This window comes from Spea bombifrons, chromosome 11 (genome assembly GCF_027358695.1).
Source record: "Spea bombifrons isolate aSpeBom1 chromosome 11, aSpeBom1.2.pri, whole genome shotgun sequence".
NCBI classification, from domain to species: Eukaryota; Metazoa; Chordata; class Amphibia; order Anura; family Pelobatidae; genus Spea; species Spea bombifrons.
The window spans coordinates 38,326,083-38,377,752 of record NC_071097.1 but is presented as its reverse complement, the minus strand read 5'-3'; the positions used below and the strand labels follow the sequence as shown (position 1 = coordinate 38,377,752).

Sequence of the window (51,670 nt, the reverse complement as noted above, 5' to 3'; positions counted from 1 at the left end):
CCGAATCAATTCCTGCACCGAGTCCTACCAGACCCTTTTCCCGCTACCCTGAAACTGCATGGACTGTGATAGACTCTGCAAAATCACATCGTCATACACACACGCAGTCACACACAGTCGGTCACTGCTGGTCAGGTCACCGGAGAATGGCAGCTTCAGGTGTCACCAGGACTGGCTTTTAAGTGTTCAGGCTACCTGTGCAATCCCCCTGAGTCCTTCTGTCCCCTCCATCACAGTGACGCATCTCTCTGTTCCTCCACAGTGTATTTTCAGGTATAAAGTCAGTAAATATCCCAAGGAAACACAGCGGAATTTTTTATTGTTTTTGCACAAATTGTACCCTGTATGGTGTATATTTCAATTAGTGAGCCAACCCTGTCTAAAACATAGCCCTCTATAGTGTATATTTTAATGAAGGAGCCAGCCCGGTAGGGTGTATAGTTCAATTTGTGAGTCAACCCTGTATGATGTATAGTTTCATCAGTAGGCAAGCACAGCTTTTTTCTCTTCTTCCTTGGAAAGTAATTTAAAATGTATTCTCTTACCCAAAGTATTTTGATGTGCATTTTTATTGGTGGGGCCCTAAAGTGTTCATTTAAAGTGAACCCAGACAGTTAATATGTGTAACCATTGCATTGTGTATTATTTCTGTGTTATCAGCCTTTTTCATCACGTGGTCTCCCAGATCCAGACACCATGCTAGACCTTTGAAGACAAAACTGTTATGGCTCCTGATCGTGCATTGCTGTGTGAGTAGAAAATCATTGGATAAACCGAGCAGGTGCCTTTGCTCATCTCCGCTGCACTCTGAGAGTCCCCCCCCACACACACAAATGCTGCCATTTGCCAGTCTTCCAAAACTCTGCTGCCATCTGCCAGACTCCGCTGCTGTTTTCCATTCTCCGCTGCCACCTGCCAGTCTCCCCACACTCCATCTCCATCTTCCTGTCTCATCAGAATCCACTGCCATTTGCCAGTCTCCACTGCCTTTTCCCTGGACTCTGATGCCATCTTCCAGTTTACCCACACTCCACTATCTTTTGCCAGTCTCTTCAGACTCTACTGCCATCTGCTGGCATCCCCAGACTGCATTGCCATTTGCTAGTCTCCCCGCCATCTGCCAGTCTCCCCCAGACTCCACTCCCATTTGCCAGTGTCCGCTGCTGTCTCCCAGACTCCGATGGCACCTTCCTGTCTCCCCAAACTCCACCGCCGTTTTTCTGTCTTCGCCGCTTTCTGCCAGGATCACCAGACTCTGCAGCCTTCTGCCAGTCTTCTCACACTCCACCGCCTTCTGTCAGTGTCCCCAGACTCTGCTGTTGTCTCCCAGGCTCTGTTGCCATCTTGCCAGTCTCTGCTGCCATCAAGGATGAAGCCTAAAGCTGCAGCAGACAGCCATCTGCATCTACACCTTAACCTAACCCTGACCTCTCTGCCTCATGAAGCGTTTTTATCCCGAACCTAATCCTGCACCTACCAGACCATTTTCCCGCTACCCTGACACCGCATGGACTGCGATAGACTCTGCACAATCACATCATCATACACACACACAGTCACACACAGTCAGTCACTTCTGATCAGGTCACCGGAGAATGGCAGCTTCAGGTGTCACCAGGACTGGCTTTTAAGTGTTCAAGCTACCTGTGCAATCCCCCTGAGTCCTTCTGTCCCCTCCATCACAGTGACGCATCTCTCTTTTCCTCCACAATGTATTTGCAGGTATAAAGTAAATAAACATCCCAAGGAAACACAGCATTGGAGGAACAGATTAACTGAAAAATCACACGCGAATGCAGTAGTCAAGGTAAAGCTCAAAAAAATGTGCGCCACCTGCTGGCGGAAAGTCGGCACTGCAGGCTGTATGTGGGATATGCTGCCACCCTGTGGACAAAAAGCAGAACCGACTGAGCGCGATATCAATCAGTAAATATAAAATTATAGAGGAAATTCTCATTGTTTTCACACAAATTACGGCTACACTAGGGCTTTAATATTAATTCACCGGGACCTTCATGTTTTATTTAATTTTATAAACACGTTAGATGTGCGAGCTAATAAAATACACAAACACTTATTAACCCTATAAATAACCTATAGGTGTTCCAAGATGGCGAGTCGCATCTAGGTGTTCCAAGATGGCGAGTCGCATCTAGGTGTTCCAAGATGGCGGATCGCATCTAGGTGTTCCAAGATGGCGGATCGCATCTAGGTGTTCCAAGACGGCTGACGGTAACAGGGTGTTCCAAGATGGCTAACGGTAACAGGGTGTTCCAAGATGGCGGGTAACAATTAGGTGTTCCAAGATGGACGGTAACAGGGTGTTCCAAGATGGCGGGTAACAATTAGGTGTTCCAAGATGGACGGTAACAGGGTGCTCCAAGATGGCGGATCGCATGTAGGTGTTCCAAGATGGCCAATGGAAACGGGGAGTTCCAAGATGGTGGATCGCAACTGGGTGTTCCAAGATGGCTGACGGGATCTGGTTGTTTTGACGTGGCGGATCGTGGCTGAGTGTTCCGAGATGATATATATGTGTAGGGCTGCAACAACTAATCGATAAAATCGATAATAATCGATAATGAAATTCGTTGGCAACGAATTTCATTATCGATTAGTTGAATCGATTATTATCGATTATAAAATGAGGGTTTTTTCAGAGCAAACGCTCTGAAAAATCCCCCTCATTATATAATCCGTTTAGTCTGACTCACCGTCTCACAGCAGCAGCTCCTACTTACTCCCCCTCCCTGTAATCACTGTGACAACTGGCCCCGCCCCTTCCTTCTCCAGGCCAGAACCACATGGCTGTGACACTCATCTAACTGTAAGTATATGTATATATGTGTATATGTGTATATATATATATATATTTGGGCTACTGAAAGTTAGGGGAGGTGGGGGTTAATTTAGGGGCAGTTATGGTTAGTGGGGTGTTTAGGGTTAATTTAGGGGCAGTTATGGTTAATTGGGTGTTTAGGGTTAATTTAGGGGCAGTTATGTTAATAGGGTGTTTAGGGTTAATTTAGGAGCAGCTGTGGTTAATGGGGTGTTTGGGGTTAATTTGAGGCAGTTGTGGTTAATGGTGTGTTTAGGGTTAATTTAGGGGATGCTGTGGTTGATGGGGTCTTTAGGGTTAATTTAGGGGATGCTGTGGTTAAGGGGGTGTTAAGGGTTAATTTAGGGGCAGTTATGGTTAATGGGGAGTTTAGGGTTAATTTAGGGGAATCTAAATCCTGGGGGCAGTGAAGTGACATATCTGGGGGTATAAGGCATATACAGTATATAAGGCATATGTGGGGAGGGCAGTGTGGCATGTCTGGGGAGGACGGAGTGGTGTATCAGGGTGTATAAGGCATATCTGGGGGTAGAGTGGCATATCTGGGGGTAGAGAAGTGGCATGTCTGGGAGGCAGGGTGGCATGTCTGGGGAGGATGGAGTGGGGTATCAGGGGATATAAGGCATATCAGGCACAGTGGCAGATGTGGGAGGCAGCGTGGAGTGGCAGATGTGGGAGGCAGCGTGGAGTGGCAGATGTGGGAGGCAGCGTGGCATATGTGGGAGGCATTGTGGAGTGGCAGATGTGGGAGGCAGCATGGCGTGGCATATGTGGGGAGGGCAGGGTGGCATGTCTGGGGAGGATGGAGTGGTGTTTCAGGGGGTATAAGGCGTATCAGGCACAGTGGCATGTGGGGGGTAGAGTGGAGTGGCAGATGAAGGAGGCAGCGTGGCGTGGCAGATGTGGGAGGCAGCGTGGAGTGGCAGATGTGGGAGGCAGCGTGGTGTGGTATATGTGGGAGGCAGCATGGAGTGCTGTGGTAGGCAGCGTGGCATATGGGGGGGGGCAGCATGGCATGTCTGGGAGGCAGCGTAGCAAGCCTGGGCTAAAATGTGCATATATTGGGGGGCTGGTTGGGAAATAAAGACAAGAAATGTATTATCAAAGTTTTTTTATTCTGCTGTTTGTATTTAACATCATTTGTTTAGTAAATTATTTTAAATAAATAAAAAATTTACATTCTTTTTTTTATCCGATTAATCGATTAATCGAAAAAATAATTGGCCAACTAATCGATTATTAAAATAATCGTTAGTTGCAGCCCTATATATGTGGTTTACTCATTTTCTTTTGCTTGTCGGGTCTATAAGGTAATAATATAACAGCTAAATAAACATATGCAGGACATTGCTGCTCATTAAATGTCACAAAAGCCATCCATCGAGACACAAGCTAGATTAAATCTATACCCTGTGCAGCAGCGCTTTAAAAACGAGGTGCAATCAGAGACAGGACTGTTATCGTTCCTGATGTCTTGCGTTTCTTGAGTATAAAATCCCACCGAACAGGTGCCATTTGCCCATCTCCGCCACCCTCTGAGAGTCTCCTCACACTCCGCTCCGTCTGCCAGTCTCTCCACACTCCGCTGCCGTTTGCCAGTTTCCCCAGACTCCACTGCCACTTGTCTGTCTGCTGTCTGCAATAGTCTGCTGCCATTTGCCTGTCTCTGCTGCCTTTTGCCATTCTCCCCACGCTCGGCTGCCAGTCTCACCAGTCTCCCTCACGCTCGGCTGCCAGTCTCCCCAGTGTCCCTCCCGCTCGGCTGCCAGTCTCCCCAGTTTCCCTCCCGCTCGGCTGCCAGTCTCCCCAGTGTCCCTCCCGCTCGGCTGCCAGTCTCCCCCGCGCTCGGCTGCCAGTCTCACCAGTCTCTCCAGTCTCTCCCGCGCTCGGCTGCATCCTGCGGCACGGGCGCACCATTCGTTTCCACCTTTTGGCTGCTCATGGAAAGGTAAGTGTTCTCGGGCTCAGTAAGCCTGGCCTCGCTCCTCGGTGTGTGAGAAGAGACTCGGAGCAGGCACTCGGGTTCATTATGGAAATGTGTTCCACGCATGTCCTCTTACTTTAGGTGTCGTATGAAGATGTAGAAGGTCTCAGGAAGTTTGCCGCCTTGGAGAACGTTCATATTCCCTTCTTCACGCAGGACCCGCTTCGACACATCATGGAGACCAACCGACCGAGTGACGAGGAGCTGCAGCAAGTGATCCCAGCCTCTGTCGGAGGGAGCGCTAGTAATAGCCTACGCCTGTGCTACCTGCACTGCGCTAACTACAATACAGTTTGGACTGCTTGATGCAATAGGCACCCGGGCAGCCAATGAAAACTCGGACGGACACAAAAGACCCCTCCTCTGCTAACAGCGTCGTCTCGCACCACAATAGTTACAATTAGCTGTTAATTAGCTTTGTGGCCCCAACTTCATTTCTTAGTGCTCGTGGCCCGCACCCTGCAGTATTCATCGACAGATACTGGCGTAAGGTCCAACCACAGCAGGACTTGTTTCCAATGCCGTCTCGTGTCACAAACCCCAGCCTGGCTGGCTGCCCAGTCCCATGATCGCTGTGGACCACCCAAGGCATTTCGGTGTGCTGATCCTGCTGCACGTTCCTGTGGCCAATTCAGAAAGAGGGGGGAGATTTTGCCTGTTTTTGTGTGTTTTTTTTACAGAAATACTTTGGTACATTGAATGGTTTCTTCTGTGTTTGTTGCCGTCCCAATATCCTCACCTAGAAGTTCTAAAGTGGCAAATCTTTTCCAAAGACTACTTGATGGCTTGTTCGCTCCATTAGTGACCATCGCTTTTTACACAGTGAAGCCAAACTGTTTATTTCATAAAAAATGTTCACATTTCTGTCTGGCATTAAATAAATCATATATATCATATGTAACTGTATGTCGTGAAAATGCTGACCCCTGCTGGTCACTGATGCGCATGACAGTTCCATTAACAATATTAAGTTGGAATTTGCTGTACTTTGGCGCCGTCGTGTGGACATACTGTGTAATTACATGTCAGCTTTAATGGTGTGACTGTGATTTATCATTTGGCGTCATCGTGTGAAGTAAGTGTGAGTGAAGGGCAGTGAGTGGTACCCTTAAGAAGATGCTGAGTGCATGTAACAAAATCAACATGACAACATGAGGGAGGAGCATTGTGTGAGTGACATCACAATGTTGCAAGTGAGTGTGTGTAAAATATTCTTCATATTTTACGTTGTTTCCTAGCGGATCGCAATGTTTTGGTGAATCTGATTCTTTTTAGAGCGTTTTTTCCTCATTCATTTTCCACCGAACCTGGATTTACCCCAATAGGGAGCAGCTGGACACCGGCAAGAACAGCTGCTAAATATCACACTATTTCCATTATCTGAATTTTGAGGGATTTCATCCAATTTTGGGATATATAGCATGACGGCTTATGAGACAGTAGATGATATCCTGAAACCACGGCAACGCCGAGTGCGGTATTTAGCGGAGAATTTAGTGTGTGTGAAAATTTTCAATGTTTCCATCTAGTAATAATATCCGGATAATCTGGAAATGTCGTGTCTTTATTAATTGTCGTTACTGGTAACATTAGAACGGACTAGTACATGCCATTTTTGGCTTCATTATTGCTGAGTAAGTGTTTGGTGAGTACACATGGTGATGTCATTTTGAGGAGTGTGACATGTTTCTGCGCTGTGATGTAATGCTTGTGCTGCACGTGGCTCGTATCTGAATGGCACTCTCCCCGCTGCTGTGATGGCTCTTCCTAAAGTGCTCTTTGGGGACTCTGCTCTCTCCTGGTTCTCCTCCCCTCTCTCTGATCTCCCCTTCAGTCGGGGGCCCCAAGGCTCAGTTCTAGGGCCCCTTCTGTTCCCCCCTTACGTGGCCTCCCTTGGCAAACTCCTCTCATCCTTTGGCTTTCAGTCCCACCTGTAAGCTGATGAGGCTCTCACCCCTCGCTCTGTGCCTGCGGCCAGTGATCTTTAAGTCATCAGATTGTCAGCTCCTGTGCACAGGGCCCTCCTCACCGTTTGTTTATGGCTTATGATATTGTACCAAATCCGAAGCTGACCTTTTCCGCACTGTATGTCTGCCCAGCTATACTCTAGTGCACTCGCCTCAGCACTTGGAGACACATAACTACCTCTTTGGTGACTTGTAAGCGTTATGTTATCTCATAAATACATTAAACGTACGCACAGCCGCTATAACACTTACTCGGGAGTCACCCAGGATCAAACCAGCAGCGCTTCGCATGACGAGTCACGCGACTACCCAGTAGGCCAAGAGAGAGCTGGCTGCTTTACCTCCCTATAGATATATGATGCCTGCCGCTGCGTATATGTGAGTCAAGAACAGGCATTAAATAACCATGGGGACGAATGCCATCTATGTATGGGTTTAGGCGCTTTAGAGGTTAGGCGCCTAACCCTAACCCCTAACCCAGACCCCTAACCCCTAACCCTATTTAAACACAGAGATTAAGGGCAGCACTCAAACAACTGAAACCCAATTCAGAGCCAGGCCCAGATGACTTTACAAATCTGAATTATAAAACTTTTACAGAAGGATTGGTTCCATGCCTGCAGAGGTTTCTTCCATACCAGGAGAAGGAAAAGGACCCAGAGGAAGACTTAAAGGCAGTAATCATAACTCTACCAAAACTAAGCAAGCCCCCTAATCAGTTCTCCCATTTCATTACTGAATAGTGACATAAAACTTTATGCCTTCTTGTTGACTGACTTACTCCATACAGATCATGAGGGAGTTGTTCAGAGTTGACAACATCAGATAACATCCGGAAGCTTATTAACATAATAGCGGATGTTGCTAAACATCAGAAATATGGGATATTTCCTGGAAATAGGGAATACATTTTCACGTAGAATTAAAGCTATTAAAACTATAGCTCGAGTGACCCCTGCTTTGCTAAGGATTTTGATCTGGAATTTAGATTTATCTGACTGGAATGCTAAAAGGAAATGGACAGCCGGAGATGTCATCGATGGCAGATGACTAGTTAGTTATAAACAACTAAGAAAGTTTTAAGAATTAAAATCCACAGGGTTCTATAAACACCTTTTTAACGGGTTCACCAAGAGAGCTGTAGTAACTCCCAGAGATCACCCACATGTATCCTCCTGTTGTCCCCGGAATAACTTCCAGCCATCTCTGACTACCTTGGGGGCCCTGTAGGTCATTCTGTCACATATCTCCCCTTTAAAAAGAAGACTGAACTGGGGCCAGACCCTAACCGGGTCTGCAACCAGTTCAGTCGGGGAGCACAGCTCCGTTGCTTCTAGAGTTGTGGATGCGGGGGGGGGGCTGGCAAGAGGCACCTGTCCCACTAATCAGTCCTGGGGTGCACTTGATGGGCTCCCAAATTCTCGGTCCTCCTGTAGGCTTTCCAATTCCATTATCAATCCCGGGCCGCCAAAGTCATCGCCTTCTGGCAGGTAGTCATCCTTCATCTCTCGACATCACTGTGCAGCCTGCCAATACAGGGCCCGGTATCCACAATCCACAGTCATTTCAAGTGGAAGCAACTTCTCCAACTCAGCCACCAAGTCCTCTTGGGGCTGCTCTCCCAGGTACGGCATTCGCCAATCTAGTTGTAGCACGTACCATTCCTTGAAGGACGGGAGGACTATTCCCGGGACACCCTGGCCCACTCTGAGAGCCTCCATCCAGGCATTCATGTAACTGGCGACTCTGCTGTGCACTAACACATCCTGTAGTGCTGAAACCATCTTTAGCTTGCTGCTGGTATACCCGCTGGTACTCCACTGGGACATTTGCAAAGAGGATCCCGCCGCTGCCGCCAATGTAACGGGTTCACCAAGAGAGCTGTAGTAACTCCCAGAGATCACCCACATGTATCCTCCTCTTGTCCCCGGAATAACTTCCAGCACCAGCCAGCCTGCACACCTTGGAACCCTGCTATGTGTACCCAATAAGTAGACACAACTACCTTGATTTGAGTACAGCAGGAATGAACAGTTTATTGTTGTAAAACATAGACTCATATAACCACAGAACTTAATTGACATAAATTAACATTGATAAACAGGTGCATGAAGACAACCCAACCTTTAATCCCCTTTAGCTACTGAATCTACCCCCGGCAGCCATCCTGTTAATCCTGTTTACACAACGAATCCTCCAATGGGTTTTTTTAAGAAACAGAAATACATGTCAGCTTGGTACCTCACGCCGGGTCTGGAATGTTTCCCGATACTTCTCCCCTGTGTATGAAAGGCAGTTCCAGAAATGGAGATATCCGTTATCTCATATAATATCCCCAGCTATTTTCCTTGGATTCTATCAAATGCATCTCTTGCTCAGCAGTGCATTTACCAATAGCTTGCCCAAGCCCTGTCTTGCTTGAGATTTTTAGAGGGTCTAACAAGACCACCCCCTCATGCACAGAAAGCACTCCCATTGACATAAATGTGATTATTTTCCTGGCAGTGATTGGCTGGAGAGGAAAGTGAAGGGGGCTGTGCAATGCAGCGTCGTCAAACATAATACTATAATTGTAATGTGCTTTTGTCATTGGTGAGGCTTTTTGGGACAGTAGACTATCCAGTTAAGGATTATTGCCAGGTATATACAGTTTTCTGAAATTTTGCTTTGTGTGAAATCTGTGTTTAGTGAAAGTATCTGGAAAAGCATGAATTACATCACACAATAACATCAAACATTTCATTGAGGCAAATATCTGGCCTTGCAAGAGGAAGCTAGACAATGCAAAAAAAGGCTGACAAAGGATTCTACATGGCACATTGTACCAGAGCGCTTTGTGTTTTACATAAAGCAAAACCTTACTGGAATTCATCAGAGTGTTGTGATAATTTTGGACCCCCGTTCTGCATGTAATGGGGTCAGAAAGAGCAAGATGGGTGTTTTAATGTAAAGACAAGGCTGTTAGGGAGATGCAGTCATGAAAGTCGCTGTAGCCTATGTGTTTGAGGTATTTTTATTAACTGCTACTAACAGAGGAGGAGGTCCAAGGAGGTCAGGGACTCCTCATTCTTCCTCTCGGAGATAACAGCTTAATGCAGACCATTCCTTCATTGTTCTCAAATGAATTCTCTCACCTGCTGAGAACTGGCACCATTAGCAAAGGTGGCTGCGTTTTAGGGATGTTTTTGTAGCAAAGCTATTTTTCATGCATTAGGGGAAAAAAGCTATCCTCTAACCCTAACTGTCTTTGTAGCCTTGCCATGTTTTCCTTCATCCCATTACTTAACCTTCTTCAACATTGAAGCTTTTGACTTTGTGCCCCGTACAGTGTGTGAAGTAGTCAGGTCTTTTATATAGCGCTCTCTGCGCAGAAATTCAGTATTCGTATTCTTAAGCCTGAAAATAGAGCAGTGCCCTTAGATCTATTCTAACAATAAAGGCATTTTTTCTGAAAATAGTATACAATATTCTTACGGCATGCATACTCGTCTACATATTACATATATTGGATAAACTATATTTATTTATGTACTGTGTGTGTATGTGTGTGTATGTACAGTGCTGTGAAAATGTATTTGCCCCCTTCCTGATACTTTAGTTCTATTTTTGCTCAGTTGTCACATTCAAATGTTTCAAATCATACAACTAATTTTAATATAAAAAAAAACGCAAAAAGGGGAGAGCAATGCAATCCCACTTCACCTGCCACAAAGGTGCCTCTTTAGTGGTGTCCAGAGAAGCCTTTAAAGTAATTGAGAATCTCTTTTGGGTTAGAATATAGAATTAAATAGGACACGCCACTCTCGGACTACCTTGATGTATTGGCGGGCTAGGCAATACATGGTAATATGGTGTGATGGAATCTCCGATATTTATGCTTTATCATCTATTGCCCACCTAAACCTAGTAACTGGCTGTACCACCCTTGGGGGCTACAACTGCAACACGTTTTTTTTACATCACTGTGGAGGAATTTTGGCCACTCTTGCTGGCAGAATTGTTTTAATTCAGCCACATTGGAGGGTTTGTGAGCATGAACTCATTTTTTTTAAGTTCATGCTGCGGCATCTGAATCAGATTCAAGTTTGACTACTTCGCTCCAAAACCTTAATTTTTTTCTTTTGAGCCATTCAGAGGTGGACTGGTGCCCATGGGGGCCAAAGTGGGCTTTGACTGGGATGCCAAGTAGGACTAGACCTCACTGCATTTTTGAGTTTTGGGGGTTGAGCTTGGGGAGGTTTTATAAGTATGGGTGTCATTAGGTTAGGGGCCACTTGGTGTCACCCCACCTCGTGTAGTTTGTCCCACCGTCCCTCCCTATTTTCTTGTGGTGTTTAGTTGGGCGGTTAAATTTGTCACAGTCTGGGCGGGAGCTTACCAAGCGTCTAGGAGGGAATGCTCTGGGGAGAGTATTTGGTGTTATTTTAATAGGAGGTTCCTGGCTGATGGTGCTTGAAACCTTGGGTCAGGAGCATCTGGGTTTGTCCTCCCCCGTGTGGTGGTACCTGGATAGCCTGGTAAGCTTAAGGCTGTTATGGTTTTTGTTATTTATTTATGTTATTTATTGGTGTTTGGTTTGGTAGTCATTGCCCTGTTACCCTAACCCTTCTGGACCAAGGCTGTTTTAACACTTTTGCGGTGCTCGTGCTTAGCTGTTATTTAGTGAACCCACACAAGTTATATATTGGGTTTTTTTCAGGACATCATCTAATTTCCGATCTATTGATAGCCAGCAGGGGCCTCCTCTGGCATCAACCAATGAAGTACAGGTGTACTTCATACAGACATTTAAAATCCTGGCGCCAAAGCTGCTGCGTAGTCCGTACCGTTTTAACCCCGTATTAACCCCTACTACAAAAAATGGCAAAAAAACTAAGACAAAAAAACGAACACAAAGAATGTACACGAATATTCACCCGAACCGAACACCGGGAATATGAATATTTTTTCCCCCACGAAGACGAACACGAAGATTTGGCCGGCACCCAAGTCTAATACACACACACGTACAGGGCCGGCCCTACCATGGAGCAGAGTGTGGCAGTTGCTCCAGGTGGCACTTTTGAAGGGGCGGCACTTTGCCGCCCCAAGCCCTTTTTTTTTTAAAGCGGAAGAGAGAGAGGGCGCCGTTGTCAGTTGTCAGTACCCGCTCGGCGCCCCTCTCCTCTGCGAGACCTCTAGCTCAGTCTCGGTGCCGGCTTGTAATGCTGAGCGCCGGAAGATGACGTCAATAAATAATAGGGAGGGAGAGGAAGGGTAAATAATAGGGAGGAAGAGGAAAGGTAGATAATGGGGGGGGGCAGAGGAAGGGTAGATAATGGGGGGGGGGCGTTATTTTAAACTTCACCCCAGGCGGCATTATGCCTTGGGCCGGCCCTGCACATGTGTTAGACATGCATTTTTAACTACATAATATGTACTTATCTCTTTGAAGTAAAGACCGTGATTGAAATATGATTTCAAAATAACAGCTGAACTGGCAATTAGTTTTCATTCTTCAATATTAGACCCTGCTGCTGATATATATTAATATTAGCCCCTGCTGCCGCTATATATTAATATTAGCCCCTGCTGCCGATATATACTGTTTCTATATAAAAAATAGACAAACAACTGCATTGTGTGCCCTCTCAGGGCCAACAAACATTAGTCTATATTGACCCTTGCATATTGGGATTAAGCAGTGTTTGGCAATATCCAGGCTGTCTACAGGCCTCAGTCTTGTGCTCTCATGTTGATAAGTTTACAAGGCACCAAATGTCATAACGCCACCATTGAGCATTTGAAAACTCTTTTGCAGTTATGTTACAGCCAGAAATGTCCTTCTTTTCCATGAAAGCAACTAAGTGACCCCAAACGTTTGAACTGTAGTATAAATTTGACCAGATCCAAATCGGAGTCATAGTCTGAAGTTTCAGCATATTTGTTTGAGTATTCTCAGTAGAAGAATTTGAAGATACAAAATAATTTGTTTTCTGGACAACAGAGCGATTGAACAAATCTTTCACTGGGTGAGGGTATTTTTAATGGTCTAGTTTGGCTTTGTCAAAGCTGAGTCATTCTGTCTGACAGAATCTACTGGTCACGAGTCAACTTAAAATTTTGAACTTTGTCATCATAACGATCTTCTGTTTCATGATCGTTAATATGCTTCCTCTTATGAGATTTCACACCATTCCACATTATCCCCATTAGAACAAATGAGAGTGGTGATAGTGGTCTAGATATTTATGCAGATATAGCCAGGCTCAGACTGGTGATGGCCAGGCAGCCCTGGTAATTTAAGTCTGGCGGCCACCTGATGACATCAGTGATCAGTGATGACAGCTATGTATGCGCGACCAAGAACACCCTGCGGCCCAGTTTGGCCCTGGACATTGCATTCATGGTGAATAGCCTTGGAAATGGTCTAAGAATGCAAAGCTCCCAAAAAGGCTGGAAACTGCGAGCTCGATTTGACTAAAGTAACTGAATGAAAAAATGAATAAGGAGGAATAAATAAACTATTCACTGAAAATAAATCAATAATTTGACCTACACTAAACACTTCACGGAGGGTTAACTAAGTATATCAGAAATAAAGTGGAAAACTTAAAACAATAAATATGGCTGGAAAAACAATTAACTAGATACGATTTCATCAGAAACGAAGAGAAACATAATTAGTGAAGATTCAATGAAGATTATCAGAGAAGCGGTTAGACGCTCTCACACCGCCAGTTTTAGTCGGAAGAGACGGGCAGCGAATCAGCTGAAGCACGGGACAAAATATGTCCGCCAGGGGGCCCCATTTATTACCCGGCATGCTACCTGATTGGTTCATTAATATTATCGTTAACTCTTTATGTTCCATGGGGTTGTGTATGTATATTTTTTTACCTGGTGTGTTACCTGATTGGTTCATTAATATTATTGTTAACTCATTGTGTTCTATAGTGTTGTGTATGTATATTTGATTACCTGGTCTGTTACCTGATTGTTTCATTTATATTATTAATAATATTAATTTATCCCCTAAAACCAAGCTTTTAAATTTGTTTTTTCATATATAGGAAGATATTTCCTCTTCCCTGAAAAGCAGAACAGAGTGGCAGCTTGTTACTTGGTCCTGCGCTGTAAAAAACTATATGAATGAGGATAAAGGCCTAGCTGATATCTGAATGAATATATCTGTTCATTTTCTTACAGAGAACAATAGAAGAAAGAATGAAATGTGAGAAGCACACAATGAAATTCACTAAGCGGGTAAATCTGTGGGTTCAGATGGAGTAACTCTGAAAGTTATAAAAACATAATAGACATATTTATTAGTCGCTATTTAGAGACAGCCAGGACAGAGCCTGTTCATGATCTGACTCGCCCGCTATAGGCTAAGCTCCATTAGCTCTGACTAGAGGCCCAGCTAAATCACTATTTGCACGACTAGTTCTAGGTAATTGGAAGCTGCCAAAAGTTGTTCAACTTTCTAGGGGCTTTTGGCAGAGCCGGCCTTAAGTGTTCTGGCGCCCTGTGCGGACTACACCTCTGGCGCCCCCCCATCCCCTTCTATTTACCTCGTTGCCGGAGTCCTGCGGTAGGAGCGGGAGGTGTCTGTCTTCCCGATCTGCCGTGGTGCGCGCTTCACAGCTGAGTGCCGGAATAATTCCAGCCTTCAGCATGAAACGCCGGCACCGTGACGGAGTCACGGAGAGTGAGGGGCGCCGAGTGGTCGCTGAAAACTTCACGAGCAACCGCTCGGCGCCCCTGCCCGGGACTTAAATTGAAACATCTTTTTTTTTGGTTTGTTTTAACTTTATTTAACAACCTCCATGTTAAATAAAGTTAAAACAAGGTCGCACACCCCTAAGGCCGGCCCTGGCTGGTGGGGCCCACGGTGACTTGACTCTTGTGGGGCTTTCATTCAGCATTTGGATTGTTAGAACGTGCCCCTGTTTTGTGTCTGAAGAAGCCTCTTGTAGGGTGACACATGTTGCACATGGCATAGATGAGTGTTGAGGGATTACTGTTTTTTGGTTTTTTTTGTAACATAGTAATTTAGATTTAAAAATTACAGTTTCTCCAGAAGAAGGCAAAAACCTCATATTTGCAAAGCTGGAGGTGCTGGTTCTTCCGTGGTAGACACAGAGGCAAAAAGAGATTTAATCTTCTGCCTTTCCCTGATCTTCACCAACCAGTTTACCTGTTTCACATTTTATTGGGTTTTTTTTGTGTGACCTTTTTGTCAATTTATTTTTAAAAATTGAGGCTGTCTTGCTGTCATTGGCTGGGTTTCTCATTTTCTAATTGTCCTTTTTATTTTTTTTTAGCATCTTTGTATGTTATAAACGCTGCTGCTGCTCCCTTTATAAGATTTGAATGCCATTCCCTTCTAATTACCTGACTGATTCAGGTAATTCTTTCATCCCAGTCACTGGGCCCCAGGAATGCCTTTAGCCTGAGGAATTTGGCCCTCATAAAGTTCAGGAGGAGCCTTGAAAAACCTTTTGGTTTTGTGGGAGTTGTATTTCTATTTTTCTTATGAAATTGTTGATTGAAAGCTCACTTATAATAATAAAAGCAAATAATCTAATTTAATCCATACAGAGTGATAAATGTAAACCACGCTTTAAATCTCTTTGGAAAGCTGACAGGACGAAACAGCCGTCCGTGAGCGGTGATCTGGCTACTGCACCTCTTCCCGAGTTTTGTATAAAGTCTGTCCTGTACAGCTGGCGATTACTTTCAAGGGATCCGTGTATAACGTGGATATAGAGGCAAAAGGTGATTATTGTTGACCTTATTTGCATGTGCCTACCCAGAATCCCTTGTGGCAGCACCATGAGATTTCTGGGGGAAAAACAAGCCTTCTGGGTTGTCTGGTTGTCTGGTGTCTGTAGGTGAGTGTTTAATAATAATGGTTTTATTACCCCCTTAATTTTGTGGAACGGTTTTCCATCACCTTTACCCGCCATAACGTATGTAATGAAAGCTGACAGGTGAAGAGAAAAAAGAATTGTTTATAAAGACAAGATGAGGACATAACGTTGTGTGTTTGTCAGCTTGGATGTTTATTGCTTTTTCAGGTAGGTTAAAGCTGCTTTTACATAAATGTTACAGGCTAGGTGTAAATTAATCAGCGAATTGTAGCTAGTAAACATAAAGGGGCGTTTACGTGATGCATAACCCAGGTGTTAATATATATCAGCATCAATTGCCTTTATGTAAAATCAATTAAAACCGTAAACCCCTCGTGTGATCTTATAAAGACAGGTTTTACTCTGTGGATAGTTTGGAATATTTATTGGTTCGTTAAAGTTATGGGCAGTCCGGCTATTAGGAGTGAGAACAATATTGTATGGTATCCCCTAACATCAAAATCTCTTCTAAAAATAAAAAGCTCCAATTTAATTTTGGGACAGATTCTTCCAATTTGGGAGTCTATCAAGAAAAAATTAAATCCCAACAAAGGGATTGCGTCCTTTTCTAAACTCAAATTTGTAGAACTCTTTATTCCAGATATAAATTTTGATGAATGGTATACTTACTTTAGATCAACTGCTGACCTCTGGGGGACCCAAACCTTTTTCTCAATTAATACAAGAATTTGGTGTATCTAGCGCTGACATATTTAAATATCTGAGAATAAAAATTTCTTGTTGAAAGACCTAAGGAAACCCAACCGAGAGCTGGCAATTCGTTTAAAGAAAATATTTACAGGAAATGATGTAAACAAAGTGTTATCCAAGTGTTTAGATCTAATTAGTTATGCAATGCTTGAATATATTCCACCTCTTATTAAGATATGGGAACAAGAGCTAGATATAAAAATTGACCAGGACAATTGGTACAGATCCTTACATGATGTCACGAAATCTATTCATTCGTTGTCACTGGCCGAAACTAAATTTAAAATATTAAACAGATGGTATTTGACACCATCAAGACTGCATAAAATGTATAGCAATTGTTCAGACATCTGCTGGAGATGTAGAACAGATAGAGGGACCTTTCTTCATATTTGGTGGGACTGCGTGGGTGTGAAAAATCTATGGTCCAATACTTATGATTTAATCTTTGCCCTAACAGCAAAATCCATTGTTCGATCTCCTGTAACGGCCTTATTACATTTAGCGTGGCCTAAATGTAGTAATAATGAAAAACAATTTTTCATTCACTGCTTTATAGCAGTGAAAATGACGATTGCCTGCTTATGGAAACAAAATTCTTTAGCCTCATGGAATATGATTATTTCTCAATTGAATTTTCAAATAAAAATGGAAAGACAGCTAAAAAGATCTTATTTTATTTCCGAAACAAAAGCTAATAAATGGGATGTTTGGTTAAAGAGGCTGGAAGAATACATGAAATAATGCCTGGGTCTGTTGACTAAGTAATTTCACCTATGATAATTTGAAATGATTATTGGCTTATGAATATTCGGGGTCCACATTGCCTTCATGATTCCCAAATGCAGCTAAGAGATTTATGTATTTATTTATCTAATTGTCTTATATTATTTTATATTATTTGTATTTATTGTATAATTTTCTTTTTCTCTCTTCTTCTTTGTTTGTTTTGTATTATTGTGTATTCTTTTCAAATTGAAAAAAACAACATAAAGAGATATTCTAAAAAAAAAAAAAAAAGGAGTGAGATCTAAAGAATCGGCCCCAATAATACCACAGAGGATGTTTTGCTTTATAATTGTTTTCTCTGTTTCAGTTGCCTTGTTGAAATAGCTTTATGTACAGATAATTTTACAGCTGATAAGAACCATTCAGCCCATCTAGCCTGTCTGTTTTATGTGCTGTAAAGATTCGAATATTAATCAGTCCTTGATCTAAGATTCAGTATAACGGTATACGTGTTCTATGCATGTTTAAATTGTTGTATTTCAGTATGTTCCTTTAATACAGGTTACTGTCTACATGGTGGAAGATCTAGCCTCTGCCGCTCGGATTGTGTGGATGCAATGTTTTAATGTACAACAGCAAAATCAGTAGATTACAAGTAGAATCAACCACATTGTTTCTTTAGGGGGAGAGAGACGAGTGAAAGTGTATAACAATCCATCCCATGTTAAAACCAATCTCACCAGTAACTGAGATGTAATAAAAAAACAATCTGGAAACCTTTAGAAGCGGACATTGGCAGGCAGGCCCGGGCTGGTCTTCTGGCACACCACACAAGTGGCCTGATGCTGGATGAGCATTAAAGCTTAACGTGTGTGTGACAGAATGACCTGTCATACAAGGCCGCAAGGTAGTCAGAGATGGCTCCAGCCTGGCTGCCAAACAGGCAGGAACTCCATTGTTTAATTAATCCCATCAATAGGATTGCTGACTGGGGATTAAAGGTTGGGCTGAATACATGTATCTGTTAATTTATGTTAATGAAGTTCTGTGGCTATATGAGTCTATGTTTTACATCAATAAACTGTTCATTCCTGCTGTACTCAGTTCAAGGTAGTTGTGTCTACTTATTGGGTACACATAGCAGGGTTCCAAGGTGCGCATGCTGGCTGGTGCTGGAAGTGATTCCGGGGACAAGAGGAGGATACATGTGGGTGATCTCTGGGAGTTACTACAGCTCTCTTGGTGAACCCGTTACAGTGTGTATCCAGCTGGGGGCCACACATCCATCGTTTTAGCGGCCACTGGCCTTAAAGTGCTCGGGCCACCTACTCTTCCCCAGTCTGGCCCTGCTTGCACAAATTTAATAAGCAAAGTGTGTTTATTTATACGTTGGCACCAAATCCTGCTTAGCTTTAAGAATCAAGCAGAGACAGCCACCCCCTGTGTAGCGTTTGTGAGCGTGCGCACTGTAGGCTTATGGTTCACATTATGTGTTGCGGTTTCTGCCTTAAACATGCATTTTCCGACTGAACCTGCTGCTATTCTTTTTATCAGCCAGGAGGTAGATTATACTTTGGATACAAATGGACATATGAACAAGATGCCAGAAATTATCCATGCTTTATTAAAACAAGAAATTCAGGACATTTTGCTGCGCATGCATTTGAAAGTATGAACCTAATATGTTCCCGAATCTGCCGAAGGGATTCCAGTTGTGTTTTCTATGTAAGCCATTTGACTCTTGCCACTTTTGCACAGTCTGGAATTTAGCACAATGACTATAAGCACCAGCCTCATAAGAAAGAACAGATCATCTCAAATGCCATGAAAGAACTGAATTTCTTAGTTAAATCGATAAAGAGAAGGTTATAGAGGGAGCCAACTTTGATACATAATAACTATGACATTAAATATCTGTAAGCATATTCCCTGTTTTCATACTGGGTTATATAAACACCAATTTGCCTTGTGATTTAAATAGTGACTTGTACGTTTCCAATTCAGTGTCTTCCCAGGTGAAAGCACGACATCTGCCCACCCACCATTTCATGACAATTAGGTTTTTGCTCAACATTCTGGAAAAAAAAGTGCGGTTTTTGTAAGCATCCTCACCATGTCAGGTGCTGCGTCAGAGGGGGCGACGTTGGGCCCCTGCAGGAACAGTTAGCAATCTTGTGGCATTTTTAAAAAATCCACGCAAACAGGAGTTAGAAATAAAGCCTTGTTTGCTCTTTCCCACAGAGTTCCTTTAGTGGTTGCAGAATAATCAGATGTTAAAAGATGTAGATACGGTTTGTTTTCCAAATGTTAAAGAGCCAAGACAGGTCATACTTCTTGGGTTCCCAGATTGTGGAGGGAAAAATCTTTGGATTTACATAGGAAAAGCAAGGATGTAGTAGGCACTGCCGCATTTGGCCCCAGGTTTTCCCAAATTTTCTATGAACTATACCAAACTAGAGACCAGCATCGCTCTCTTGACCTCTGCTTAACTTCATGGGCTAAAATGGGTTATGTCTTTCACAATCAGTAACCAATAAAATAATTATTGCAAGAAAATTGACATTTTTTGTCTCTCCTTTGTCTTGACCCCAAATTCCGAATGCCCTTGGACAGCGTAACTAAACGGGACTACACTCCAAACCACAGAGGACCTGGCTTTGGAAGAGATAAAATGGGACTCGACACTTTTAGTGATGACTTCTAATTCAGGAAGTCAATGTTGACTTTCACACTTTTTGAGGTTGCGATGTCGACTGCCGTGGCTTTGATCTCAGTGTCTCCAAACTGCATGATTGTCTGTATCTCCCTACGGTTCAGAACAGGGGAACTTTCGCTCCCTGACAGATCCAGCCTCAGTGTGCCACTTTTTTTAACACCAGAATCTGTGATAAAGTTGACTTCATCCTGCTCACAACTGTAGATATTTATTATTATCATTAGCTGGGAGGGTTTGGCAGGGGTGTAGCTACGTTTCACCGTCTCACCCAAAGCCACTGATTGGTCGGCTAAGATGAACTTGTCAAACACATCGGTGCACCATCGGGTACCATCCTTTAGAAGAAGCTTCTCTGGAGGGTGCTTTCCATCCACATACCGATTTAAGACCCCTACTCCATAGGTCATTGGAGAGCGTCGTACCTTGATTACAGCAGGATCTAGACCAAACAGGACAGCTCCTTTGAGGATAGTTAATCCTACATCATGAGGAATAATGACACGGCATTGGTCACCAAATGCTTGTTGGACGGCCACCTGGAGCAAAGGGGATTCTGCAAATCCACCAACCAAGAAGAGGAATTTCACTCCAGATACCTCTGGTTTCTGAAAGAGATTTTCTGCAAAAAAAATATTATTTACATGATGTATATATTTCATAAAATATGGCTGAAACTAACAATAAAAAAAGAGGCTTTCTCACATTTTATAATAGAGTGAAATAAAAAATAACTGCATAAAAATAACAAATGTATTCATGTTTAACCTGCTGCTAAAAACAATACAATTCTGTTTTAGTCTCTCACTATACACCTGTTTGTGCTGTAGGCCAAAATGGGGAAAATGGGAAATACCAAAATGTATAGTTTTCTATATTCAGTCTACTGTTTGTAACCTAAATATACTTTGTTTTCACTTTGGGCTCAGTTGGCTCTACATGTTTCAATTTAAAAAAATCCCACAACAATTTACAATTTAAAGAATCAACCCCAAAAATGCAATGGTGGTGCAGCTTGTTGGCCCCTTTGCCCACCAAGATTGAAGTCCTCTCCTCCCTCATACTCACTTAGATGTTCGATTATGTGGTCAACTGTGGGTTTGAAAAGAGCGTTCATTGCATCTGGATTCATCCTCAGCATCCCTTGGGACGACCACTTGACAAAGTCCACACTGAATGACAATTAGAAGTCAGAGGACGCAGATAGTCGTTTTGTGTATATCACAACTATGTAACGCTGTTGTTTCAAATGCAAACATTGTTGTGAGTGGTTGTAAACAAGGTATTTAGGGTGGATGCGCATAAACCCTTCATACTCTTCATCTACATTATTTTTCCTCTTTCCCCCTCACTTTCTGTTATTTCTCCTCAATGTAGCTTTTAGAAACAGTTTCCAAAAGTCTAAATGAACCATCAGTAATAACTGCACAAGTTGCACAGGCCTCGGCCTAACCCTAATAGTAGCCACATAGACATTTCTAATAATTATAAATAATAATAAAATACAACTGCCAGTGTTTTATGGCTGGACCTTTGCTTAAGGCCAGCCTGGAAGAAAGATGTGACGGGGGGGGATATGATAGAAACGTATTTAAATACTTAAAGGGAATCAACATGATAAAGGAAGAGAGTTTATTTAAAAGAGGAAATACTACCACAAGAGGACATAGTCTTAAGCTAGAGGAACAAAGGTTTAAAAGAAATATCAGTAAACATTACTGTACAAAACGGGTAGTGTGTGCATGGAGTAGCCTTCCAGCAGAATTGGTAGTGATTAATATGACAAAGGAGTTTAAGCAAGCATGGAAGAGGCATAAGGCTAAACTAGCTATAAGATAAGGCTGGGACTAAGGAAAGTATTCAGAGCTTGGGCAGACTAGACGGGCCAAATGGTTCTTATCTGCTGTCACTCTCTGTATTTCTATCTTTCAGCTGTGACATTGTTTTTGTATCATTAGAGACTAGTGTGTACCTCTGAGATCATAATGATGTGTTTGGTTAGGAGTGAATGATTACCAATGAAGAATTATGATACATTTTTGAGTATGAATTGCCTCACATCTTAGTTTGCTTTAATTCCCAAACATATATGCTACGCATCTTATTTAAAGTTTGCTCACCAAGGGCTATTGGCTTCTGAACTGCTTCAGGCGCTAAACCTTGTTATTTGCGGTATGAACCCCTGGGTGTAAAACTACACAGGCACCAGAAGAGGGCAGCAGTGAACCCCAACCAGATCAGAGGCCATAAGATGATATTACAGCTAGTATTTGCTGCGTGAGCAAGTCCACAATATGAATTTAAGTGCTTCGTATTTGAGTTGTTCATCAAAAGTCTGATGACACCTGGCAGAGATATTCCTGAGAGTGCCAACAGAGGGTGACTAAAATGGTACACAATGTACAGCGTAGGTGGGAAAGAGACAGAAAGTTTAAACACATAAAGGGAGTGAAGATAGGCATAGGGGTAAATATTAGACGAGACCGATGGGTAAAGTTTGAGCTCTTACAGCAGCTGTGAGATGGGACTAGTGGCTGTTATTTGTTGGCTAATTGTATGTTTCCATGTTATGAACTAGAAAACATTTACACCTATTAGTCTTCTTAGCATAAGATTAGGGCACTCACTTGCTTTTGCGCAAGGCGTGTTCCACACTGTGACCTCGGAACTTTTTGTAGTAATCAATGAATGAGAACGGCAAGGTGATGTTTAGAGGGTTGGTTCTGTCTGGGGCTGCTGCTCTTTTACGAGACTCAAAAGCAATCATCAGATCAACCCAGGCAGCCGGCCGCTTCACTTTGAACTGCTCGATAAAATCATCTCCAAAGATTTTGCAAAGAAGCTTCTCAAATTCATAGTCAACACCAAGAGAGCCATGGGGTCCACCTACATGAAGCAAGTTTTGTAAACATTTAAACGTGATATTTTTTCAGGAAACGGCTCTTTCTGATAATTTAATGGCAAAAACCATCTACCTGATGCTTTGTAGAGTTCTTTCAGATGTCCTTCAGGTAAACTAATTTGATGGACGGTCAGGTCTACAGTACCTCCTCCACAGTCAACAACGACATAACGATCTCCTGTAGAAAAGAAGCACCATCCCAATAAGAACATTGCTTATCAATAATAAACTGGAGCCTTAACTTAACATTCCCTTTAAGAACATCTCATATTCATTATGCATCCCCTTGTTGCGCTTACATTCAGTGTATCTGGGATTTTTTTCTCTTATCTGTATGAAACATTGTGATGCTGTCTATGTTTTTTAAAGAAAATGTAAATCCACAATTGATAACTACACCGTCTTTTCCATAACTAACATTGACATGTGGAGTTTATGCGGTCATGATTTACACGCTGAATCCAGGCAAAATTACCCCTCATACCAATTAACATAACTAAAAATAAAGTTAAATATCCTTGCAGGAACCCCCAGGCATGGCCGGGTAAAGGATACAATGACTGCTGGGGCTATTGGGTCTTTTTTAAAAACCATGAAATGTAACCGGTGTCAGCCAAGACACAGTCAACTCACACAAATTTTACTTTTGATGACATTTTTTAAAAACATGAAAATATGGACACTAGAACACAATTTATTGAATTTGGTGTTTTAATGAAAATGGTGTTATCTGAATGCTGTTTATATTTCAACAAAGCATTAGTATTATTTACATATGAGAACATGTTTTAAAGGTAGGTAGTTTTAAGGTAGGTGACATTCCACAAAATCTGCTACTATTCATTACTAGATTGTGTTTATGAGTGAATTTATGAAAATACCAAATACATCCTAATGGAAGACACAGGACTACCATATACACTAATTAAGCAATTATTTATGGTTGACCCATTCATCCAGGACCTCCCCTCAGAAGACTGAAGGAACTGGTTAATAATGTTACATTATTATAAGGTATTTTGGCTCTTAGATAACAGAAAATGAAATGATGAGCTGTGTTCCTCAGTTATTCAGCTGAATACAGACTTGAAACACAATTGCCCTTGGGAGTCTGTACCTTCCTCCAGTTCTGACCATAGCTCCCCAATCACATTTTCCACCAGGAAGGTTCGACTCTGCCGGTTACGACGAACATGCTCTTTAGCTGATCACCCATATGAAGATTGGTCCAGTAATAAAAAACAAACAAAAAAAAAACAACAACAAAACATTATTCTGGGAACCTGAATTGAATTCACCTTAATATCAGCAATGTGTAGGCCGTGTCATAACTAATCTGCTTGAAAGGAGATGTCAACGAAATGTCTTTACTCGCCATTTATTGATAAACGGACAATGTTACAGACAGGAGGCTCCTATTATTCTTTATCTTTCTTTTATAGACTCGCAGCAGCAAAGAAAAAATAATAACGTTTTGAAACTTTTTTTCGCATAAATAGTTATCGAAATACACTTATAACTCCTTGTCCGTTTCCACCAATCAATATGCAGCCAAGTCCTTAACTACTCGATCCCAACTATGTGGAACCCTCATTCTTTGCTGCTCCCAGGAAAGATAAGTCAGTCTTACATGGCTGGGGTGCCCCGCTGTGGTCACTTATTAACAGAAGGCAGATGGTCCCAAGAAGAAAACAATCATCATCTCAATTGTCTGGGATCTTTTAGCAGTTTTTTTCACCCTAAAATGTTTACCTGCAGACAAAGTGAATTGTTGTGTTCTTCTGAGGATGGACAATATACCGGTATGTGCAGTCCGGTATATCAGTTGACTAGATGAAGAATCAAAAGATCTGGCAGACTTGGGGAAGTATTTTTGGCATTTTTTGCTTGGATCATGGGGTTACTGTACAGGCAGAAAACATTCCCAGACTTTCAAATAAAGTCACAGATTCTAATTCCAGATATTTAATTGACAACAGCTACTGAAGATTACATCGGACTATTTTCCAACACCTATGGGGACCTTTGGACATTGGCATTGATACTTGCCTCCTGTCTTTAATAAAATCTGCACTTTATATCGGTGCATTTTTTTTTTTTTTTTCTATCGCTACTATTTCAACAGACGCTCCATGCCAATAAACTTCTGATTTCTATGTAGAGGACCTGTCTGAATTTTGGGACTGCTGTTATAGACTTTTTTTTATATATATATAGAAATAAATAACCCTTAAAAGTGAAACTATTCCCACAAGTCAGTGATGTTATGCTGGAAACTGGTTGTACCTGGATCCGTTGGACCAAAGCCGTTGACTGCTGCTTTGGTGCTGAGATCCATCATCTGATGAAGACGAAGCTTCCTACAGTATATGGAAGCTCCTTCAGGCTCTAGAGCAATGATCAACTGTTCAGGATTTTCGGGGGTTGCCATGCCAGCCTATGATAGGGAACAAAACCAGACCCAAGGACAGAATTCATCACTTATCTCACAAAGACACAGACATAATAGAGCTTTGACAGGAGATGAGGTATGATCTGGTTTGATATGAGCATCTATACATAGTCATGGTTCAGCAAATCAAGTTATATTCTGTAAATGTCTCCACGCGTCGGAAACACAAAACTTTATGTATTAAATGTGTGAGAAGATCTGGAGCTTTGGGAATTTTCTTTTTTGTATGTATGCCTTTCCTACAACTAAAGATGCTTAAGTTTATCTACACAAATCTCTGTTTTCACCAGCGAATGTGCCACCTACAAAACCTCCAGCGTTTGTTAGGGGATGAATCCTTTCCGCAGATTTGCGTCTGTAACACACATCATGAGTGATGCAGGAATTACCAGGTCTTTGCTAAAACATTTAATTATTACACAATAAACCCAGCATTATCTCTTGATGTAATAATCAACTGCCTTGAGCATATTGTGTCATTTCAATAACCAGTTTTTTTTCCCCATTTTATACCTATTTTTCAATTTTTATCATAACGAGATACCCTATCTCATAGGCAAGTTATTTTATGCAAGTTATTTTAGAGTCTAGCTGCAAGGGCCCTGCGGCTGACCCTATTTTTTGTATTTATTTTTTGTATTTGTTTTAATAAATGTATCTATGTTTCTAAACCACTGCACACAGTTTTACTGATTGGATACTTTTAAACATTCTATAACACACAACACCAGCTGTATTCTAACATTCAGGGACCTCATTAGAGAACGGTAATCGTCTTTATACTAACGTGTCTAATGCTTGTGTAGCACTAAGTACGAATGATAATAACAAGTTAGCATCTCACTGATTAACAGCATTTGCCAGCTTAATGTTTCATATCATTGGAGAGAATGAAATAAAACTGCAGGTAACACCCTGCAGGCTACAGAAAGCCAGTTAATGACCAAGAGGCTTTTCAGGAGAAGCAACATGCATAGAAATAAGTAGTAAGCCCAAAAAGTGAAAGTGAAAGTTACCGTTGTGTTTTTTTGTTTTTTTCTTAACAGGCTGCATTTTTGCTGAACCGGAGGAACGAGTTGCCAAGCACCTGGCAGTGAAAGGGTTAATATTCTTTTACATTCTGTGACATTTACCAGTAGCGTATCTATGGGGGGCGACTGATGAGTCTGCCCGGGCACACAAAGCATGGGAAGCAAGACAGACCCGGACTAGCCTACCGAGATATTTCCCAGTAGGCTGTCCCCCCTGCGGTCTTCAGGCACCATGAGCGCTGGTCTGGGTGGCAGGCGCGCATGGGTGAGCCGGGCCGGGGGGCAAGATCATAATCTCCCTCTAACTGGACCAACTTTAAGGGAGTGCAGGGTCTGTCACTTCACACCTCGGCTTCTGTGCTCCCTATGCACCAGCAATTGATGATGGGATACAACGTCATATCGCAGCGCTCTGCATTTATTACCGACCCACAGTGCTTAGGGAGCACCAAAGCAGAGGTCTGGAGGGAGCACCTCGCAATGTCACAACAGGATGGAAGATGAAGAGGAGAAAGGTAAAAATGGGAAGAAAGTATGGGCAGACGTGTATACGGGCAGTGTGTATGTGCATGTATGGACAGGCTTGGTTAAGGGCAGTGTATTTGTGTGTATATAGGTAGTGTGTGTGTGTGTGTGGGCAGCGTGTATGTGTGTATAAGGGCAGCGTGTATGTGTGTATATAGGTAGTGTGTGTGTGTGTGTGGGCAGCGTGTATGTGTGTATAAGAGCAGCGTGTATGTGTGTATATAGGTAGTGTGTGTGTGGGCAGCGTGTGTGTGTATAAGGGCAGCGTGTGTGTGTATAAGGGCAGCGTGTATGTGTGTATAAGGGCAGCGTGTATGTGTGTATATAGGTAGTGTGTGTGTGTGGGCAGCGTGTGTGTGTATAAGGCAGCGTGTATGTGTGTATAAGGGCAGCGTGTATGTGTGTATAAGGGCAGCATATATGTATGTATAAGGGCAGTGTATGCTGTAAATCCAGTGAGTGAATGTAAACATGCATGGGTTAGGCATATGGGTCATTGGAGACCAACGATTAAGGTTTGAATCTTTACAGCAGAAAAAACGGATGACTAGATGGGGGCCGCCGCGGTCCGAACTGCCGGCAGATTCTATGTTTCTGTTATATATTTGCATTGAGGCTGAGCCAATACAATATTAAACATCGGTGGAGAGGATGAGCTCATACCATACTAAACACTGGCAGAGAGAGTGAGCTCCTAGGGCAATAAATTGCAAATGTAATGAGCATAATAAACACTGGTGGGTTGATAAGTGATGAGCGGTGCTGGAAATCTGTTTAAATCCGGAACATGTCGGGTCTTTCGGGATGCAGGGCTGTAATGGGTGTCATATTTCTCCTCTAATCAATATATTGTGCTGTTCATCATAAAGTGCAAGGGTTAATGTGCCTGTGAGGATGAGCTGCTGCTAAGTGCTTTCTTGGCCAGATATCTTGGTGCTAAGTGACTGTTAGCATTAACCCTTCACTTCCTGATTTGAGGCCAATCCTTTATTTTCACTGGAAATGTTATTTAGATGAGAAGGATTTGGTGTAAATCACCCACATCGTGTAGAATAGCAATTATAACCCTCTCATTCTTAACATCAGCTGTAGAATTTTTCTCCTGGTCAGATAAAAATGTTTCTAACCCTTTGGAGTTACCTGGATTTCTGCACATATCGGTCATTAGATTTCATCTGATCTCCAATTAAGTCACAACAATAGACAAACGCAGTCTGCTTCGACCAATAACACACAAATCACGATTTCATGTCTTTCTGTAAAGGATTTTCTGCTGGGCCTTGTGTTGTTGTCTTGTTGCACCAATCAATGTATGTTGAGCTTCTTAATTCTTCCATTGATGACACCAAGCTGTCCAGGGCCAGAGGCAGCAAAACTGCCCCAAACCATGATGCCCCCCCTTTATAGTTGAGAGGAGGTTTTTCTCATCCGCTCCAGACTCGCTTTTGCAAACATTTTTTGGACAGCGTTGACTTTCTCTGTGATGTCCTCCCATGAACACTGTTCTTGCTCATTGTTTAATGTATGGTAGACTCGTAAGAAATGTTAAGTAATCTGGGCTGCGCTCTCGCAGTCGTCTTTGCTGGAAACCCACTCCTGGACTGTCTCCATTTAGCTTTATGCAAGTTAACAATCCTTATTCCTAAATCTTTAGGAGCTTAACACTTGGAAAGGTCTTTAGCCTAGGGGTTCGTATACTTTATGCACTCCGCACTGTGAATTTGTACATGGTGCATTCAAAACATAGAATTCTTTATTTTTAGTTGAAGCAGATTGCATTTGTCTATTGCTATGACTTCGGTTAAGATCAGATTTTATGAGCATGATCTGCATAAATTCCAAAGCGTTCACATACTTTTTTACCACATAAAACAAACAAAAAAAGATCTAATCTACGATACCTTGTATGCCGCCTGCCTCATGAACTGCTTGGCTGGCTGTTTCCAGATGGCTGGAACTGTAATGACCCAACGGACTTCTGCGTTATCCATTTCCATTCCCGCCTGATCGCTCAGCTCCTGAAATCCAAGAGTCATACAATAAAACACTACAAGGGGTGTAGGGGTATTTGGGTCTGTTTATGGATGCTGTAGATTTTAATATCACTTTGATTATTATCACTGTTTGATTATTAGTGACTAAGCCCCCTTAATCAGAAACAGACTAGTATCTGTGAGCGGTGTCTTTATCTGTAAGCTGGAGCAATCTTTTTATAACCCAATTATGCTCCTTCTGACAGGGACTTCACTCCCTATTTCTTCTTAATGGTTTATGGTCGGCTTTTTTGGTGAAACAGCTGTAAAAAAAATGTCACCTTCAACGCTTGTTCCTTGAAGTACTGCAGAGCGTAGGTAAATATCTCAAGTGCTTTCACTTTTTTGCCGTTCGCTGCTGTGAGATCTGTTTCCATGGTAAGGTCCTAAAGAATTGGGAATAAAATTGGAAGTTACAGAGCAACTTTTGGTCCATGTCTTAATTCCAGCTCAAAGAGACCCCTTCTGGGTGGGGAAAAGGGGTTTTGGAACCAGCTATACATTATTCTACAGAAAAAGTTCTGGCAAACCAGTCTCCCATCTACCCTCATTCCAAGCATTGCCTTTCCTGTTAATAAAATATTATAAATATCTGCATAAATATCTGTACTAGGCGTCAGTAACCAATTCGGTGGCATGGCCTGGGGTATTTATAAGTAATATCTGGATGATTCTGATTAGTGTGATCGGAGGGGCCATGCACACATTATCTTTCCAGGGTTTACACGCGATTGCCCAGTACGCGCCGTAGCCGTGCCATTACCGTGCTACTGTGCAGCTTCATCTTAAACTTCTCAAAGTACAGCCAGTGCCTGGATTCACTGGGTTCCAGGTCGTGGTAGAAATCACGGGCGGCAAAGCCAAAGCTATGAAACTTTCTGTCAGGCATCAGTAAGATGGTGGTTGGGGTCTTCTGATTGGACACCCCGGGGTCTCCTCCTTCCCAGCGCCTGCAACACAGCAAGTCATTTTGTCATTGCTTTTCATGGAAAAGGGACGATGTGAAGCTGGGGTGCTGCGTGGTACATTTCCCGGGGTTCGACATGGTTTTCGCCACCAGAAACGTCCACGAGTCTTGTCACAGACATCCTATTCACTGCACGAATACGTTGCCTGCCCTGGCCCCATTAAAAGATAATGCTAACCTCCCTTTCTGTACATGATCAATAATCAATAATCATGAATTACTTCATAAACGTAAAACATAAATTACTGCATTCACTTCTCAAATCCTGTGTTGCAAAACCTAAAGACAGTCTAAAGATGTGCATGAATTGGTAAAATGCGTGGGATTTTCTAGTTACCCAGGAAGAAATTATTATTATTACCTATTATCTTGACGCTTTTTTGCAGGTCTAGTTTTCTTTTATTAGTAGTTAATGAATCATCGTCCCCAAAGAACTATCCATAAAATACCAATTCCATAGACTTTAATTGATTTCTCAGAAGCTGCTGAATACACATCCTGCCCTGTCCTCTTCCCTCCCTTTGCAGACAGGATCATGTCTCTCCAGGGAAGAACCTTATATGTTACAACGGATACACCACATTTTTTATAGCATTTTTTACATTTAATTAAAGTCCCCCTGTCTCCCTGTGAGCGCTTCCATGTGAGGGGCTGCAGGACTGCCCAGCTGGATAGGGCATTGCAAATTTAGGCTTATGTCTTCTCGCTGAGAGGAGGATATTAAACCTCAATCATTGAGATACAAGACAAGCATTTGTCTTGTATCGGTTTCACTTCATATCAAGTGGATCTGGACACACCGTTACAGCGAGTTTAGCTTAAATACTGGTTACTTGCTTGCCCTGAAGTGTCATTTAATCTGTTAAAACAAGCTATGATTTGATTTGCTATAAGCGACCAGGTGTGTTTATTAAATGTGTATGCAGCATTGTGACATCATGCTGTATCATGTCCTTGTCACATTGGCACATTGTACGTGTCCAAGGGTCTTCTCATTGCAGACACTGTAGTGCTAGTGGGCTGCCAGCTGCCAGCTTTGTATGCTTTTGCGGGACTTAAAGTCTAATAATGTGAACCAAAGTATTTTTTTGGCTTGATGATTCTGGATTACACAGAACTGTAGATATCTGCAGCAGAAGGAGAGACTAAAAAGTGGGAGGCTGTGCATGGGTTAGGGGTTAACCGCATGGTAAAACAAGGCACAATTCCGGGAGGCTACAAATCATGTTCCCATCACTGCCTCCTCCGAGATCCTTCTGCATTGCGGCTCTTACCTCATTATATGAATACATTCTGGCTCCTTGGAGAAACTGTAGGCGTAGCCACTGGAAGTGGTGCCAAAATCAATGGCTACAACAACCGAGAAGGTCGGCTCATCAGAGGCGCTGGGGTCCGAGTCTCTCTGGGGGGGAAAGATCTCCTGTTACAGCCACTCTGTCATTAAAGCTATTTTGGTAACACTAATTTGTCGTTAACACAATTCAGCTCCTGCTCAATCCTTTCTTCACCGACGTAAGCTGAGCTTTTATTAACGTTACTGATATATTATTAAAGGTAGGATGTGATGAAAAGCATTGATGGTTGAGGCTGGTTAGAATGACTGTGAGGGTGCGCATGCACCTTGACCTGGCACACTAGACAGCCTGGATTCCTTTCCTGAGAAGTCATTAATGTCACTAGGAAATACACGGCCCCGAATCTAAAGAATATGAGCCATTCACTTTCCAAATGTACTTTACCTTTAGACATCAGAGGGGTTCAGTGACACCTCCTGGGAGAAGTAACGTGTCTTAGTTAGCAAGTCCATGAAGCACACTGGTTTAATGCAGGGAGATTTTATCAACCAAATTGAGTTTTTTTTCTCTGGGTAACTAAAATAAAAGCCATGGGAGGGGTATTAAATATCACCTATCAAGAGTTCAGTAAAGCAGAACTGTCCCTTATAGAAGGTACTAATGGGGCCCCTCAGGAATCGGTACTGGGACAAATACAGAAGCTCTTAATGATGATGTGTGTCTTTTTGCAAATTATATAAAGTCATTCCTGGGGGAACACGTCAAGTGGCAAGTGAAATTCTAAGTAAATTAGAAGAATGAGGAGAGCAGGGCAGCTCCAGTTTAATGTTGATAAATGTAAAGTAATGCACTTGGGGCGTAAAAGTTACAAAATATAGCATTGGGAGCCCTGTGCAGTCAGTTACAACAGAAGAAGCAGACTTAAGCATAAAAAAGCCGCTTTTCATTTGGGTCAGAAAACTGTTGGCATATGAAGTACAGGTATGGGATTCTTTCTTGAGCTGTCTTTGGTTGGGGGACTTGGCTAAGCTAGTACTATTTGCAGTGTTTTTTGGCCACTGACATTGCAATGGGAGTCTGGGAGGAGTGGATGTTGCTTTTGGCTTCTGTAGGGAATCGGCTTCCATGACTGCAAAGCTTCAGGTGTTTCTGCGGTACGTGGCTTTCTGAATCACAGGATGGCAGATTTGACTTTCTTATTAAGTACACATATTTTGCTGATATTGCTAAGCAGCTTTGTGGGTGGCAGGCGTTAAAGGGTTAAGAGGTGCTTGGTGACTATAGGTTATCGCCAGGAGTTTGGGTCTCGTTTTTTCCCCATAAGTGCTTCAATAATCCTTATCTATAACATATATTTGAGGTTTGAATAGAAGTCTGGTGTTTTGAGGTGGGCTGCTGAGATGGAACGAGAAATATTATTCTAAAAGGTCCACTGGGCTGGGGATTGAATCTGAGGTAAGGTGGCATCTTAGTTTTAGGTAGTGGTGGTGTGAGCAGGACCTTCTCATGGGTCTTATCCGACTATGCCTTCAGTGACGTTCTTTATCTTGGTACATTTTGCTGGCTGATCAATGCTGTTGATTGCAATATTATTAAGCTTGTAAATATTCATTACCTGTCCTTATTATGAACATCTGTCCCAGGCAGCGTCAGCATAAATAATACCCACTGTGAACCACAAAGCTGTCACAGGAGGAGGTGGTAAGGGAAATCTGCACTTAGGAGCAGCTGCATCATTAATTATGGCATGGAACGGCAATGTAATTTATAAATAAATGTGAAATTCAGTCACATTCTGCCTTTCATACAACAAAAAGTGGAATCAGCACACAGATCAAACGCATACTGCAAATACGATTTAAAAGCATTGATATTGGGGATTCTGTCACACTTTGTCAGCACTACGCATTCTGCTGTGCATTCTGTGGCGTGTGGCCCCAAAACTGTGTCTAGAGGGGGCCTGGTAACACTCTGTTCATAAAGCTCCAGGGTCATCATCATTGTGTAGTTTATTTTAAAAAAAGCCAATTCCATCATGTAGCCGCACATGCGCATCTCCTCAACATTCTCTGTATCAAAGAACGGCTTTGACTAAATGGCAGAAAATCCTTGTCTGCCCCAAGGAATAAATCAAATGGCAGACATGTTATGATACGATCCTACATCATGATTGCATCACGTGGTTTAGCTCATGGCTATCGCGGTCCAGTTTTGTTGTTACTACTGCCATGTCTCGGTAAGTTGGCCCAGCAGCTGGTACTAAATACTCATCCAAGGATTCCTATGAGCCAGTAATAAAAGAAAGACCTTACCACTATGATATGAGATGGAGATAAAGGAGTAATTCCTGGGTCACCCAAGCTTCTGGCAGGTGAGGAATACGCTGACGTGGACACCCGCTCTGCAAAAAACAAAACAGCCATATTGTAAATCCCCGTGACGAGCCCACAACGCCACATTGCCACTAACATCTATTCATAGAAACTGTATTAAATGATGTTAATTCCTCATAAGCAACATTCACGCTAGATTATTATATTATTATTATACCAAAAAATGAACAATGAACAAGTTACACTCTGAAGAAGCCGACGTGCTATCGGCGAAACGCGTCGAGACTAATAAATTGAAGATTTTTATGGCTGTTTACCGGAGTATCCATTCGATTTAGCATTTGCACATTACAAACAGACAGCAGAGCACACTGTCAGGATGCCACGGCCCCAGAACTGCCCAGATCGCCTTCAATCTGCTTTTTAAAACTATAAAAATAGGTCACTATCTGAAATATTTGAAGGCTTCTCTAAAGACTATGAATAACCCCTGGGGTGGCAGGGGTAGCTCCAGGGGCCGCAGTAAGTACCCAAAAGCATCATAAATATCTTTTGGCTTCTTCAGAAGATAATTCTTTCTCTTTATTAAGTGGTCGTGATCAAATAACGGCATTAGGAATTATCTTGGTGGCAATAGTAATGATAAAATGAAAATACGCTGGGTAATGAAAATGCAGGTACACGATGGAGCAAATCAGGGTCCAGGAAAGGAAACAATGTGGTTTTGGGAGAATAAGTCAGGATTTGAGTAAATAATAGACCAGATATTTCAATGTAACCCCTCAAGTGATTTTAGTGATTGCTGCTGTCACTGACTCGCCTGCAGTTCTTATGGAGTGACCAGCAGATGGCGAACTGCAAAGCACATGGATGAGGTGAAAAAAGGGCCATTGGAGTTTGGAGAGAGGAGTTGAGAGCTGGATGCCAGAGGTGAAGGAACTTTTCTGAGAGAGAAGGAGAGTGAGAGAGGCCTAGGAACAGAGGCCTGCTTGAAATCCATGCTCAGAGGAGAGCTGCAGCATCCTGACAGAATCTTCCAGCAGACAGAGATACAGAGCTGTTTGCAGCAGAGTTGGCAGTGAAGAGGTTAAAGGCTGGATTGCCCTATTGCAGGTGGTGGAGTTATAAGCCTAAAACCTCTCCCCGTCTCCACAACAGGGCGCCCCGAATAAAGATTTTGATCTCCAGTCCCACTGACATACTGAGGTTTCCAATACAATTCAACCCATACTGTGGAGTAAGTTACTCATGGGCACCAACTAAAGGTACCCAGCGGCCACTAGGGCGAAGATCAGGGTGGGCCGCAGTGATTGTTGTGGGTGGGTGAACCTTGTATTGTATATTGTACATTCTGTATATTTCATTCTGCTATATTTCATGTTTTCGGTTATATTTATGCAGAGTGTTTTGCTGTGCAATACAAAGTTAATTATAAGTTAGCACTGTGTCAGTTTTATTAAACACTTGGCTGTTCCCATCGGGACCCCCATCCATACCCCGGATGCTCCGTGGGGTGGGGGCACTGCCACAGTTATGTACCCCAACTCCCAGGTAGCGGAGGCTCAGGATTGGCCTGCAGAGCGCAAAGAGGTAACGGGGTAAAGGACCACAGAGATATTGGTGGGTCTACCAAAAAACCCGTTACATCAAGAAGAAAAAACAATATCAATCAGAAACAGAAATTGCTACATATTCTATCACTTTAAAGGGATATATGGAATAAAACGCATAACCTGTCAGTTTTTATACTGCATTGGTAGCGTCTCTACTGGACACATGTTACGTTAAAGAAGCGGTAATACTTTGTTCATTGTAGAGTCCTAGATTTGGGCTCCTCTCCTGCGACAGGTATTTGCAGAGACAAATAAACTCCATTTGTGGAGAATGATCAGTGATGAGAGAGGGAGCTTCTCGCTCAGCTAGGATCAGTTAGTGAGAAGCTCCTTTTGTAGTCACAGCAAGTAACGGAAGCTGCGTGGCTGTCTGATAATAAGGAAAAGGTGAGGCTCAGAGTTACTCAGGATCCCCGGCCAGCAGCTTGTAGTCACAGGAGCCGAGATAATCAGCAAACATACATTATTCCAGTGGCTGACCTCGTCCTTTAGTATGCGGCTTCTGGCTGGATACACATTATTATTATTAATATTATTATTATTATTGTTTTCTATAGCTCCATCACATTCCGTAGCGCAGCATGGGCCCATTTATCCGCCGGACAGTCCCATGTACATCATTTCATCAGACTTGGGCTTAAAGTGCCAGGGACGATTTTTCTCCCCAGTCTGGGCTCTGCGCGCATGCATTTACGTAATGATATCTGAATGCATGTGTGCCTCCTAAGTGATTGCTTTATGTGCATTATGCCTTTGTGTGTCGGGTGCCGCAGTGTTTCTGCTACGGTGACATAAGATTTATTTCAATACTGTCTCGGCAGATGAAGGCTTGGTTATGGGGGGAATTTCATGCAGCTTTGTGGGATTTGCTTTATATGCTCTGTATGATGACCTTTCCCCCGACTTCATCTGGGGTTCCTTTCCTGTCGCCTTAATAAATACAGTTTCTGGGGATGCCACGGACTGGGCCATTTAATCCTAAACTGAAGTTCCAGAAAAGAAGTGGTAGTTATTCTACTGAACATCCGAGGGCAAGCTAATGCACTGGCACTGTGATGTGTGTGCGTGTGTGCGTGTGTGCGTGCGCATGTATAAGTAATTACAGTCGTGTGAAGTCCTTTATGAATTCTATGCTTTTACAAATCAGGACATAATAACAAACACGTGTCATGATTTATTCAACAAAAATAGAGCCAAAATGGATTTTCGACCTTCTAAGCAACAGTTATCACGCCCTGAAGTGTGAAACCATAGAATCCAAAGAGGGTGTACTTTCTTTTTCACACGACTGTATGTTGGAAGGTGTTTCTTGGAACAATGTTGCCCCCGGGACCGCCTGATCTTATCCGCCGATGCACATTGTAATCATTTTTACTTTGTTACTATAAACTCTTACCCAGAAGCAGCAGGGAAGGGGAAAGGGCCTGCAGAAGGCATGTTAAACTATTCAGGGGACAGACGGGATGGACGGCCTCTGTGAGGAATGCAGGCTTAGTCTGCGCTGCGGAGGAAGCGGTCGGGAATGCGAGGTCTGGATTTGGGCCCCCTTTGCTCAAGAACTGAAATTCATATTTAACATGTTGCTGTTATGATATAAACAGATATCATCCAGAATCATATATTACATACAACTACGTTCCCAGCAACAGCCTTCTGCATGTAGTTCCTTGCAAATATAGGAGAGAACCTCATGGTGCCTTCTCCTACCATCTCAGTGCCCCCCACAGGCTCAGTGCCCCCCGCAGGCTCAGCGCCCCCCGCAGGCTCAGCGCCCCCCACAGGCTCAGCACCTCTCACCATCTCAGTGCCCCCTGCAGGCTCAGCCCCCCCCCACATGCTCAGTGCCCCCCGCAGGCTCAGCACCTCTCACCATCTCATTGCCCCCCACAGGCTCAGTGCCCCCTGCAGGCTCAGCGCCCCCCCCAAAGGCTCAGTGCCCCCCGCAGGCTCAGCACCTCTCACCATCTCAGTGCCCCCCACAGGCTCAGTGCCCCCTGCAGGCTCAACCCCCCCCCACAGGCTCAGCGCCCCCCCGCAGGCTCAGCACCTCTCACCATCTCGGTGCCCCCCACAGGCTCAGCGTCCCCCACAGGCTCAGCACCTCTCACCATCTCAGTGCCCCCCACAGGCTCAGCCCCCCCCACAGGCTCAGTGCCCCCTGCAGGCTCAGCGCCTCCTTCCAAACTAGTTCCCTGTATCTGTCCTCATCAGCTCAGATCATTTCTTTCATGTTGTAGATATTAAATGGGGATATTGTGGAAGTCTTTATAAAAAAGACATGGGAATAAAGGTCGTTTTATGTTTTCAAAATAACTGCCCCTTCCTAATGACTCCATCTTTAAAGATACAAAGAACTATGTTTGCAGATTACGTGCCAGAATCTGAACCCACCATGGACTAAAGAAGCAAATGACTTGTGTAGGTAGGAGACATGCGCAGCGCAGAGAAGAGCTGGTTACCAGGGGGAATGTGTCATTTGGTGAGGGGGAGCTGAACAGGATTAACCCTCATTACAGGATTAACCCTCATTGCACAACTCATTGCTTTAACCACAAAAACCTTCTAACCTTCTTCTTACCCTGCTGCTATTGAGCGCTTAGGCCCTGAGCTCGTGACAAAAATCAATGTAATGTAACATCATGGTAAATCCGCGTATACAGGTATATATATATCTATATATATATCATGTGGCAGAACTATCCATGAGGTGGGCGGCACTATCCATGAGGTGGGCGGCACTATCCATGCGGTGGGCGGCACTATCCATGCGGTGGGCGGCACTATCCATGCGGTGGGCAGAAGTATCCATGAGGTGGGCAGCACTATCCATGAGGTGGGCGGCACTATCCATGCGGTGGGCAGCACTATCCATGCGGTGGGCAGCACTATCCATGAGGTGGGCAGCACTATCCATGAGGTGGGCGGCACTATCCATGCGGTGGGCAGCACTATCCATGAGGTGGGCGGCACTATCCATGCGGTGGGCAGCACTATCCATGAGGTGGACGGCACTATCCATGCGGTGGGCAGCACTATCCATGAGGTGGGCGGCACTATCCATGTGGTGGGCGGCACTATCCATGTGGTGGGCAGCACCATGTGCGATGTAACATGAAGCCGCACTGTGTGGGGGGGTCACCAGTAGGGGGCGTCCTCACACCTATTTGATTGCTTCACCTTAAGCTAGGTTGCTGCTCCTGTAGCTCACTGATCTCCAAGACCTTCAGGTTTAAGGCTTTAGAACTTTCTCTTTTGAGCAGAAGAAAGATGGATTCGTGATGATTGCCTCTTTAAGGGTGTTGTGCTCTTATTCTGATTGAGCGCCTTTGGACTTTTCTTTATTTCACCGTGCTCTTGTTCAGTGCTGATGTCTTATTGCCTCCACGAGTCTTCCGCCCCATTACCCCTCAATCACCTAATAGATTGTAAGCTCCCAGGAGCAGGCTCTTCTTCTCCTCCTGTTCCACTCTGTCTCAATGTATGTTAATCTATTTTAACGATATTGTTCGTTTTTGGCTCTCACTTATTGTAACAGCGCTACAGACCCCGCAGGTGCCATATGAACAAAGTCATTTTCCTGATGTAATTGCTTAGACGGAGAGCCCGTCGCTTGGACATTATTCATTTTCTGTGGACTGCTTAGTGCTGCCGTCCCTGATGACCTTGTGGAAGAAAAGTCATCAACCATTCCGCGTGCAGATGTCCGCAGGGCCGGCCGGAACGCGCTGCAGACGGCATCTCCCTTTGTAGATATTCAATATTTTCCTTTCAAATGTTTGAAAAAATTGGACAGAAGCCTCAACCGAATGACCAGACATCGTCACACAGCCTGAGACAGCAGAAAAATGTCAATCAGCCCTGCGTACTCGGCCCTTTTTTCAATTCCTTAATTCTTTAGGAGAGCTTTGAACACATAACAAGCTTTCCGGATACTGCTTCTACTGGAAGTCTGTTCCAAGTACCTACTGCACTTTAGTTAAAGTAGAATTTTCTCATTACCCCAAAGTCTTTCAACTGTGACCTCTAACGCTCTTTTTATTACAAATGTTACATTTTATACTTAATGGCTTAAAAAGAAGTTTTCCCTGAGAAAAGATTTGATCATTAAACACAGAATCGGGGTCTGGGTTACTGTTGCCGGCTGCTTATACAGCGCATCAGAAAATTCTGGATCTTACTTTTGTTTTTATTCTTTTTACAAAATTTGCTTATAATCGTAACCTTCAAACCTAATTCCCTGGTTTTCGAAATTGTGTTGAAGCCAGCGATGACCCGCATGAGAGTTCCTGGACGTCTAATGAGCAGAACGCGCAAAAAGTCATACAGCTGCCCTAAATCGGAGTCGCATTTTGCCAAACATTGGTGCCAAAGTCAGGTTGCGCCGGGACAGTGCGCTGCTATAATTTTTGCAGGATTTATATGAAGTTACCCACAAATGGTGAGCAGACATTGCAATGAAGCATCTCACAAAAAAGCGAGCAGGGAGCGGGGTTTACAGCGAGGGGTATTAGTGGCAGCGAGGGGGGGGGTTCTGCCACTTTACAGATTTCTGGTCAGACCTCACATAGAGTAGTGGGTACAGTGCTGGGGACCCCATCTCCAGAAGGATGGTGACAAGAAAGAGATGGGAAAGACAGATGAGAGAGAAAGAGAAGAGAGAGAAGGGATGGAGACATAAAGAGATTTAACAAAGGACAGAATCTAACACTAGAGGGTCAAAGGCTGATATGGAATAAAAGAAAGCTTTCCTTTTAGTGTGAGCGATAAGTGGAACAGCCTCCCAGCAGAAGTGAATGGGATAGGCATATGGCTCCTGAACCATAGATGAGACCAATAACTTGCTTGTGTGTTTCTTGCCGCACTGTATAGACTGCGGGGTAATTTCACATGCTTTGTTTTGGGTCATTTTGCTGGGCCATGACTGTACCAGCAGTTTATTATCACAGCGCATGGTCAGACCCCTGGACTGATCGCAATCTCTGTATGATTTCATGACACAAATCTGCTTTTCCTTGCTGTTTTTTTTTTAAAGCCCAACTTCATCCATTCGCAGGTTGGGGCTTTTGGCTGATTTATCACCCTGTACAGCCTGACGAGGGCAGAAGGAACGCATGAAGGGCAGAAGCTCCTTTCCAGCAAACGTGAGACAAATACTGAGTGACCCTTGTGTGGCACAGAAGGGTAGGGAATGGGGTTATAAATTTAGCTGCTAGACGAGTTCTTCTAGGAAATGGCTTAAAATGGCTAAACATTTAATCAATGCCTCATTCATGCACACAAAAAGCCCCGCCCCTGTCACACCTCTAACCACACCCCCTGAAACAAAAGTGACCTTCCTCAGACATTTAAAATTTGGGGCGAGTGGGAAAGGAACCTAAAAAAAAATCAGTAATTATGGGCTCTTTGCAAGGACCACAGACAGTTCAGTCCTATGAGATAATAATAATAATAATCATAATTAATAATAATATTTCCAGGTAATAATTAAAGCCATCAGTGCAGCGTAACAGGCCCGATGATGCAGAATGCTTTCTGTCTGTAGGGCGGGGGTTTGGGTTGCGGGAGTTGGGGCTTTAGGGCCGTAATCTGCCACTAAGAGCCCTGGTGGCTTGGAATTATATCTTATATTTTATAATATTTATTTGCAGCACTAAATACTCTGGAAATGGCGCATGGAACAGGATTTTATGTTGCTGCTCCATAAACCTTGCCAGCATTTCTAGAAATGTGGTGGCTGGAAGGGTGCAGAGTGCTGGGCAGTATCACAGCCTGTCTACCCCTATCTGTCCTGGCGGGGGCGCAATTCCTGTCCGCACTGCAGGGTAGGGGAACCATCTGCCCATCAGATCCTCCCTGATTCTCTGCATGCTAATAAAGGTCTCCTTTAACAGAAACGAACAAAAATGCACATGACTGACAGATCCAGCAGACATTAATTCAAATTATCAGGGGGTAATTGGTGAAAGAAGCTTACAATTGTGGTGGGAAATACGTTGCATGGCTTTCCAGTGGAGGTATAAATGAATCCAGAAAAAGGCATGCTTTTTCTCTGGATGGAACCTATTTAACATTATTACAGCACAAACTTTGTGATATTGTCTTGTGACCAAAATAAATACAATAAGATGTCTTCTCTATAATATCCATATGTGTGTGAGCGGCAGGTTAGTGCGTACTGCGCCAGACCCCAGCACCCGGGCCCAGTGCCCACTTCTGCCCGCTGCCCCTATAACCAGATTACAAGTAAAGTCACTGAGAAGAAAAGGCCTAAAATATCTCAAATGTTGGGTCTACTTAACCCTGTAGATGCCAGGAAGATGAATGTTTGCTGCCCCTGGGTTGGAGTGACAGGAGCCTGCAGCTGGTGGGCGCTGCACAGATCTCACACATGGATTTACCCCATTGTGTGGACTCAATGGTCAAAGAGTACATGTCCCTAAAGCCCACGCCCCAGTCTACAGGACAAAGCCCCCAAACCTCCACATCACCCTCTTACACCCCCTAATTAGCATGCCCACAACCATTATATATACCCCACGCAAAAATCCCACACTACAAAATAACGATCCCAGATCACCCCACATGGCGATGTCTACAAATCCCAAACTCCAAATTCTCATTCATTCACAAACTAAGAAGAATCTTCCCAATGCGCCTCTTACCCCAAAAATCCACAACCAACCAAAAAAAACCCTACTCCCCCCACTGTGAGCCAACGCCACAACCCAACTATACTCAGCAAGAATAATGCCCCTCTCCCCAGTCACACCTTGCAGAAATGGCCTTAGTTATACCTCCAGCCCACAGTCACCCCCACACCCAGCGGTAATTATACCTCCAGCCCACAGTCACCCCCACACCCAGGAATAAACGTTCCCAAGTTACCCCCACACTCAGTAGCAATAACACCCCCACCAGCTCATAGTCATCCCATACGCAGCAAGAATAATGCCCCCAGACCATAATCAAAAGTGGGAATTACAGCCCTATTCTGTGAGAATAGTACCCCCAGCCCACAGTTACCCCACACCCAGCAAGAATAGTACCCCCAGGCCACACCCAGCAGAGCTAAGGCCCACAGTCAACCCTCACCCACCAGGAATAGTACCCCCAGCACACAGGTATTACCCTACCCAGTAGTGATAATGCCCCAGTTACCCCAGCACTAAGAGAATAATTACTCCACAGCCCACAGTCACCCTGCACTCACACTAAGTGTCCCACACTGTAGGGAAATACCCCCTCACTCTCACTCGCCGATGCCCCCCGGTGACAGTTCAGAAAGGGTCTTCCTGCTCTTTCACTACATGGTACAAACACATTGCACGCCATCCACTGCAAGGATTATCGGTAAAGTGTGCGGCAATCATAGGGTTAAGCCTTGGTGTCTCTTACCTGCAGCCTGGACCTCCTTGGCAGACATTGTGGTTGTGGGAAGATGCTGCATGCAGCTGCTGCTTCGCTGCACTAACCTTGCTGACTGCAGATGCTCATGTCTCAGCCATTGCAGTATTCTGTGACGTCGCCTCTGCCTGCACCCACCAGCCGGGGTACGACTCCTTTTTATGATTTTTCCTTCCCGCCCCTTCCCTGCTTTCCTCCCAGACAGACACGCGAGCCAAGACGAGCCTCACATCCCAGCTCTCTATCCTCTGTCCTGCTGCAGCCGTGGGGGTGAAGCTGCAGACCCCCCGGCCCCCCCAATATTCTTACTTCTTTCCCACAAATACCCAAATTTTCATTTTTTAGAAGCGAACGAGACTATAAGCGACTTGGTGTAAAGGATATCGGGTCTCGTAGTATCACTGGAACATTTTTAAATAATTAATAGCTATTTCATTCTAATTATTAACGGATTATTAACGGATGGACTGAAATGTATGAAGGGTTTGCAGACATTTCCGGGATCGCATTATAGTAACGGAATTCCAGAAGCAGAGTCCTCGGCATTATTTATTCTGTTATAAACAATTCTCAGTGAACATCTGTGCGTAAGAATAAAATGTTCACAACCGTGCCTTTCCTTTTGCCTCCCGAGAAAAACCTCATTCTAGAGGATGAGAAGCCAGACACAAGAGTGGATGCCATAAGTAGGATTTCAAATCTGTTAAAAAACAGCCTCCCAGCAGAGGTGGTAGAGGGTAATACAGTGAGGGGATTAAACACGCATGGGATAGACATACGGCTCCTGAATCTAAGACGTAGGAAGGCCATGTCTTCCAGGACACATACAATTGTTCCGTATTGCTGACCAGCACAGATAAAGTGCTGCCCTGCAATATGGGGGATTCATAACTGACTAACTGGTTCCCGTCCATAAGTCTATACATCCCACATACTGCAGGGCAGCATCTCCTCAGCGCTGGTCAGCAATATGTAAAAATGATGTGTGTCCTGGAAAACATGGCCGATGTGGTCATCCTATCGGGTGGCTCCAGGTCACACCTGTCCCAAGACTATTAACGTTCAGGGAAGTACACAGTATTTGCAGTAAAAATGGGTTTATTAATACAGAAACTTGAACTAATACAGATACAAAAACTATACATTTTACGTTAACCATGTGTCTTCCCTTTAAAAACTCCCAGAAAAAGATAAGTAACATAAATGTTATTGTTTTTTTAAGATTCAAAAAAAAGTAAAAAGGAGCCAATTCAAATACTTGAATAAAAGCCTCAGACAATCCCACCCAGTGGTCTGATCACACTTCTGAGAAGCAACATACCCTTTGAACCCAGACCCTTGACACATGGTGTTAATAAACGTATCTGGTGCTGAGGCTCCGAGGGGCTAAAACAAGTGGGACTGAAATGGGGATGAAAACAATTTACCCCACAGAAGCTGGACTGAGGGGCAGGTGCACCCTACGTGAAACCCCTCGGCCACTAAAGCAGATATTGGAGGGGGGGTTGTGAATCAGTTTAGGGGGGTAAGTGGTATCTTATCATCAATTATTAGTGGATGCAAGGACATATTTAGATTTTTTGCTACTATGTATCTCCAAATGTAAGTCAGAGTTTAAAAGGTTTGTAATTTTAATTCTTGTTAGGTTAAAGTAATCCTTGGCTCAGGAGAACACAAAGTTCACTTGAAGCATCATCACTGTGGATGTAGGTATCAACAACGTGTGAATGAAAGTGTGTGAATGAAAGTGGTTCGTTCTCCAAGTGTTGTGACCGGTCGGAGAATTCATTCAAATATGGGTGGATAGTCGCAGCTCTATGTAACCAAGAAGAAAGCAGAAAGGCTTAAATCTGTAGGCAGCCCATTTGGCCCATCTAGTCTGCCCATTTACCTGCTGTAAAAACATCATACCTAATCAGTCTTTGGAAACGTTACTTGTTTATTGTTATGATTTAAAAATATAAACAAAGTATTTAAATAAATAAGTAAATGTTCCCCTGTTTCTTTATTTTCAATGTTTCTTATTGACGGTGGATAGTGGTCTAGAGGGTCTAGAGTGGTCAGGCAATCCCTGATCCCTGTATGGTAGCAGAGATCAGGCTTCTTCCAGTATTAGGGCTCTCATAATGGATCGGCTGGCAACATGATCTTTTCCATTTTCTTCTAGCTTCATTGTGTACCATGGTAGTAGACGGCCATATTGGCTGCCTGTTTCATGGACTTGGCTGCTGCCTAAAGACCCTGAACCCACTTTGCCTGTTACATGTTTCTCCTATGTAGCTGCAAAAGAAAAGGAACAACATGTAACAGCCATAAGCAGAAGACATGGCAAGGAGAAAACAAAAGAAGAAAACATCAAAAAAGAGAAATTACAAATTCTCCAAAGCAGCATGTCCTCCCCCAAACCTACAGGAAAGTTCAGGATTAGTCTCCGCATGGAGTACAAACAGAAACACAAATGTCTGCAGAATGTAAAGGTCCAGACACCCATTTCCAATTCTTAAGCAACATAGTAGTTTAGGTTAAAATCCCTAATTCTATCAAGTTAATTTTTTCTACCTAACCTTTGTGCTTTTTATCCAAAAGATGGCAAAAACCCTGATTACGTTTTTTTTATCTTGCCACTCAGAGGAAAAAACTTTCTTGACTCCAAAACTCAATCAGATTTCTCTTTGGATCAAGAAGCTCTAAAATATGACTGTTTATCATTTATAGCCCTGTCTGTTATATATCCAGACCCTTTTTCAAGGCATCCATTGTATTTAATAATGCCACCTATATATACAAACACACACACTATGTGGCCAAAAGTATTGGGACACCTGACCATTACACCAACAGGGGCTTTGATGACGTTGCATGCTGAATACATAGACATTAATATGAAGTTTTGCAGCTGTTACGGCTTCTGGGATGTTTCTGGGGTGTTTCTGGGCGGATTTTGCCCATTCATCAAGCAGAGCATCACTGAGGTCAGGCACTCAATTTGCAATCTCATTCCAGGTTATCCTAAAGGTGTTCGATGGGGTTGAGGTCAGGGCTCTGAAGGCCCTTTTCTATTGCGGCATGACTGCATCTCAGCTCACAAAGCAAGCTCCATAAAGACATGGCCGGATGAGTTTGGTGATGAATAAACTGCACACAGCCCTGACCTCGAGCTTTTTAAAAAAAAATAACCTCAAGGGTGTTCATACCCAATAAATATTCATAAGGTCATCACACCCCGCCGACTGCAACCCCCCCCTCTAAAAATGTCATATCACATTCACACATTTTGTATTATATATATATACTGTGAGGAGCCACAGGGATTCAAACCCACACCCTTGTGGAAGCAAGGTGAATCACCTATCCACTACTCCACCGGGTAGATCCAGGACCATGACCTCCTTCTGCCTCTCCTTGGACCATGCTGTTCCCTAATGCGCTTGAAACACCTGCCGCTCATTTGGTCAATTAAGGCTCAATATAAACCAGGCATCAGCCTAACCTCATTGCTAGAGTATTGTGATTCTGGCCCTTTATACGGACCTACCGTGGTTCTGCATCTGATCTGTGTTTGTGTACTAGACGTACCTACCTGTCCGGGTGCTTCCTAGCCGTCTGACCCTGCCACCGGGCTTCCAGTTTCCTGCCTGTTTTTATCCTGCTCTCTCTGAACACCTAAAGATGGTGCCCAACAGAAAAGCTAAAGTTGAGCACAGCCCTGAACTGGGCATATCATCCTGCCTACAGCCATGTTCTGAACCTGCCCCTGCATTGAGACTCCTACCTGATCCGGCACCGAGTGCCCTGACATATACTGTATACCGTATTTGCTCGATTATAAGACGACCCTGATTATAAGACGACCCCCCAAAATCTGAATATTAATTTAGGAAAAAAAGAAAAAGTCTGATTATAAGACGACCCTATAGGAAAAAAGTTTTACTAGTAAATAATAATTCATGTCTATTTTTTGTTTTTAATTTCCTTTTATTTACCAACCTGCCCCCCGTTATGCACATCTGCCCCCAGGCATGCCTTATACCCTCCTATATGCCACTCTGCCCCATGTTATGCCTTTTAACCCCCTATATGCCACTCTGGCATATAGGGGGTTAAAAGGCATATCATGGGACAGAGTGGCATATAGGGGGACACTTACATACCCAGACACTAATATACCCACCCAGACACTTACCTACCCACTCTGACACTTACCTACCTACCCAGACACTAATAGACCCACTCAGGCACTTACCTACCCACTGAGACAATTACCTACCCACCCTGACACTAATATACTCAGGCACTTCACTCACCGTGATGCCTCAGCAGGCGCTTGCTGCAGCTCCCACAGGATTTCAGCATGACGCTGTGTGACCCCGCTAGGCCCCGCCTCCTCCCGGAAATTGAAGAGGTCTACCGGATCTGCTTTGGGACGGCACAGTGCCGCCGGGTCCCGGTCCTGCAGCAATCTCCCCCACCGGCTCTGCTTCCCCGCAGTGGGCAGGCTATCCCGGGAGCAGGAAGGTAAGTGTGTATGCAACCTCGGCTCGTCTTATAATCGAGCAAATACGGTATATATATCTCGCATACACGCTGATTCACAAATACACATAACATACATTTTATATCAGGGTGGCACTGCAGCTCCAGGCCCCTACCTAATAATAGGCCCAAAATAGTAAAAAATGTCCCGGTGGGCCGGACGTGCACTGATGCGGCTGCACGTAGTGATGGGAAGTTCGGATCATTAAAGTGAATCGGATCATTTCGATTCGTTCACTGAAATGATCCGATTCATGATCCGGATCTTCGGATCACTCAGTGTGTCTGCACGGAGTTACTGTTTTCCAGTAACTCCGTGCAGGCACACTAACGATTGGCCCCGCCCCTTTTATTATGAATCCTCCCCCCTGCCTCCAGTGATGTCAATGAAGGCAGAGAGTCGTTCAAAGATTCGGATCTTACAGGGATCCGAATCTTACAGTGATCCGGATCACTGTAAGATCCGGATCATTGTAAGATCCGGATCATTGTAAGATCCGGATCTTTGAACGACTCTCTGCCTTCATTGGCATTCTAATCATTAAGAGAATGTCACCATACTGTTATAAATAAATATATTAATAATCACTGCCCCCAGGATTTACATTCCCCTTTACCTGCAACTGCACCTTAAGCTAACTTTATTAAATTAATTAAATTAACCCTCACCATTAAATTAACCCGAAACACCCCATCAACCATGACTGCCCTAAAATTAACCCTTAACACACCATCAACCATGACTGCCCCTAAAATTAACCCTTAACACCCTATTAAGCATAACTGCCCCAAATTAACCCTAAACACCCCATTAAGCATAACTGCCCCTAAATTAACCCTAAACACCCCGTTAAGCATAACTGCCCCCAAATTAACCCTAAACACCCCATTAAGCATAACTGCCCCCAAATTAACCCTAAACACCCCATTAAGCATAACTGCCCCCAAATTAACACTAAAGACCCCATTAAGCATAACTGCCCCTAAATTATCCTTAAACACCCCATTAAGCATAACTGCCCCCAAATTAACACTAAAGACCCCATCAACCATACCAATTTATTAGGTAATTTATCTGGAGTACATGCAATTAATTTAGGGGTAGTTATGGTTAATGGAGTATTTAGGGTTAATTTCAGGGGCCGTTATGGTTAATGGGGTCTTTAGGGTTAATTTCAGGGGCCGTTATGGTTAATGGGATCTTTACGGTTAATTTCAGGGGCAGTTATGGTTGATGGGGTATAAGGGTTAATTTTATGCTGATGACTGAGGGTTAATTTAATTAATTTAATAAAGTTAACTGTAGGTGCAGTAATAGGTAAAGGGGGGCAAACTCAGGGGAATCTAAATCCTGGGGGCAGTGTGAACATTATTAATGTATTTATTTATAAAAGTATGGTATCAGTAATATTCTCTGAATGATTCGAATCTCTGTAAGATTCGGATCCTTGTAAGATCCGGATCCCTGTAAGATTCGAATCATTCGACTCTTCGGTTCATTCGACTCTTCGGTTCATTCGACTCTTCGGTTCATTCGACTCTTCGGTTCATTCGACTCTTCGGTTCATTCGACTCTTTGAACGACTCTCTGACTCTATGAGTCATCGTTCCTATGAGAATTAATGAGCTGTAACCTGACCCCAGAGTGCTCTGCAGATGACTCACAGCTCTAGGATCAGGTTACAGCTGCATGATGATTCACAGACTGAACCGCTACAAACGAATCGTTCAGTCTAGTGAACCGACTCATCCGGATCACTAAAAAGAACCGGATCAAATGAACGATTCGTTCATGATCCGGACATCACTAGCTGCACGACCTCCAGGGCCATCTTTAATGCAGGTGCAAGCAACTCAGAGAGAAGCAGCGGCCCCTGCAGAAGTCTGCGAGCGGCACCAAGAGAACTGCCATTCAGATGGGATGGGGAGGGTTATGAACGAGTATGCGTGATTGAGGGAATGAATAAGTATCTGTGAATGAGTATCTGTGAATGAGTGAATGAATATCTATGAACAAGTATTCATTTTACTCATTCATATATGGAAATCCTGCTCACAGTGATGGTGCTCCAGAGAGCACTGATTGCAACCGTAGTCACTGCCTTAGTCAAGCTGATGCGCATGCATATTATAATACTGTAGCTGACCTGTCCTCCCATGAAGTCTTCATGGGCATGTGGGAGCTAAAAGTTTAACCCGCAACCACCCCAGGAAGCCTGGGTCCATTGGAGCAGTTACATTTTATGCAACTTCTTTGACTAAACATAAGCAAAAAGGGATCACAGAAACGAAAATGTGCAGTGTGTGTGTGGGGGGGGACTTTTAGAAAGGGGAGGAAGACACAAGGCCCTAAGGCCCTTGGTTTGATTGGTAATAGTCGGGTTGACCCTCCAGATAGCAGTGATGCAAATAATAAACCAGTCACTGCAATTCCGAGAAATTTAAAGTATTTTCTGCATTTAACCCTTCATTGGACAGAATCATATGACAGATCTGCTGAGGTTTATTTCCGTAATAATCTAGAGAAAGTGGTTAAAGTGGAGCAGCAGTTTTAATATAAACCATCATCCATAGTGACCCCTGCCAGCCTGGGCTGTGACCCCAGTATCTCCAGTACCAGAACTGGCCACTGTGGTTTGCAACTGGACACTGCCCCCTAGTGGCTGCTCAGAGCTGGCGCATGGCCATTGCTTTGCTCTCCATGTTTCTCTCCATGTTTCTCTCCATGTTATTGCCCTCATGCCCATGACACTTGTACCATTGCTTCACTGTGCTCAGGGCTTGGATGCGTCAAAGTCCTTAACAAGACCTCATGGACCTTATCAAACTACACTCACTGGCCACTTTATTAGGTACACCTGTTCTCAAGTTAACACAAATAGCTAATCAGCCAATCACATGGCAGCAACTCAATGCATTTAGGCAGTTAGACGTGGTGAAGACAACTTGCTGAAGTTCAAACCGAGCATCAGAATGGGGAAGAAAGGGGGTTTAAGTGACTTTGAACGTGGCATGACGGGTTGTTGGTGCCAGACGGGCTGGTCAGAGTATTACAGAAACTGCTGAACTACTGGGATTTTTACGCACAGCCATCTCAAGGGTTTACAGAGAATAGTCAGAAAATGAGAAAATATCCGCTGAGCGGCAGCTGTGTGACAGAAATGCCTTGTTGGTATCAGAGGTCATAGGAGAACGGGCAGACTGGTTCGAGATGACAGAAAGCCAACAGTAACTCAAATAACCGCTTGTTACAACCAAGGCGTGCAGAATACCATTTCTGAACGCACAACACGTTGAACCTTGAAGCAGATGGGCTACAGCAGCAGAAGACCCCACCGGGTGCCGCTCATGTCCGCTAGGAATAGGAAACTGAGGTTACAATTTGCACAGAATCACAAAAACTGGACAATGGAAGACTGGAAGAACGTTGCCGGGTCTGATGAGTCTCAATTCCGGCTGCGATATTCAGATGGCCGGGTCAGACTTTGGTGTAAACAACATGAAAACAATAGACAGGCTGGTCTGTGCTGTCCTCTTTTTCTATAGTTCCCCACATGTCTGAGTGTTCATGTCAGTCTGTAAGCTGTATATAATAAGGGAATTAAGTACAAAACAACACCCAAATTACTTTGTACTCAGAAAATGAGTCTAAGGGGCATGGAGAGCGAGATGGAGAAACAAGGCGCACAACCAAATACCCTCGGACACCTTAAGAACCTGCGGGGGGGGGGCAAAAAATGTAACATGAGGCACCAAGTTACAGCCCAGGTATGATAACGGGTTCTCATTAATAGTTAATCTTCCAATACCTCGAGAATATCTGGAAGAGATCTAACAACCCTCTGTGACGACGGTTACCTGTCCAGAAGAATTAACCCCTCTCACACTCATACAAACTAAGGGGCAGAGGTAAACTTTCTACCTGATATTTGTTCGGTGTCACCAAGAGTGGATGCTGAGATCCCCTGGGGGCTACATAATGACAGGGGATAAGAGATGGGGGGGGGCTGTAAACATAAAAGGCTATGAGTGTGCTATGAGCCTAGCTAAATGCCCCAGTAATATTACTGCCCCTAATGACAACTCACTCAATGTGCACCAACTGGCCCTGCTGTAGGAACATTAACCAAAAGGGACTGTATTGAAAGGACCCAACCAGGGGGTAAATATTGCCTTTATAAATTAGTTAACCCTTGTGGTTGAATGTGGAACTGCAAGTGAAGCACCCACATTTCAGCCACAAATTGCCCTGGAGGGGTATTTATTTCACTTTGGTTTCTGCTGTTTACATCACAACCTCATACCCCAACCTCAGCCCAACCCCTTCTTCTACCCCAGCACCTGCCCCACAGCTCCTACCCCAACCTCAGCCCAACCTTTTCTTCTACCCCAGCACCTGCCCCACAGCTCCTACCCCAACCTCAGCCCAACCTTTTCTTCTACCCCAGCACCTGCCCCACAGCTCCTACCCCAACCTCAGCCCAGCCTTTTCTTCTACCCCAGCACCTGCCCCATAGCTCCTACCCTAACCTCAGCCCCACCCCTTCTTCTACCCCAGCACCTGCCCCACAGCTCCTACCCCAACCTCAGCCCAGCCTTTTCTTCTACCCCAGCACCTGCCCCACAGCTCCTACCCTAACCTCAGCCCCACCCCTTCTTCTACCCCAGCACCTGCCCCACAGCTCCTACCCCAACCTCAGCCCAACCTTTTCTTCTACCCCAGCACCTGCCCCACAGCTCCTACC

The 51,670-nt window shown here is 43.8% G+C and overlaps 1 protein-coding gene across 1 annotated transcript; it reads right to left on the bottom strand.

Moving 5' to 3' along the window:
* Nucleotides 1-19,662: 19,662 nt before the first annotated feature.
* HSPA12A (heat shock protein family A (Hsp70) member 12A) lies at nucleotides 19,663-42,499 on the bottom strand. Its single transcript, XM_053451157.1, has 12 exons — nucleotides 42,384-42,499; nucleotides 33,355-33,443; nucleotides 31,022-31,149; nucleotides 29,544-29,730; nucleotides 29,062-29,166; nucleotides 28,649-28,765; nucleotides 25,026-25,176; nucleotides 23,857-23,943; nucleotides 22,813-22,917; nucleotides 22,465-22,723; nucleotides 20,906-21,009; nucleotides 19,663-20,459 (listed from the first exon to the last, which is right to left on the bottom strand). The coding sequence occupies exons 1-12, from the start codon at nucleotides 42,433-42,435 to the stop codon at nucleotides 19,825-19,827; spliced, it is 2,019 nt and encodes a 672-aa protein (XP_053307132.1). The 5' UTR covers nucleotides 42,436-42,499; the 3' UTR covers nucleotides 19,663-19,824.
* Nucleotides 42,500-51,670: the final 9,171 nt, after the last annotated feature.

What these genes read in the sequence shown, in the direction of transcription:
- HSPA12A (XM_053451157.1), bottom strand. Translation starts at nt 42,435, where the DNA reads ATGCAGCATCTTCCCACAACCACAATGTCTGCCAAGGAGGTCCAGGCT. An exon ending in TGAGGCAGGCGGCATACAAG is followed by an intron (nt 25,177 to 28,648) that starts GTATCGTAGATT and finishes TCCCTATCATAG; the next exon opens with GCTGGCATGGCAACCCCCGA. An exon ending in CCACATAATCGAACATCTAA is followed by an intron (nt 20,460 to 20,905) that starts GTGAGTATGAGG and finishes TTTTTTTTGCAG; the next exon opens with AAAATCTCTTTCAGAAACCA.